This window comes from Hyperolius riggenbachi, chromosome 4, assembly GCF_040937935.1.
Source record: "Hyperolius riggenbachi isolate aHypRig1 chromosome 4, aHypRig1.pri, whole genome shotgun sequence".
Classification (NCBI taxonomy): domain Eukaryota; kingdom Metazoa; phylum Chordata; class Amphibia; order Anura; family Hyperoliidae; genus Hyperolius; species Hyperolius riggenbachi.
In genome coordinates, this window is record NC_090649.1 from 343,164,394 (window position 1) to 343,236,482 (window position 72,089).

Consider the following 72,089-nt stretch of genomic DNA (forward strand, 5'->3'; position numbering starts at 1 on the left):
ATCTGTAGAACCTGCAGACGAAATGGCAATGGGATAAACATAACCCCCTCAGGTTTTCCCTCAGGGACATCCTGCTGAAAGGGACCCAAAACCTCTGTCCAATCCTCCCAGGTCTCTGTGGCTGCTAACACTAACCTCTGCGGGATGATGGACTCAGGAGCGGGGGGCTGTGCTGTCTCTGGTTCGAAACATCTGGACAGGGCATCTGCCTTGATGTTTTTGCTGCCTGGAGTGTACGTGATTATAAATCTGAACCTAGTAAAAAATAAAGACCATCGGGCCTGACGGGGACTCAGTCTCTTTGCCCCCTCGATGTATTCTAAGTTCTTGTGGTCAGTGTAAACCGTGATAGTATGTTCTGCCCCTTCTAACCAATGGCGCCATTCTTCAAATGCCAATTTAATGGCCAGCAGTTCCCGATTGCCTATATCGTAGTTTTTCTCTGCCGGTGAAAACCTACGGGAAAAATAAGCGCATGGGTGTAATCTGCCCTGCAATCCTGACCGTTGAGACAGCACCGCCCCCACCCCAACCTCCGAGGCATCAACCTCCACAATAAAGGGGTAAGACATGTCTACGTGTCTCAAAATGGGCGCTGAGCAAAACAATTTCTTCAGATGGGAAAAGGCTGCAACAGCCTCAGAGGACCAGTGGCTGGTATCTGCCCCCTTTTTTGTGAAACTGGTAAGGGGGGCAATTATTGTGGAATTCCCCTTTATGAACCTCCTATAATAGTTCGCAAAACCCAAAAATCTCTGCAAAGCCTTCAACCCCACTGGCTGTGGCCATTCCAAGACAGCTGTGACTTTGGCAGGATCCATCGACAGGCCTGAGGTGGAAATCACATACCCTAAAAACGTGACGGTGGTTACCTCAAAAATACACTTCTCCACTTTGGCATAAAGCATATTTTGTCTCAATTTGTCCAACACAAATTTAACATGGATCCTGTGCTCAGAGAGGTTGTTGGAATAGATCAGTATATCGTCGAGGTATACTAGTACAAATCTACCCAGCACCTCCCTGAAAACCTCATTGATTAATTCTTGGAAGACGGCTGGCGCATTGCACAGCCCGAAGGGCATCACTAAGTACTCGTAATGCCCGTCGGGTGTGTTGAAGGCCGTCTTCCATTCATTGCCCTTTCTAATGCGGATCAGGTTGTATGCACCCCTCAGATCTAATTTAGAGAAGATCTTGGCGTCTGTGACCTGCGTGAACAAATCGTCTATCAATGGTAACGGATAACGATTCTTTACCGTGATTTTATTCAGGCCACGGTAATCGATGCAAGGTCGGAGACCCCCGTCTTTTTTCTTAACAAAAAAGAAAACGGCCCCAGCAGGCGACCGGGAGGGGCGGATGAACCCTTTAGCTAGATTGTCGCGGATGTACTCCTGCATGGCTACTTTCTCTGGTCCAGACAAGTTATACAGGTGACCCTGGGGGGGCATACAACTGGCAGGGAGATCGATGGGGCAATCGAAAGGGCGATGAGGAGGTAACTTATCTGCCGCCTTGGGACAGAATACGTCTGAAAATTCTGAATATTGCTCGGGAACACCCTCCACATGAATTTGAGTCTGCCCTAGTGTCACTTTCCCTAAACACTGCTGGGAACAGAAATCGGACCAACTGGTTAATTGTCCTGCAGCCCAACTGATCTGTGGCGAATGGAGCTGCAGCCAGGGCATACCTAACACAATCATGGAGGTAGTCATGTGTAATACAAAAAAACTTAAACTTTCCTTATGCAGGACCCCAATAGTGACTTCCACCTCTGGTGTCTGAGACAGCGGACGGTCCCTTTGTAACGGGGAGTCGTCCACGGCAGTAACCTGAATAGGTGGTTTTACTGGGGTGAGTGGCACGCCCAACTTCCCTGCAAACTCGGAACTCATAAAATTAGCCGCTGAGCCTGAATCAATAAAGGCCTCTGTGGCTTCAGATTTGTCCCCCCATGTAATCGTACATGGAAGGAGCAAACGTTTTTCTTTTAAGGGTATGAGTCGGGCGCCTAGGGTGCTACCCTCTACAACTCCTAGGCGGTAGCGTTTCCCGGCTTATTAGGGCAGTTTCGTACCCTATGCCTTCCCTCAGCACAGTACAGACAGAGTTGCACCGTCATTCTCCGTCTTTGCTCCTCCTGGGTCAATTTTGACCGACCGATCTGCATCGGCTCAGGAGGAGGCAAGACCGGAGAAGATGAGGCCGAGGAGGATGGTGTTACCAAGGGTGCAGCGGGAGGTGCCGCGTAAGATGTGTACCTGACACGATGACTACCCCTGGTCTGTCTCTGATGGCGCAGCCTGCGGTCGATACAAATGGCCGACGAGATGGCCTCATCAACCATTTTGGGCTTGGGCTGGCTCAACATTAAGTCGGAAACCTCATCTGACAACCCAGACAGAAAAAAGTCCAAGAGGGCATAGGTGTCCCACCTGGCCGTGACTGATCACCTCCTAAATTCTGCCGCATAATCTTCGACTGGACCCTTGCCCTGCCGTAAAAGCTTGAGTTTCCGCTCAGAGGACGCGGCAAGGTCTGGGTCGTCGTAGATTACCGCCATGGCTTTAAAGAATTCCTCTACAGAGGTAAGAGCTGTGTCTCCGAGAGGTAGACTATACGCCCAGGTCTGGGAATCGCCAGATAATAAAGTTTTAATAAACGTGATTCTCTGGGTCTCAGTACCAGAGGATCGGGGTCTCAATTCAAAATAGGATAACACTCTACTCCTAAAATTGCGGAAGTCAGATCTGTGGCCTGAAAACCTCTTGGGTACGGGCATCCGTATATCAACGCTAGGAGGGGATCGCACCTCATCCACTGAATTCTGGAGGGTTTGTACAGAGCCTGACAAAGCCTCAATCAATGCTTTGTGTTCACCCAGCACTCGATTAACGTTATCCACCGAAGTGGCAAGTTCCCCCAGAGGACCAGTGCGTGCGTCCATTTTGGTTATGGTCTGGCGTTCTGTAACGATCAGTGTAACACAGAGAGGATCTGATTACCGGTGATCTGCAGTATCACTGGAAATACAGATATATACCTGATTATTGATGATCTGCAGTATCACCGATAATCAGATATACAAGCTAACCTCTGGACACCTGAGTAGAGTGTTTGGTGCAAACAGTAATAATGAGAGGACTGGGCCTTTAGAGCAGTAAGGAGTACTGCACAATTCCTTCTGGACTCTCCCGGAGGGAGGAGTCAGGCTGAGAGAAGGAGTGACAGAACGAGAGTGACACTCTAAAGGAAGTGTCACTATGAGGACTGCGAACCGCCTCTAACAGTAAGGTCGGTTCTCGAGGTCGGACAGATCAGGTCGTAACCACACGGACAGACAAGGTACAGATTCAGAAGGCAAAGGCGGAGTCTAAAGTACAGGCAGGGTTCGGCAACAGGGTATCAGAAATATCGGGGTACAAAATCAGAAGGCAGATGCAGAGTCAATGGACGAGCCGGGGTTCGGCAACAGAGTATCAGAATGACAAAGTACAGGATCAGAGTTCAGGAGAATGGTCAGGCAGGCAGAAGGTCATAACAGATAATCACAATCAAACTAGTACTTTAAACTATCAACAGAATCTAGCTAAGTGTAGGATTACAGCTCCAGCTGGTCCCGGCACACTTTCGGATCTGACTCAGGTCTGCGTGCTACCACGTAGTGATCACAACGCCAGACAACCAGCAACTGAACAGCCAGCATTATATATACCAGAACACTCTCCAGGCCCTTCCCTAATTGCTGGACCAATGAGAGGTGTAACAACTGTCAGCTGACCGGCCTGGTCAGCTGACTCACTTCTGGCTGTTATATAAGCTCTGCCTCTGTGTGCACGCGCGTGTCACTTTGAATCTTGGTGGACTATCAGTCCCAGCCACACCAGTACTGTCTTGCAATGTATCCATTGGACCGGCTGTGGGAGCCGCCGCACTGCTTACTACACCAGCGGCGGCTTCCCCACACTCAGCCCCCTTGTCAGGAACACTGCCATGCGGCAAGTCCGCCGCCTCCAATGCGGATTCCACCGCTGCCAATGCGGATTCCGCCGCTCCCAATGCGGATTCCGCCGCTCTGCCTATGCGGCATGCGGCGGTTTTTCTGCATTGTGACACCATGCTGGACGTGGAAACAGCCGCCTCACCCTGAGAAGCGGCGGCTTTTCCGCGTTTCTTCACAGTCCTCAACTATGTCCCTCAGCTTCACGATCCCTCTCTCGACCCAGAGCGACGGATCGGGGATAGTAAGAAATTCTTTAAGCCTGGCATTATTCCATAGGGGTGTAAAAGGGGACCATTGCTCCTTACAGGAGAGGTATTGGCCTGCCTCATCCCATACCCGGACAGTGGTAGCCATCGGGGTAGTAATGACTGATGTAGCTTTATGGCCGCGGAATGGTAAACTGGCGAGGGCCAGCAGTGAGCCAATAATTGCTGCTTCTAGAACAGAGGCTGGATTATAAGGGGACTGTTCAAACCACCAGTATATTGTGAAGAGGACAGCGGCCCAGTAATAGAATTTAAGCTTAGGGAAAGCAATGCCCCCCGCATCACCTGGGAGCTGTAAGCTAGAGAGAGCAACTCGTGGAGTAGAGTTATTCCATATAAATGAGGAGATAATTGCATCGAGGGAGGTAAACAAAGCAGCTGGCAGCTTAACAGGAGTTTGTCTGAACATGTAAACAAATTTGGGAAGGATGCACACTTTTATGAGGGATAATAGTAATGTAGCCCAAGCTCTGAGTTTATCTTTGGTTTTAGCAAGCAATGGCTCTATATTAAGGGCATAAAAGGAGTTGACCTTAGGAGTAATCTGTATACCAAGATATTTTATCTGACCTACTATTTGTAAGGAGGTATTAGATATAATAGTAGTACCGGGGGTATCGATGGGCATAAGTAGAGATTTGTGCCAGTTTATAACTAGGCCTGAATAGGTACCGAAAGTGTTAATTGATTCTAGTGCAGCAGATAAAGATGCTTGCGGGTCAGCTAAATAGAGCAACAGATCATCGGCGTATAGGGATACTTTTTCATTTAGGTTATTGATCTGTAAGCCAATAACATCCTCCCTGGACCGGAGCACCTGCGCCAGGGGCTCCATGGCCAAAGCAAAAAGAGCTGGGGACAAGGGGCAGCCCTGATGAGTACCCCCGGCCCAGAGGGAAGAAAGAAGATACGTAATTACCCGTGCGCACTCTAGCCTTAGGTGAGTAATATAATGCTTTAATGTAGGTAATAAATTTGTCACTTATATTAAATTTCTTAAGAACTGCCCATAGATAGGCCCACTCGACCGTGTCAAAGGCCTTTTCAGCGTCTAGAGACGCTATCACTCTTGATCTCGAATTAGTGTGTTGTATAGAAAGATGTGTAAAAAGTCTGCTGTTGTAAGAAAGCAGAGTAGATTTTATAAGCTTTATTCCAAGATGTCAGCCACAGAACACATGCTGCTGTACAATCCTCTCAACCCAGCAAGAACAAAGACACAGGAAATAACATACACACCATAGAATCCTAGCCTGTCAGCATCAACAGTGACACCTACAGGTCAGAGGTATGAACACCACATATTCCCCTCTTAGTGCAAGGAGTCTTTACCTCAATATCAAGAAAGTAAACAAGAAATAAAAGTGTAAATGCATTTCACAATAAAGTACATTGCAATATAACTACATCACGTAGTCCTTGGTCCACACAGGAGGCTTTCGAATCCTTTGAGTATAAGGTGGTGGTTCAGGATCCTGGTGACCTGTTTCTTGGTTGTCAGTAGGGGTAGGTAGATTTAATGCCTCAAGAGGAACATCAGCAAAATCATGCCTAACAGGCGCAAGACGACTGGCATTCCATGTGCGTCCATCAGTTTGTAGGTGTAAGGTCCTCGTTGGCTGGTCACTTTAAGAGGGTTAGAAAATCTGGATTAATCCTGTTTTATTAATCCGGGTTTTTTAACTCGAACTAAATCTCCACACTGGAAGTGCACTTCTTTTGCACCACGTTTGCGATCAGTATAGGCCTTACTTTTATCTTGTTGCTGCTGAACAGTCTTAGCAACTGCTGGTCGCAGGGGTACTGAACGCTGAGGAAGTGGAATATCTGCAACATGTAGTCTAGTTCGCATCTTTCTGCCGTGTAACAGTTCAGCCGGTGATGCTTGTGTAGTGGCATGTTGAGTTGCTCTGTAGACATGCAAGAATTCAGTAGTAAAAACTTTCCACGATCTTCCTGTAAGTTTCGCAGTCTGAAGAGCCTCTTTAAGGCTTCTGTTGAATCTTTCAATCTCCCCATTTGCTTGAGGATAATACACTGAGGACTTTCTGTGCACAATATTCCTCTGTCGCAAGAACGTTTCGAACTCAGATGAAACAAATTGTGGTCCATTGTCAGACACAAGTTCTTTTGGATTACCTTCCCTGCTGAAGACGGTGGTGAGAAAGGTAATCACAGAGGCAGAAGTTGTATGAGATACAAATGCAATCTCGGGCCATTTACTGTAATAATCCATTAATGTTATAGTAAAGCGGCAGTCCATAGGTGCTTCTGGGAATGGGCCCACAATATCAATAGCAAGCTTCTCCCAATAAGAATCAGGAAATGGCACAGGTTGTAGTGGTGGCGTGTGTGTGACAGCAGACTTGTCATGACTCTGGCAGGTAACACAAGTTTGGATAGCAGTTACTACTTGGGCATCCATGCCAGGCCACCAGTAGAGTTCACGTAGTCTTTGCTTAGTTCTCACAATTCCCTGGTGACTCTCATGAGCAAGATTTATAAGGTGAGCTCTCAAAGCCTCAGGCACAAGCAAGCGATGAGATCCACGGACTATATAGCCATCAACCAATGACAGTTCATGCCTTATCCTGTAATAAGGTTTCAGAATAGCACTCAGCTTATTCTCAGTGTTAGGCCATTTTCTTTGCAGCATGTCCCGTAATTGTAGTTGCACTGGGCATGCAAGACAAGCTTGTTGAAACTCAGAAGCTGTAACTGGATCCACATCAGTAAATGTAACAACTTCAGCATCTTCATCCAATGTACTTGTGGTCACAGGTAATGGTAGACGTGACAAGCAGTCAGCAGTAACATTTTGCACACCTGGTTTGTATTGGATTGTATAGTTAAAGTTTAGTAGCCTTGCAGACCATCGGGCTACGCACATTCCTGCTCGTCCAAGCCTTTTTGTAGTAAGCAGTGTAGTCAAAGGACTGTGGTCGGTACGCAAGGTAAACTGCCGGCCCCACAGATACGTTCGCCACTTTTCTGTAGCCCAAACACAAGCAAGGGCTTCTTTCTCAACAGTAGAATATTTCCGTTCAGTCTCTGTAAGGGTTCTAGAGGCAAAGGCAACAGTTTTCTCCACCAAATCTGCCTGGCACTGTGTAAGGATGGCACCAAGGCCGTAGTCTGAAGCATCTGTAGTAACAATAGTAGGTAGAGAAGGGTCAAACAGTGCAAGGGCTGGACTGTTCACTATGAGCTGTTTAACTGCATCAAAGCTGTGCTGGGCTTCCTCTGACCAGGTCATGCTTGCTTTTCCACGTAGTAATGCTCTCATGGGCTCCACCACTGAAGCATAGTTGGGAATGAATTTCGAATACCATGAAGTAAGTCCCAGAAAAGCACGCAAGGTATGAAAGTCAGATGGAGCAGGAGCATGTATCACTGCTTGCATATGCTCAGGATCAGGCAACAGTCCATCTTGTGATATAATGTGACCCAGAAACGACAGCTGAGCTGAGTTTGCCGAAAACAGCATTTAGAAGGATTGAGTTTTAGTCCAGCAGACTCAAGGCGATGCAAAACGACCTTAAGGTACTTGTCATGCAGATCCAATGTTGGACCATACACAATGATGTCATCCAGATAACACTGAACACCAGGAATGTCATGAAGGATTAAGTTCATCAGTCTTTGAAAGCAACCGGGTGCTGAAGCCAAACCATAGGGGACACGCTTGAAACGGAACAGTCCCTCGTGTGTAATAAATGCAGTGAGATCTCGGCTTTCCTCATGCAGCAAAACCTGGCGGTAAGCACTTTGTAGATCCAAAGTAGAAAAGAATTTAGCTCCTCTGAGTTCTGAAAACATCTCCTCAATATGTGGCAAGGGGTGACTGTCAATAACAATAGTTTTGTTTGGTTCATGCAGGTCAACACACAATCTTATGCCACCTGATTTCTTTCTGGTCACCACAATAGGAGATACCCACTCAGATGCCTCAATTTTTTCAACTACGTCTTGGTCCAGTAATTTGTAAATTTCCTTGGAAACAGCATCTCTTACCGAGTAGGGTAAGCGTCTCAACTTCTGACACACTGGTTGCACATCTGGGCGCACTCTTATTTTATGAACAAAGTCCTTTGCACAGCCCAGGAAAGCATCATGTAGAGGAGAAATGTTGGACCCTGGCTGCATAGTAAGAGTTGGTGCTGTGGTAATAAGACCATCCACTAACTGTAGATGAAGTGCAGCAAACAGATCCCTGCCCAGTATAGCTGTGCCTTTCTTTACAATGTAGAATTCAGCCTGCACACTATTGGAGTGGAATTGTACAGTCACTAGCAGGCAACCAAGCACAGGAATAGGATCCCTGAGATAACTGACCAGCTTCAGAGTAGGTGCAGTAAGTGGTTCATTTTCAAAGCACTTAGTGTAGATGTCCTCAGGTAGTATGGACACAGCAGACCCTGTATCCAGCATGAGAGTAATGGAGTAACTCTGATTTGCAGAAGCAGTAACTTGTACAGTGCATAAAAGCTTATCAGGAATAGAGCCAGCATGCTGGTCAATACTTAACACAGTAACCTCAGGAGCAGTAACTTCATGAACCTGTTTAGCAGGAGAAGTGCGGCATACTTTTTCAAAGTGTCCCACTTTGTTACATTTGCGGCAGCGAGCAGCTTTTGCAGGGCATGAGGTGTAGTTTGCCATGTGCTGTGCTGAGCCACACCGGAAGCAGTACCCATTCTGTGAATATGCAGCTCTGCTTTGTACTTTAGGTGAATCTTTTGCCATATCTGTGTATGAAGAATGGGGCTTAGGAGAGGCCCAGTCTGACTTTACCATCTGTATGTCAGTAGTCCCCTGGATGAGGGTTTTTGCATCAGCCATAGCCGATTCAGTGTGACTGGACAGTGTAATAGCTTTTGTCAGAGTCAGAGCCGGATTAAGGCTAAATGGGGCCCTAAGCAAAGTAACTGATTTGGGCCCCCCCCATCATGTCGTAATAGAATCAGAAGATGCAGCTGCACAGCAATATGTCACACACACCGGGCAGCCGAGCTACTGGTTGCTATGGGCAACAGCACGCTTTCCTCTGTGGGTGCACAATGCAGGGAATAGCAGCGGCAAAATGCAGAGTGAGAGATGAATGGCTGGGACATTTGCACTCAGGGGCTGGGGCAACCCTGTGAAGAGGGCGCCAGATATCACAGCAGCAGCACTTTCCCCCTGCATCTCCAGCCTGGCAATAGCAGAAAGCTCTGGACACCGCCAAACCGGAAGCCGTTCCCCAGACAGAATTACATAACCACTCCCACCCACGAACAACCAATTTCCTCCAAAAATAGACAGCCACCATGCAGCCTCCATCCCAGTGAATACGATAGTCCAGCAGAGAAGGCAGCCACAGTGGGGGAGAATGACAGCACCAGATTGAATCACATTCACCTATTGCGATCCAAGCAATAGAGGTCCCGTCATCCGGAGCCCATCTGTCTCCTCTAGAGTGCTGCCGCTCTGTTACTACTACTATTACTACTTCCTACTTCATGTCTGATCTGAGAATCAGGAAGTTCAGAGCGAGCGGCTGCACTGTAGAAGAGACAGATGGGTTTCAGATGATGGGATCTCTATTGCTTGGATCATGGATAGGTGAGTGAGCGTTTGCCATCTGCTGCTATCATTCTTGCTGCAGCTGTGGTTCTCTGTGGGAAGGGAGGGTGGAGTGGGCAGCGGCAGAGCGCACAGTAGCAGGAGGGGGACCTAGGAGGAGAGCCTGGCTCTGAAGACAATCAGCAGCGCACAGCATCATTTGACAAGACAAGACAAATAACATTTATATCGCGCTTTTCTCCTGGTGGACTCAAAGCGCCAGAGCTGCAGCCACTAGGACGCGCCCTATAGGCAGTAGCAGTGTTAGAGAGACTTGCCTACGGTCTCCTACTGAATAGGTGCTGGCTTACTGAACAGGCAGAGCTGAGATTCGAACCCTGGTCTCCTGTGTCAGCGGCAGAGCCCTTAAAGGGACTCCAAGCAGTGCCTGTGGATATGCCTTTAAGCATACCCACAACTAATTCATTACATCCTCACACCTACCAGCATGATGTTTGTAATTATATCCCCCTGGGTTCCTTATATTTCATTGCATTGTGCTGAATCGAGCTGCCAACTTTGGAGAAAAGTCGTCCTGTGGCCGTGATTTAGATCGTGAAAATATCAAAAACTAAAAGGCATAGAGCAGCCGTTTAGATATCATTGGAAAGAGGAGAAAGAGAACTTTAAAATGATATGCATCTTTCCATAGTTACTGCACTGCTCAGAGTCTCTTTAACCATTATACCATCCAGCCACCGCTGACAGGATGGCAAGGGCTGGTTTATGTGCTAATGGGGCCCCTTTGACTCTGAATGGGGCCCCAAGCAACTGCTTTTGTTGCCTGGTCGGTAATCCGGCCCTGGTCAGAGTCAGATCCTGTTCTAGAAGCAATCTTTCTCTAATGCGGCTGGAGTTTGTCTTTTCCACTAACTGGTCTCTGATCATTTCATCAGCCAGGGCACCAAACTCACAGGTAACAACCAGCTCTCTCAGGGCTGCTATATATTGGACTGTAGATTCCTCATTGTGTTGTCCTCTTTGGCGAAATCTGTATCTTTCAGCCACAACATTGACTTTAGGCACAAAAAAGTTCTGTAATGCAGCAAGAGCTGTAGCATATGTATCACCAGCAGGCAGAGTATAGAATATGCGCTGGCCTTCTGTCCCCAGACAGTGGATGAGTAAAGCACGCTTTCTATCATCAGATATCACCTCCTGAGTAGCAGCAAGTATGTAATTTTTAAACATTCGAATCCAAGCAGGAAAAGGCATAGTAGGCTCACCCGGGTGTGGAAGGAAAGCTGCAGGCTGCTGGAGTGCTAGAAGAGACATCCTCGTCGCCAATATGTTGTATCTTGCAGTAAGAAAGCAGAGTAGATTTTATAAGCTTTATTCCAAGATGTCAGCCACAGAATACATGCTGCTGTACAATCCTCTCAACCCAGCAAGAACAAAGACACAGGAAATAACATACACACCATAGAATCCTAGCCTGTCAGCATCAACAGTGACACCTACAGGTCAGAGGTATGAATCAGAAGAATCAGAATCAGAATCAGGTTTATTTCGCCAAGTGCGGCGGAGCCGCGCTCAGAATTATTTGTGGTACACACCGACGTAGGGCTTAGTGCAAATAAAAACAGGTTTACAACAGTGAACGTAACTGACATTGTGCAAAAGGTGCATAAAAAACACAGACAGAATAAAAACAAAAACATAACATGCGGATATAAGGGCCTAGTGGCAGTTCTGCAGGATGACCGGGGGGCCATGCTGGGTGGACATGCAGCGTAAGGGGAGCTAGTTTAGGAGGCGCACCGCTTGGGGGAAAAACGAGTTCCTGTGCCTGGAGGTTTTGGTGGGAATAGTTCTGTCACAAAAAAGACTTGCAGAGAGTGTCTTCAAAACAGTATCAAAATTTTATTGAAGGATATCTTGAACACCCCCCACAACCACCCCTTATCCCCCCTTAAAAACACGGCCGTGTTTCAATTGGTCAGCTGACTTCACACACTCACATCCACACCACTCATAGTATTGCACAGACCGAGGTGGTATCACTGTACCGAATCTTCAATCACAAAGTGCCAATTCAGGTGCTAATAGGTGGCAACTGAGGAGCAAATTCCTGTCACTAATTGTGAAAGGTCTTCAGCTGTAATATATCATATATCACACAGGGGGCTTGTTGAAACAGTAGCTTTATGAAGTTGGTAATCAGTTGGATTCATCTCAACTATGTATAGTAATGGTAACTGTCATTGAACCAGCCATCCGGTTAGAAGGTACTTGGTATTCAGATTCATATAACCTTGTAACTTGAATTGTACCACTCTCCACTGACTGCAAAGATGTCCACTGGAAGAACACAGTTTTTAGAAGCCAAGCATATGCACAACTTGTTCAAATGATGTCATTTTTCACAGCTTGTATTCACCAATAACGTCCAAAGCCACAATAAGCATGCCATGCAAAGCGGACATATGTAAGCAGATACACGTCAACGCCCTGCGGGCTCTCACCACCGCTCTTAGGACTGTCTCCGTCTGCCTCGTTGCCCGCTGGTCGGCGTTCCGGTCAGCTGTCCGTGACGGCCGTGACACGGCCGTCACGGACAGCTGACCGGAACGCCGACCAGCGGCGTGTACTGACACACTGTGGAGTGGCGGCAGGGGAGCGCTCCGGCTCGGAGGATTATAGCACAGTGGAGCTTGGATCCGTGAACAGCCAGCTGGGCAACGAGGCAGACGGAGACAGTCCTAAGAGCGGTGGTGAGAGCCCGCAGGGCGTTGACGTGTATCTGCTTACATATGTCCGCTTTGCATGGCATGCTTATTGTGGCTTTGGACGTTATTGGTGAATACAAGCTGTGAAAAATGACATCATTTGAACAAGTTGTGCATATGCTTGGCTTCTAAAACTGTGTTCTGCCAGTGGACATCTTTGCAGTCAGTGGAGAGTGGTACAATTCAAGTTACAAGGTTATATGAATCTGAATACCAAGTACCTTCTAACCGGATGGCTGGTTCAATGACAGTTACCATTACTATACATAGTTGAGATGAATCCAACTGATTACCAACTTCATAAAGCTACTGTTTCAACAAGCCCCCTGTGTGATATATGATATATTACAGCTGAAGACCTTTCACAATTAGTGACAGGAATTTGCTCCTCAGTTGCCACCTATTAGCACCTGAATTGGCACTTTGTGATTGAAGATTCGGTACAGTGATACCACCTCGGTCTGTGCAATACTATGAGTGGTGTGGATGTGAGTGTGTGAAGTCAGCTGACCAATTGAAACACGGCCGTGTTTTTAAGGGGGGATAAGGGGTGGTTGTGGGGGGTGTTCAAGATATCCTTCAATAAAATTTTGATACTGTTTTGAAGACACTCTCTGCAAGTCTTTTTTGTGGTGCATCTAGTGTGACAGAGAGTGGCTCCCCTTAGGGGTCAGTAATTCACAACACTCTAGCGCATCCCAATTCCATTTTTGTCTAGGGAATAGTTCTGTAGCGGCGGCCTGAGCGCATGCGGATGAAGAAGCGACTACCGGGGTGGAGGGGGTCTTGCGCAATCCTGTTTGCCCTAGATCATAGCCTAGATGCGTGGAGGAGGTCCAGGGGTGGCAATGGTGTCCCAATGATTCTCTCCGCAGCCTTGATCACCCTTTGCAGTTTGTACTTTTCGCTTGCGGTAGCGCCTCCATACCATACGATGATAGAGGAGCAGAGGATAGACTCGACTGTAGCCGTGTAGAAGCTTGTCATCAGCTCCTGGGGCATGCCGAACTTCTTCAGTTGTCTCAGAAAGAACAGCCTTTGCTGGGCTTTCTTTTGGCATTTGGTGATGTTTTGTCCCCATCTCAAGTCGTTGGTGATAGTTGTACCCAAAAACCGAACGCTAGATACTTTGGCAACTTCAGAGCCTTCGATGAGGACAGGATTGATAGGTGGAGGGCGCTTCCTGAAGTCAACAATCATCTCAACAGTCTTTGCCGCGTTTAGGACAAGCTTGTTGCTCTTGCACCAGTTGCAGATATGCTCAATCTCGCTCCGGTAGGCGTGTTCATCCCCACTGCTGATGAGGCCAAGGATAGTGGTGTCGTCCGCGAATTTAATAACCTTGACGCAGTCTGTGGTTGAGACGCAGCTGTTTGTGTACAGAGAGAACAGAATCGGGGACAGAACACATCCTTGGGGAGCGCCCGTGTTTGTGGTTCTCTCCCGGGAGGAGCAGCTGCCGAGCCTTACTAGTTGCTTCCTGTTGGTGAGGAAGTCCTTGATCCACGCGCAGAGAGTGTGGCCGACTCCAAGTTGCACTAGGTTGTCGTACAGAATGTCTGGACAGATAGTATTGAAGGCAGAGCTGAAGTCCAGGAAAAGGATTCTGGCGTATGTGTCCGGCCTGTCTAGATGTTCCATGACGGAGGACAGGCTAATGTTGATGGCATCCTCTGTGGATCTGTTGGCTCTGTATGCAAATTGGAGTGGATCTAGGAGAGCGTCCGTGGCACCTTTCAGATGGGTGAGGACCAGTTTTTCAAAGATCTTCATGACAGTTGAAGTTAGGGCAACAGGTCTGTAGTTGTTGAGGTCTGTGTTGCCTGTTTTCTTGGGGATTGGTATGATGGTAGACCTCTTGAGGCAGGACGGAACTTTGCCCTCCGTCAGAGATTTATTAAAAATGGAGGTGAGGACAGGGGCCAGCTGACTGGCACAGGTTCTCAAACAGGTAGAAGACACTCCGTCCGGGCCAGGGGCCTTCCTGGGGTTCAGCTTTTGGAGCTGCCTGAGCACGTCAGCCTCTTTGGCTGCCACTGGCACTGAGAATCCCTGGTCCACTTTAGAGGAGGTGGGTGTGGGAGGCGGGCTAGGAGCGGTCGCCTGTACCCCCGGATTGTTGGGTTTGCGTTCAAACCTGCAATAAAACTCATTGAGTTTTTCAGCTAGTTCGAGGCTTGGAGGCGCGTGTTGGGGAGGTGGTTTGAGATTTGTGACAGCCCTGAGGCCGCTCCAGACTTCACGTGAGTTGTTGGACCTGAGACTGAGACGCAGCTTGTTGGAGTAGTCCCTTTTAGCGGCGCTGAGCGCCCGTTTAAGGGTGTATCTGGCTGTCTTGAATTCCTCTGGTGTGCCGGTCTTGTGTGCTGCTTCCTTGGCTTTGCGGAGCCGGCGTAGCTTGCCGTTGAACCAGGGCTTGTTGTTAGGGTAGACCTTGAAAGTCTTTTTGGGGATGCACAGCTCCTCACAGAAGCCTATGTAGGAGGTGACGTTCTCAGTCCATTCTTCAAGGCAGGGTGTCTCCAGGGCCACCCAGTCGGTGCACTCAAAGCAGGTCTGTAGCCTCAGCTTGGCTTCGTCAGTCCATTTTCTCACAGTCTTGATAGCCGGTTTGGAGGTCTCAAGGAGTCTTCTGTAGGATGGTATTAGGTGAATTAAGCAGTGGTCAGAGTTTCCTAGAGCAGCCAATCTTGTGGGTTTGTAAGCATCCTTGAGGACTGTGTAACAGTGGTCCAGGGTGTTATGGTTCCTGGTGGGGCACGTAATATGCTGCTTGTAGCGAGGCATCTCCTGGCGGAGGTTCGCACTGTTGAAGTCACCGCAGATGATGAAGAGGGAATCCGGCAGGGACGTCTCCCAGGCTGAGATGGTGTCGCTGAGAGCTCGCAAAGCGTTCTTGGTGCTGGCATCGGGAGGAATGTATACTCCAACAAGAACGTAGGAGGAGAACTCTCTTGGTGAGTACTGGGGCCTGCAGTTGATGAGTAGGAGCTCAACATCTGGAGAGCAGAGTTTGCCCAGGATGGACGTGTTTGTGCACCAAGCATCCTTGACGTAGAAGTAGATGCCTCCGCCTCTCTGTTTACCGGAGAGTACGCTGTCACGGTCCGGGCGGGAGAGGTTGAAACCTGGGAGCAAAAGTGAGTTGTCCGGGATGCTGTCATTCAGCCAGGTTTCCGTGAAGCACAGGACTGGTGTGTTTGCACCCACTTGGGGATTATTGCTGAGTAGTATGAGCAGTTCGTCTATCTTGTTTGGGAGGGAGCGAACGTTTGCCAGGAGGATAGCTGGAATGGGTGAACGCAGGCCCTTTTTTTTAAGTCTCACTTGTACTCCAGCCCTGCACCCCCTGGGGCGGCGTTTCCTGACCTTGCTGGCGAGGAGATCAATGTGGGCCCAGACTTCGTCCTGCAAGGGGACATGGGTTGTTGCACTGCAGGCTTCCCAGCGCAGTAGCTCCGCTCTTGTGTAGGTGGTGGTGCGCATGGCTGTCAGGGAGCGTGCCCGCTCCGAGGCGAGGGGGGGGGCAGGTCTGTGCAGGTGGGAGGCAGGAGAGCCCAAGATGTGGTGGGGAGGGCCAGAGAGCCCAAAGTGTAGTGGGGAGGGCTCACAGAGTTTATAGGCCAGTGTGCAGGACCAGCAGGGAGGACAGTGTTGGTGGAGTACAGTGCCAATGCAGAGCTTGTGGGCAGGGATGTAAGCCTTCAGAGAGTGGAGGTTTGCTCAGGGTGCTGTTAGGTCTAAGAGGTCCCTGGGGAGAGCTGGCTGGGCAGTGGGCCGTGGATGGGGAGTGGAGAAGAGAGCGTGAGCTGTAGCTTACCAGCGGGCCTGGTCCTCCGATCAGTGCAGGCTCTGGGAGTGCTCCCTCATCAGTGCGGCTCCAGGATGTCCCCAGCTGGTGCTGGCTTGTCGGCTGTTTTTGGAGGGCAGGCAGCTGGCAGATTGCGGGCAGGATGCAGGCGCTGGTGCAGCAGCAACAGGGGGGGACCCTGCAGTGGAGATGTCGTCCAGGCGGCAGCCGAGGCTCGACTGACAGAGATGGGGCTGATAGCCGAGACCTCTCCCTCCGGTGGTGGTCTAATGAGCAACAGTGGTGACCCAGCAGCGGGGCTCCGGAGTTTGTTGCTGCCGGGACCGCTCCGATGATGAGCCACGTGGGAGGAAGGCGGAAGGGGAACGCAGGCCACTCCGGCGATGAGCCACGTGGGTGGCCACTGGCCAGGCGGCTCCGAGTATCTGTGTCACTGGCTTCTGCGGGTGAGCTGCTGCGATGTCTGCGGTCCACAGCGGGGCAGGCAACCGGACCTCAGCGCCGAAGCGGGAGTTTGCTGGTGGAAGTCCCCAGGATGGGCAGAGACCTCCGGCGGCGAAGGGGAAGCGCAGGCCTCTCCAGCGATGAGCCACGTGGGTGGCCAGGCGGCTCCGATGGATCTGTGTCACTGGCTGCTGTGAGATCCACAGTAGGGCAGGCATCCGGACCTCAGCGCTCCACGGGAGTTTTGCTGGTGGAGGTCCCCAGGATGGAAAACCGCTGGATGAAAGCCCGTGGGTGGCCCGGCAGTCCCCTAGGAGCAGTCGTGGCCTTACTGAGGTGAGCGAGGGCTGGGACTACTCTATGCACACATCTGCGTAGATTAATATCACACCCTTTCCCTGGTATGAATCCCGACTGATCTTTGTGGACAATAGAAGTAATTACAGTATTTAGCCTAGTGGCTAAGATTTTAGCTAGGATTTTACTATCAACGTTAAGTAATTATTATTATTATTTATTGTATTTATAAAGCGCCAACATCTTACGCAGCGCTGCACAATAGATAAATGGGTTAACATACAGGTAGAACATACGGAAACTCACAACAAAACAAGATCATGCAAATGATTTGATAACAATACAGTGTCATAGGTCAAAATAGAGACTGTTCGAGTCTACAAGAGGGGTGGTTGCGAGTAAGATTGCATAATCAAGCTGGATACGTTAGGGAGGAGGGCCCTGCCGGAGGCTTACAATCTAAAGGGTGGGGTGGAGACAATAGGTGCGTCTTTTGAGAGGGGGTCTAACAGAAGATATTATGGTGCTGGTGTAGGGGGGTATGCGAGCGTGAAGAGGTGAGTTTTGAGAGCTTGTTTGAAGGAATAAAAGGTGGGGGCGAGTCTGACGGCTAGTGGGAGAGAGTTCCAGAGAGTAGGGGCGGCCCTGGTGAAGTCCTGCAATCGAGTGTGTGACTGAGTTATGCGTGGTGAGACTAGGCGCAGGTCATTGGAGGATTGGAGGGGGCGGGCTGGTATGTGCCTGTGGACCAGATCAGAGATGTAGGTTGGGCAGGTCTTGTGCACTGATTTGTAGGCAAAGCACAGGATTTTGAAATTGATCCTAAAGCTGATGGGGAGCCAGTGTAGTGCTTTACAGAGCGGAGTTGTAGAGGCGCTGCGGTGAGAAGAATGTATCAGTCTGGCTGCCGCATTCATTACCAATTTAAGTGGGTCAGTACGGTTAGAGGGGAGGCCAGATAAAAGTAATGATATAGGATGGTATGAGGAGCATAAAGAGGGGTCACGACCCGGCTTATGAATTACAGTAATTAAGGCCTCCACCATGGACGGAGAGACTGCACCAGCCTTCATTATCTCTTGATATACAGATAAAAGTTGTGAAGCAAATTGACCTTTATAAGTGGAATAAAGTTCCGCAGGCAGTCCATCCAGGCCGGGGGCCTTCCTTTTTTAAGGGAGATGATTGCTTGTTTGACCTCAGCCAGTGTTATATTTGCCTCCAATAAATCAGCATCTTCCGCACTAAGAGCTGGGAGAGTGATGGTCTCTAGATATGACTCTATTTCAGCATCGGCCTTTGACACAGTCGAGGTATATAAGGTCTGGTAGTATTCTCTAAAGGTGTCATTAATATTCTCTCGATGCGTCAGTAGTACTCCATTAGCACCAATCAGCTGTGCAATTTGAGTTATACCTTGCTCCTGCCTAGATAGGCGCGCTAGCAGCTTCCCGGTTTTATCTCCATGTTCAAAAAGCCTGATTTTACGGATCTGAAGTTCCTGTTCAGTATTACTAATTTGCTTACTAGATAAAGAGGTAAGTAGGCTTTGCCAGGTTTGGTATAATTAAGGTGTTGGGTTCAATATGTAATCGTGTTGAGCTTGCTTTGTATCTCGCTCTAAGTTAGTTAAGATAATAGCGGATTGGTGTCTCTCCTCTGCAATACTGGCAATATAGGCTCCACAAATAACCGCCTTATAAGCATCCCAGGTGATAAGGGGGGGAACCGGGTCATGTTTTAATGAATGATATTCCCTCATCCTATCTTGCACCATGTATTTGACTCTTGGCTCCGCTAACCAGTGAGGGGCCAGTTTCCAAATATGGGTAGATGCAGTGTTGCCAAGATCCAGGGTCAACTGTAAAGGGCAATGGTCCGAGATACCTCTGGGAAGTAGGGTAATATCATGAACCAGGGACTGTGCAGAGGCCGAGGCATAAATTAGATCTATCCGGGATAGTGTGTGGTAGGATGCAGAATGGCAGGTAAAACCCGGTTCTAAAGGATTTTTCCACCGCCAGATATCAGTTAGCGAATATGCCTGTGCCCAGTCTAAGAGAGCTGTATTGCCAGAGGTATTAGATTTCAAGCGATCTAATTGCGGTGAGGGAACCATATTAAAATCTCCCAAGAAAAAGCAGTATGGGGTGTGGTATGTAAGAGAAATTTCTGCTAATTCATGAAGAAGCTCAGTGTTGCCCGGAGGGATGTTATACAAGCCCACTAGTATTATTTTAGTTTCGTGGAATTTGCCATGTACTATAACATATCTACCCGAGCCGTCGATCCGGAGGTCAAGAAGCTGAAAAGGAAGAGATTTTTTAATTAAAATACTAACTCCCCGGGAGTAGGAGGAATAGGAGGAGTTATAGTAACTCCCGACCCATGGCTTCTTAAGTGCAAGGATTTTGCTGCCTTGGAGATGAGTTTCTAATAGGATGAGTATATGGGGCGAGTACTTTTTGAGGTAATTAAAGACTAACGACCTTTTGATGGGAGAATTTAGACCTCTGGTGTTCCAGACAATACAGGTTACTTGACTGTTATTACGTGACATGACTGGATTGAGAATATTCAGAACTTGTACATGCAGAAGAACAGAGCCCGAGCTGTGAAGCCCAGTAAGCGTAATAGAAAAGGACTAAGGCTATTGACCGCCCCCCACCCATCCCAGTAGCAACCCCTCCCTGCATCTTCACCCAACCTGAAGCTGCCTTATCCCTAAACAAATAACGTATCCCCTAAATTAACCTGACCTACTCAGCCTAGTCTATCTGAGCTAAACAGAATAAGTTCCTTTCCTTCACTCTCCCCACACAATGGGAGGGAGAAAGGGGAGGAAGGAAAGAGGGGGAGGGGGGGTGCAAGAAAGGTAGCGCTTGCATCCGCCGTCCAGCCGCACACATCATAGATAACAGTCTAAACATCCCTGATGTTAATTAACCAAGCATAGCATAACACAATATAGGATTTACAGGTAAACATGAATATCATCCCTCCATAGTAAACATCTTAAACACCTCATTGTAGATATCCTTTAAGGTTATAAAGTGCAAGTATATTTTTTGGGGGGGGAAGGAGAGGAGAATATGTTCTACCCCTCCCCCCTTCTTTCAATACAAGAAGTCACTATCATAGAACCTGTAGGTTGAAAATAAAAAGGACTAATGTCTAAGCCTATAAGGCACATGAAATATGGCAGCAGTGCCACCTAGTGACTGCAACAAAATACAGTCCTGCTTCGCCTGTGATAGGCAGATGCACTGTAGAGAATAGGCATTTGTTTTAGGATATCTCTTGTAGGAGAAAATTAACACAACGTCAGATGTTAGAAAATAAGGGGATGATAAAAATGATAAAATCAATCATCATTGTTATTGTGGTTTTGGAGAGTGCGCCGAAAAATGGGCGTGGCCACGCAACAGAATGTGGGAGTGGTCATGGGTGGAGCCAAATATACATGATTTTAATATTGCTGTGAAAGGTATGCCAGGGAAGTTTGAGCTCTGCCGTAGTGTTTCCCCCCCTTCCCCCAAAATACAAGTAATCTTACAGCATTTCACCAAAAATCCACGTAATCTGGCAGAGGTTCTTCCAAAATACAGATAATATGGCAGTGGTTCCCAAAAAATAGATGTAATCTGGCAGCAGCGATTCCCCCAACATACACATAATCTGGCAGCAGTTCCCCAAAATACATTTAATCTGACAGCAGTGGTTCCCCAAAAATAGGTAGCCCCAGGTCTATAGGTGTCCCCAGAATAGGTGGCCAGGGGTATAGATGTCCCCAGAACAGGTAGCCAGGGGGAGAGATGTCCCCAGAACAGGTAGCCAGGGGTATATGTGCCCAGTATATGTAGGCAGGGGTACAGGGCCGGTTCTAGACTGGCACATATGAGGGGGCAGTCAAATGGGTAGGGGGCAACATGTTCGAGGAAATTTGCGGCGACTAAAATGGGCATGGCAAGTAAATACACATAATGAGAGACAGCGTTTCACCAGTAAATGCACGTAATGACAGACAGCTTTTCACCAGTAAATGCACATAAGAGACCGCCTTTCACCAGTAAATGCACGTAATGACAGACAGCTTTTCACCAGTGAATGCACGTAATGAGAGACAGCTTTTCACCAGTAAATGCACGTAATGAGAGACAGCTTTTCACCAGTAAATGCACGTAATGAGAGACAGCTTTTCACCAGTAAATGCACATAAGAGACCGCCTTTCACCAGTAAATGCACGTAATGACAGACAGCTTTTCACCAGTGAATGCACGTAATGAGAGACAGCTTTTCACCAGTAAATGCACGTAATGAGAGACAGCTTTTCACCAGTAAATGCACGTAATGAGAGACAGCTTTTCACCAGTAAATGAACATAAGAGACAGCTTTTCACCAGTAAATGCACATAATAAGAGACAGCTTTGCACCAGTAAATGCACATAATAAGAGACAACATTTCACCAGCAAATGCACATAATACGAGACAGCTTTTCACCAGTAAATGCACATAATGGCAAACAGCCAGTGTCCTCAGTATATGTAGCCAGCAGATATATGTGCCCAGTATATGTAGCCAGAGGTATATGTCCCCAGTATATGTAGGCAGGGGTATATGTGCCCAGTATATGTAGCCAGGGTTATATGTGACCAGTAGATGTAGCCAGGGTTATATGTGCCCAGTAGATGTAGCCAGGGTTATATGTGCCCAGTAGATGTAGCCAGAGGTATATGTGCCCGGTAGATGTAGCCAGGGTTATATATGCCCAGTAGATGTAGCCAGAGGTATATGTGCCCAGTAGATGTATCCAGGGTTATATGTGCCCAGTAGATGTAGCCAGAGGTATATTTGCCCAGTAGATGTAGCCAGAGGTATATGTGCCCAGTAGATGTAGCCAGGGTTATATGTGCCCAGTAGATGTAGCCAGAGGTATATGTGCCCAGTAGATGTAGCCAGGGTTATATGTGCCCAGTAGATGTAGCCAGAGTTATATGTGCCCAGTAGATGTAGCCAGGGTTATATGTGCCCAGTAGATGTAGCCAGGGTTATATGTGCCCAGTAGATGTAGCCAGGGTTATATGTGCCCAGTAGATGTAGCCAGGGTTATATGTGCCCAGTAGATGTAGCCAGGGTTATATGTGCCCAGTAGATGTAGCCAGGGTTATATGTGCCCAGTAGATGTAGCCAGGGTTATATGTGCCCAGTAGATGTAGCCAGGGTTATATGTGCCCAGTAGATGTAGCCAGAGTTATATGTGCCCAGTAGATGTAGCCAGGGTTATATGTGCCCAGTAGATGTAGCCAGGGTTATATGTGCCCAGTAGATGTAGCCAGGGTTATATGTGCCCAGTAGATGTAGCCAGGGTTATATGTGCCCAGTAGATGTAGCCAGGGTTATATGTGCCCAGTAGATGTAGCCAGGGTTATTTGTGCCCAGTAGATGTAGCCAGGGTTATATGTGCCCAGTAGATGTAGCCAGGGTTATATGTGCCCAGTAGATGTAGCCAGGGTTATATGTGCCCAGTAGATGTAGCCAGGGTTATATGTGCCCAGTAGATGTAGCCAGGGTTATATGTGCCCAGTAGATGTAGCCAGGGTTATATGTGCCCAGTAGATGTAGCCAGGGTTATATGTGCCCAGTAGATGTAGCCAGGGTTATATGTGCCCAGTAGATGTAGCCAGGGTTATATGTGCCCAGTAGATGTAGCCAGAGTTATATGTGCCCAGTAGATGTAGCCAGGGTTATATGTGCCCAGTAGATGTAGCCAGGGTTATATGTGCCCAGTAGATGTAGCCAGATGTATATGTGCCCAGTAGATGTAGCCAGAGGTATATGTGCCCAGTAGATGTAGCCAGGGGGTATATGTGCCCAGTAGATGTAGCCAGATGTATATGTGCCCAGTAGATGTAGCCAGAGGTATATGTGCCCAGTATATGTAGCCAGGGGGTATATGTGCCCAGTAGATGTAGCCAGATGTATATGTGCCCAGTAGATGTAACCAGATGTATATGTGCCCAGTAGATGTAGCCAGGGTTATATGTGCCCAGTAGATGTAGCCAGGGTTATATGTGCCCAGTAGATGTAGCCAGATGTATATGTGCCCAGTAGATGTAGCCAGAGGTATATGTGCCCAGTAGATGTAGCCAGGGGGTATATGTGCCCAGTAGATGTAGCCAGATGTATATGTGCCCAGTAGATGTAGCCAGAGGTATATGTGCCCAGTAGATGTAGCCAGGGGGTATATGTGCCCAGTAGATGTAGCCAGATGTATATGTGCCCAGTAGATGTAGCCAGATGTATATGTGCCCAGTAGATGTAGCCAGATGTATATGTGCCCAGTAGATGTAGCCAGGGTTATATGTGCCCAGTAGATGTAGCCAGGGTTATATGTGCCCAGTAGATGTAGCCAGATGTATATGTGCCCAGTAGATGTAGCCAGAGGTATATGTGCCCAGTAGATGTAGCCAGGGGGGTATATGTGCCCAGTAGATGTAGCCAGATGTATATGTGCCCAGTAGATGTAGCCAGAGGTATATGTGCCCAGTAGATGTAGCCAGGGGGTATATGTGCCCAGTTGATGTAGCCAGATGTATATTTGCCCAGTAGATGTAGCCAGAGGTATTTATGTGCCCAATAGATGTAGCCAACTCCCCAGTAGATGTAGCGCAGTGGCAGGCGGCAGTGAGCGGAACTTACCTGCGTCTTCTCTCGTTGCCGGCGCGGGATGATCTGCCGCTACTCTGGTCTGGTCCAGACCAGAGCAGCAGAACTTCCGGCGCAGGAGCGAGATAGAAGGTAAGTCCCGCCCGCTGCCAAGCGCCACTCCGCACTTAGGAGGGGGACAGTCAGCGAGGGAGGGAGAGCACTAAAGGTGAGAAAAGGGGGGGGGGATTGCCCCCCTTCTCCACCGCTGCCAACAGCTCTTCCTCCACTGCGCCGCTGTCCTCCTGAAACAGGGCGGGCGGCCAATCGGCCGCCCTTTTACGGACGCTGCTGAATTCCTTACGGAATTCACAGGCAGCTTAATTTGCATAAAAAATTACGGGCTGCCCGTAAATTTACGGGCGGTTGGCAACACTGGCCGTTAGCGACGACTGGAACTGTTTAATGGCATCCACTATATCAGCTATGCTTAATTGGGGTGCTTCTTTCTCACTCTGAGCAGTGTCAGGAGCTTGCATCTTATCTGCTTGAGATTTATCCCCCTTTTGCTTATTAATTTTGGAGGGACCAGGAGTTGACAGGGGTATCTCAGGGGATGGTGACCTGTCCTTCTTTTCCTTGATCCTGCCCCGGGTTGCCATCTCTGTAATGTCGTATGGGGCGAATCTTCAAGAGGGCCTCTGTGACTGTGGGGGCCTACTATTGCACTGACCTGGCGATTGTGGATGGCAGCCGCCGTCTAGTTCACCGTGCGGGGGGGGGGGGGGGGGATGCCAGTCCTCCAGGATGCCGAGTGTGTCCTCGTAGCTAGGTGGTGTCCAGCAGCAGTTGCGGAGGTTAGCCTGCAGCTCTCCTATTTCCGAGATGGCGGGCGGAGTATACCGCAAGATGAAGGGTTGTTTTCCCCCCAGGCAGGAGAGCCTTATGCAGGCAGCAAGGGGATCCGGGACACACTCGGGGATCTGTTGAGTTGGCACAGGAGGAGGAGAAGATGTTTACGATGAAGGAAAGAGAGGTGTCTCGGGGTCCGCCGCAACAGCAGGAGTCAGCGCGCAGCCTCTCCGCGTCCAAGATGGCGGACGGGTGCACTGCAAGATGGAGGTTCTCTCCACGTGAATAGGCCGCGGGCGGGACTAGGCCCTACGGAATCCGGGACTTACCCAGGAGAGTCAGCGGCGGCGTGGGAGTCCGGGATACACTCGGGGCTCTGCAGTATAGGACAGGAGGAGGAGGTAGCGTCTCCGATGGAGAGAGGAGAAGTGTCCCGGCGTCAGCCGCTCTGTCAGGAGTCAGCGCGCGACCTCTCCGCGTCCAAGATGGCGGGCGAGCGCACCGCGAGATAGAGGATCCCTCCGTATAGGTATGCCACAGGCGGAGCAGAGCTCTGCGAGATCCGGGGTTCACCCAGGGGAGTCAGCAGCAGTACAGGGACAGGATAGGGTACTTCCCAGGGTAAGAAGCACTGTTAGGATGGCACACAAGTGGGGCTGGACGGCAGAGCTCTCAAAAGCACGTCCTCTTACAGCGCCATCTTGGCCACGCCCCCTGTGATATTGAACTTTGGTATCAAAATACTATCTTGAGGTTTCATCACATAAATAGATCCTCCTATACAGAAACCTGATACTACTTTGAGCATGGTGGTGTGCTCTAGTGTGGATCACTTTGCATTTGTCTTACTTTGAGAGCCCTTTTTTCTGGACTCATTCCCAATAATATCAAAATATGTTGCTGAACTAGTTAGCCTTACTTTTATCACCTGAGTTAGGCAAAAAATATATAAATCTCGCCATACAAGCATCAATTTTTATCATCCAAATGTGCACCACCAGCCATCGTGCCCCCTCTGCCCCCCACCCCCCTAAAAAATAAAAATGTTGAAGCTGGGGCCGCCATTGGTGATCTTTTGACCCAGCCTGGTGCATTCCATACTCAGCTGAAATGGTAATCTGCCTCCTGAGGACAGTCATTGGGAAAGTAAGGAGATCGTAATGATAGCGATACACTGCAGGATCTACAGGGACACAACAGGCAGTGAGTACAGAGGCCACCTGCCAGTACCTCATCTTTTATTACTTCCTTATGCTGATTATCTGCAACATCCTGTTGAATATTCTTTGCGCTATTAAAGGGACCCTGAGCAGTGACCCCACCATAGCCTGCAAGGTCCCTCGGTGTCCTCTGGGTCCCCTCCGTAGTCCCGCTGGTGGCTCCGGTAGGTGTGTGACTTTGGCAAAAGTCATGCATGCGCAATTCAGAGACCCAGCTATCCATCACCTGTGGCATCATCACGCGTATCGCCGTAAGGGTCCTGCGTGTGTGTGGTAGTCTTTATTGTACCGCGCATGTGGAGGACCCTTATGGTGATTCACGTGATGACGCGTGTGATGCAGTTGAAGTTATTAACCTCAGAAACTGCATATTTATCTGTGTTGGGAGGGCGTCTTGTGCAGGTGTAATGGGCCATGAATGACCTCACCAGGGCCTACGATCCACTCTGTATATGACAAAATGTATATGATAAAGTTCCCCCCCCACTTATATGTTTGTGGTGATGGTAGAATAGCCCTGATTTTATAGATATATGATTACGAGTTGCATTTTAGGTAATATATTACCATCTCTTTAAGAGATAATAGGGTCTTTTGGTGATTGTACAGTCCCAGTGTTTGACTTTTTGGTTAATGCTCAGTTTTGCTCAGCCCTATACATTGTAATGCACCTAGAAAACCATTGCTGTGACTAGACCCCAGTTGCAGTGACTAGACACGGCATCCATTGACACTGACTACTTTATGCTACATGTGACAGGGCTCATCCACCTACACCTAACACTAATCTGTAAATTTCCTATCCTCGGCCTATACTCAAGTCAATAATTTTTTTCTTGTTTCTTAAGGTAAAAGTTGGGGGGCCGGCCTATACTAGGGTTGGCTTATACTTGAGTATATACAGTAATAATAATAATTGGGAGCATAGATACATGAGCAGTTTAGCATACGTTACAATCAGGACAACCAGTTAAACAAGTACAGATACATACAATTGATGTGTAGTTTAAAAAAAGTAATCAGAGAGCCCTCCCACCCACCCCAGTATAGGTAGCTGGAGAGCCCCCCCCCCCAGTAAAGTAAGCCAGAGAGCCACCCTCCAGCATAGGAAACCAGAGAGCCCACCCAATGCAAAGTGTGCAGAGGAAGGGTGATGTAACTCACGTAGCTTGGGGTGGGGGGCGCTTCACAGCTATTTTGGGGCAGAGCTTCTTAATAATTTTGGGGGTGGAGCTTTGCGGTGGCTGCTCGAGTCCCTTCTGAAAAGAATATTGGGGCACCCAAATAGTTGCTTAGGTTGCTCAGGGCAAAGGCTGGCCTTGGTTAAAAGGAAATAAATATGTCGGCCTCCGTATTCCTTTCACTCCAGGGTTTGATTCACAAAGTGGTGCTAACTGTTAGCACGCCTGTGAAAAGCCCCTTAACACGCCTAAAACAGCTTTTCGCGCGCTAAAACACACACGAAACGCATCGCACACAAAGTTATGAGCGCAAACTTTTGCGTGGTGTCCGCAAAACGTTCACCGTTCGCGCATATTTACAGCGAACGGTGCGATGCTTTGCGCGCACCGCGCAAATCTTTGCGCGAATTTTTTGAAGCTTTGTGCATGCAAACTACTTTACACCCTAGTTAGCACCCCCAAAGCCTTTAGGCGTGCTAACTAGGTTAGCACCGCTCTGTGAATCGAGCCCCAGGTGTGCTTTAAGATGCTTTTTTTTACACCAAAACATGTTACTAACCTGCTGTCAACTACATATTTAGTGTTGAGATGTTCCACCAGCTTTTATTAGCATTACAAATTTTTGTTTCTATTGTCCTAACTATTTTGAAATGTGTGCTGACATCAAATAGGCGTATATTTTTGTAAAACAAAAAGATATAATGAATGTGTACTATAAAAGAAAGGGTTTAAAGGGGCACTATGGCGAAATTTGTAAAATGTAAAATATGTGCCAACACAGACAATCAAGAAGTATGATTTTTCCAGAGTAAAATGTGGCATAAATTACTTTTCTCCTATGTTGCCGTCACTTACAGTAGGTAGTAGAAATCTGACAGAAGCGACAGGTTTTGGACTAGTTCATCTCTTCATTGTTTAAATCCTTTTTAGGGAATATCTTTATAAAAAATAAAAGCTTTGGTGAGATTTCGCTATGAAGAGATGAACTAGTCAAAAACCTGTCGCTTCTGTCATAACATAGGAGAAATGCAATCTATGGCTCATTTTACTCTTGAAAAAAACGTACTTCTTATTTGTCTATGTTTGCACATATTTTAAATGTTAAAATTTTTTCGGCATAGGGCCCCTTTAACTGTTTTTCAAATCATGGCATCCTGTTTTGATTTACATTTAACCACTTCACCACTGAGGGGTTTTACCCCCTGAGCACCAGAGCAATTTTCACCTTTCAGCGCTCCTTCCATTCATTCGTCTATAACTTTATTATTACTTATCGCAATGAAATGAACTATATCTTGTTTTTTTCGCCACCAATTAGGCTTTCTTTAGGTGGGACATTATGCCAAGAATTATTTTTTTCTAAATGTGTTTTAATGGGAAAATAGGAAAAATGTGGGGAAAAAAATAATTATTTTTCAGTTTTCGGCCATTATAGTTTTTAAATAATGCATGCTACTGTAATTAAAACCAATGAAATGTATTTGCCCTTTTGTCCCGGTTATAAAACCATTTAAATTATGTCCCTATCACAATGTTTGGCGCCAATATTTTATTTGGAAATAAAGGTGCATTTTTTTCAGTTTTGCGTCCATCCCTAATTACAAGCCCATAGTTTATAAAGTAACAGTGTTATACCCTCTTGACATAAATATTTAAAAAGTTCAGTGCCTAAGGTAACTATTTATGTATTTTTTTTAACCTCCTTGGCGGTAACCCCGTGTGTGACACGGGGTAAGCCGCCGGAGGGTGCCGCTCAGGCCCTGCTGGGCCGATTTTAATAATTTTTTTTTTGCTGGACGCAGCTAGCACTTTGCTAGCTGCGCCAGCACTCTGATCGCCGCCGGCCCCTTTGCGATCGCCGCTATCTGCTGCGGCGCGGGCCCCCCCCCCCCTCCAGACCCCAGCGCTGCCTGGCCAATCAGTGCCAGGCAGCGCCGAGGGGTGGCCCGGGACTCCCAATGACGTCCCGACGTCAGTGACGTCATCCCGCCCCGTCGCCATGGCGACGGGGGAAGCCCTCCAGGAAATCCCGTTCTATGAACGGGATTTCCTGATCGGAGATCGCCGAAGGCGATCGAAGCGGGCGGGGGGGGTGCCGCTCAGCAGCGGCTATCATGTAGCGAGCCCTCGGCTCGCTACATGATTAAAAAAAATTTTTTTAAAAAAAAACCTGCTGCGCTCCCTCCTGGCGGTATTTTTCATACCGCCAAGGAGGTTAATTGTAAATTTTTTAATTTTTTTTTAATTACAAAAAAAAAAAAAAATGGGGAGTGTGGGAGGTAATGAGTTAATTTTATGTGTAAAAGTCATTTATTTGTATGTGAAAAATGTGTAGGGTGTAGTTTACTATTTGGCCACAAGATGGCCACAGTAACTTTTTGTTTTAATGCGACCTCCAAGCTTCCTTCCGGAAGCTTGGAGGAAGAATAAGGAGGCTGGACACGTGAGTTTTTTCTCACAATGATCGCGCTGCCCATAGGAGAGCAGCTGATCATTGCGGGGCTTAGATCAACGAACGGGAATGGATTTTCCCGTTCATTGATCTCTGGGCGAGCGGGCGGCGGCGTGTTTACTAGCGGCGGGCGGCGTGTTTACGAGCGGGAGCGCGGGCAGCGTCGGGAACGCGGAAAGTACGTGTTTCTCCGTCCCTGGTTTTTAAAGGATGGAAAAAGGGGCGGAGAAATACGTACGCGCGGGGGTAAAGTGGTTAATTGTATTCAAACTTATTTTGAAATGTGGTTGTACATGGATATCATAGTTGAAGACCAGAATGGCTTGCAAAAGTAGCCAGAATCTTAAAACCTCTCTAATGCTCATTTGTATAATACAGCACAAGTGTATATGGTTATTTACAATTAATATTATAGTTCATGTTTAATTAAACAAACATTTTATTTTAGGAACAACTGGATTTGTTTCTGCGCTATATGGTTTATTCCGAAACATGGTTATTGTTGTTGTGCTGTCCATAGTTTGTCATCATTCCATTAAGGTAAGCTTTATTCTTCTATATCTATTTGCATATATTTTTTTTTATATTCTGGGTAGGCAGTCATAATGTTTATCCTGATAATGAGACATGTTGTGTATAAAGGGCTGTTCTAACACCTTGCCTTAAGGTCTTTGCTTACCTGCTTTTCTCATTTCAAAATTTTCCGGCTTGCTTCACATAATAAAAGCTAACAGCAGACTTGAGCCTTGATACACACAACTACAGTAAGATTACCATGGGCAAGCAGCATATATAATCTGATAATAATAATCCGAACATTTATATAGCGCTTTTCTCCTGTCAGACTCAAAGCACTCAAGAGCTGCAGCCACTAGGATGTGCTCAAGAGGCCACCCTGCAGTGTTAGGGAGTCTTACCTTGAACTCCTTACTGAATAGGTACTGACCCTAGCCAGGATTTGAACCCTGGTCTCCCATGTCAAAGGCAGTGCCCTTAACCAGTACACTATCCAGCAATTTTGCTTTTACTACTGATGGATGCGTAGCAAGCAATTAATTAGCATTACATAAGTAATGCTCCTGTTCAGGCCTGGATTTAAATCACAGGAGCCTATAGACACAGATGTCCTGGCGCCCCAGACTTTACCCTTCATAAACCTACAAACCCCCCCGAATTGCACTACAAGTGTGCTGGCTGTCCCAGCTGTCAATTCTCCCTTTCATCCCTTGCCCATCATAGGTAGCTACAGGCCCTCCTTATTACGAGGTAGCCAAAGGTACCCTCAGTATTAACCACTTGAGGACCGCAGTGTTAACCCCCCCTAAAGACCAGGCACTTTGTCTTAAAATTGGCCACTGCAGCTTTAAGGCAAAGCTGCAGCGCTGTATAACTCAGCACACTAGTGATTCCTCCCCACCAACAGAGCTCTCTGTTGGTGGGGTCTGATCACCCCCCCAGTGTTTTTTTTTTTTATAAACACTTATTGTACTATTTTTTAAACAAATTTCTTTATTTTTTTTCCTTCTTTACCCCGCTCCCTCCCTCCCTCCCCCCACCAGCCAATCAGCGTGATCGACTGTCATAGTCTTCAGCCTATGACAGCGGATCACTTTCGCATCTTTAGTGGATAAGAATAAACAAGCTTTCGGCCTTGCAGCCTTCGTCAGGTTTATATCCTGTTAGTTTGCAAGCTGGTGGTACAGACAGCTTATATACATGCAACATCAAAAGGAAAAACAGATATTTTTTTCAAGCATAAATACATCATTAAGATGCCTTAATACAAACAGACCATCTAAATGGGGTAAGATAAGGATCCTTGTTTACTTTATTGCTCCCAGACCTGGTATTAGGATTGACCCAGAGGTATCGTAAATTCTTAGTTCACAAGTTCAGCTAGGGTGGCTGAGACAGTTCATATATCATCCATCTCATACCAATATAGAAAGTTGTTGTCCTTATTCAGACCCTTCTGCACAGCTTTGAAACAATTTATAAATTTTGTTTCTGCTATTAATCGGTCATTTGACGTTTTGAAGCCGCCCTTCAGGGCAGTGACACGAAGATCATCCATGCTGTGTCCGTTGGACCGAAAGTGTGTAGCAACTGGGAGTCCAGATTTGGTATCATTAATAGTGTGCCTGTGTCCATTCATACGTTTGCGCAGAGTTTGTCCAGTTTCTCCCACGTACATAACATTGGGGCATTTAGCACACATGATCAGATATACCAGATTGGTGGACCCACAAGAAAATTTACCTTGTATTCTGTACTCCTGTTGTGAACCTGGTATCGTTACCCTGTCAGTGGAGTAAATGTGTCTGCAGGTCCCACATATTTTTTGTCGGCAGGGTGATGTTCCGTTTTGTTGAGGCCTATTCAAAGAGCTCCTGACAATCATCTGTTTTAGATTGTGTGGTTGCCGATATGACAAGAGTGGAGGTTTAGGGAATATCGTTCTCAGTCTGTGATCCTTGTGTAAAATGGGATGAAGTTCCTTAGCAATCCTCCTTAAGATTTCCAGGTGTGGGTTGTAGGTGACAACCAAAGGGACACGTTCCTCTTTCTGGTTTGCTTAGTGGGGACAGCCTTGTCACACGGCTGTCTCCAGTACAGCGCTGCTGCAGATCGCAGCGCTGTACAAAGAAATTAAACGGCGGTTTAGACTAAAGGCGGGGCGGAGCTCCGCCCCCCGAGCAGGAGATGCGCACGCAGCGCGCGCACGATCTCCTGCTAGCCCCATAGAATACCGTTCACGCCAATGGGTGTGGAACGGTCCTGGGGCTGCCGCATTGCTCACGCCAATTGGCGTGGAGCAGTCGGCAAGTAGTTAAGTAGCTAGAGGTGCCCCTGACTGTAGGGAGACCTCCTCAGTGAAATTCTGAGAGCTACACTCCGCACAGGACTTTGTATAGGGAAGGAGGGAGGCATTCAGAGAGGGGATTGAGCCACCTTTCCATCATCAAGCGCCTGTAGGCACGTGCCTACAGTGCCTTATGGTAAATCCGGCCCTGCTCCTGTTCAGGGCCGGTTTAAGCAACAATGGGGCCCCAGGGCAAAATAAACCTGGGGGGCCCCCACAACATATACCCCGGAACAAAAATCGGCATTAGGGGCCTTTTTTGCAGCTGGGATAACAGGGTGTGAAGTCCCAATCGGTCGGAGCTCCACATTCTGGCTATCCCAGCCTGCATGGGGGACAAGGGGTTAAAAAGTTTCAGGAGGGGGGACCCCACATAATTAAAAAAAAATTCCCACACTCTAAACATAAAAAAAAAATTGGGAAAATAGGAAAACATGCCAGGGATCTTCATACAGCCATATTGCGGCTGTATAGCGATCCCTGGCCAAAGCGCTGCAGCTGCGTATGGACCCCCTGGAAACCCCGTCAGGAAATTTATTGCACTTTCGTTTGATGCATGTAAAATTACACTACCGTTAGGTTTGCTACTAAAAGTGACATTTACCGCATTTAAAAGTATACTTTTTTCCTTCAAAACTTTAAAATCGATTTTCTCAAAAACTATAAGGTCTTTTTGAAAAATAGTTTTTTTCTCTTATTCCTAATGATCTCCTTAACATATCCTGCAAATTTAGGGTTTCTAGCATTTAAGGTGGATTTGCTATTAACCAATAAATTCGGCAGGTTTTTAAATGTGTATTTTTTTTTTCCTTTGAAACTTTAAAATGGATTTTCTCAAAAACTATAAGGCCGATTTGAAATTTTTTTTTCCTCTTGTAGCCACTGGGGGCCCCTACAAGCTCTGGGGCCCTGGGGCAGCTACCTCCTTTGCCTTAATGGTAGTGCCGGCCCTGCTCCTGTTGCTAGGGTATCACATGATACAAAGTGCATTATTACCTTAGCAACGCTTGCATTACTTAGGTAATGTGGGTCACGCTAATTAGGCAAAGTGTTATGTTAGGCAGTTGTCATCGGTAGCAGTGGTAAAAATTGCCATGCTCTACCTGCACACGGCAATCTTATATTAGCTTCATAAATCAGAACCATGATCACAAAGCCATGTTATAATTTTAAGTCAGCGTGAGGACAAAGGCAACTGGCAAACTTATTCAATAAACCAGTATGAACTCTGAGTGGTTGACAGGCCGACAAATAATCAAAAGGTTGGAGAAAGTAGCAGGAAGGTAATATGAAACAAACAAACATACAAAAAAAGATAAAAGAATAACATAGGCACTCTCAGAAATGTAATGGAATCCCTAGGAACTTCTCAAGGGTTGCCCTTGTGCCGAGCCTTGAATATAATTTTAAAGAAAACCTGTAATAAAAAAAATCTCCCTGGGGCATACTTACCTCAGGAGAGGGAAGCCTCTGGATCCTAATGAAGCTTCCCCCGTCATTTTCCATCCCTTCATTTAGCCAGCCGAGGCCCCGAAAGTGCGGCAATGTAAATATTTACCTCTTAGCGATCCTGCGCAGGTGTACTAGCGGCTTTTCATTCGGGTAAGGTGGAAATAGCCGAACCCGATCGATCCACTTTACTGCAAAGGCGTGAGTCCTTTTGCGCCTGCACAGTAGAGCGGATACGATCGGGCTCGGCTATTTCCGCCTAGCCTGAATGAAGAGCTGCTACTGCGCCTGCGCTGGATCCCGGAGAGGTAAATATAGCAAGCCTTGTCAGGCGTGTCGAGGGAGGATTTGGGGGAGCCAGTGCTGTATTTACAGGGATGGGGGAAGCCTCATTGAGACCCTGAGGCTTCCCCTTCCCGAGGTAAGTACCCCCAGGAGATTTTTTTTTCTTTTTAATACAGAGTCTCTTTAAAGTTGTCCCCCTATATAGCGCCTGCATCTTCCATGTCACTGTACAACAGAATACAAGGTGGTACAATACAAAATATACCATATAGCAGTTAACAATACAAGGCAATGGTGGATTACAGCTGATGCAATAAATAAATCAACTACAGCTTTTTACACAGGCGTGGAGGAAATGTCCGCATAATACAAAGCATTGAGAGCAGTGGTGTAACTAAGGAGCTTGGGTCCACAATGCAACTTTTGCATGGGTCCCCAAGAACTCTATTATTATGGAGCCCCAGAACCTATCAAGGACAGATGCAGCATCAGAGAGTAGTATTTAGAGTAAGGAAACAGTTTAACGATTACCACTATGCAATGTACATATAGAGGTGTTTATTACCAGCATAGCACCAATGAAAAGTTAATAAAATAGATGGAGGGCCCTTAGAGGGCCCCTCTGGTCCAGGGGCCCCAGAACGGTCGCAACCACTGCATCCACTATTGCTATGCTACTGATTCAGCGAAGATAGAAGTGAAAAGAGAGCCCTGGTAAAAAGACATTTTATTCTAAAGATTTAAGGCAGACCTCACAAGTGTCTCTTTTTCTGCGGGACAGCCATTGGTTGGGGGGGGGGGGGTGTCTGGTCCCGCTTAACCCCCACTGCTGTCTTGGGCTGTGCTCTTCTGCATCAGTCAATTAGTCAGGGATATGGGCAACCCCGACTTCAAACCTCTAGGGCACCACAGGAGCAAGGGCACCAAAGCAGCAGGCTAAATTGGTGCAGCATTTGCAAGCTTGCAAATGCTGCAGTGCACAGAGATCAGGCAAGCACCTGACCGCATTACTCTGCTGCTAACCGCCTGTGCAGCAGCCACCTTGCTCTCTGTGTACGTTTGCATTGTGGCCAGTGGCTATTGACTTGGGCAGCATTGGAGACGGAGGGGAAGAGGAAGCTTCCGCACTGGAAACAAGCAGAGAAATGAGTGACACTGATGGCTGCTGCGGTGTGGAGGCGAGCTGGCTACCTATACTGAAATGGGGGGGAGGGGGGAGGGCTTAAGGGAGTCATCTGGCTACCTATACGGGAGTTAAGGGGGAGGGGTCATCTTGCTACCTATACTGAAGGGGGGCAGCTGATGACATTGGCCTTGGGTGGTAAAGGGTACAAATCCGGTGTAATGTCTGATTACGCTGCCTCAAAGCTGCCCTCCATGGCAGACATGCGCAGACATTACTTCCTCATTCCACAGAGAGAAGGCAGCACAATCAGACATAGCACAGCTCAGATTGTGCTTCTGCAGAGCTGCCCTCCAATAGTAATTAATCCGCAGCACTTCCGTGCTGTGAATGGGGTCTAATGCTCTGAAGGTGGCTGATTGTAGGAGAAGATTACTGACAGGAGGACAGGACGTTAGGTTAATTTGCAGGGCAGACAGCAGTCAGAAGTGCTTGATTAGAATATTGAGAGTGTAATCCAATCAGCCGTCTAGCTGCTGTTCAGTTTCCACATTAATACAGTCACTGCACTTCTTTTTTTTTTTTTTTTTTAACAGGAGAGACCTATTTTATGTGACTTAACTACCAGGAGCAAAGACAATTTTTAGTTGGGATATATTATCGTTATTTAGTATTTATATAGCGCCAACATTTTACATTTTCGTATATATTTTCTTGACACGATCTGTCCCGATTACCTGTTACCATGGAGTTTAAGTATAGTATGTGTCCAGTCACAGAGTAAAGTGTTGTTCCGTGCAGTCAGGGTGAATTCCAAGAGCAAATCACCATAAAGGATACCGGAGTCGACTCGCTTATTAGAAATGTGGGGGGACAGGCATGTACAATGAGCTTTCCTGATAACCACCGCTCCCCCCGTTCCCCTCCTTTGCCTGCTAAGTTTCCCCCGGCTCGCTGAAGATGGGCAGCACTGCGCCTACCCTGGCCCACCTGTGCGCATCATACAGCACGCAATTGCGGCCAGGAGTGCACTGCGCATGATGTCATACGCAGAGAGCTCCCAGTTGGGTTTGAGTGCTGTCGGGTGTACGCAGCCGGTCCAGCGTAGGCGTGGTGCTTCCCGGCTCCGGCGACCCAGAAGAGGTTGCCGGTGTTAATTTATCAGGCAAAGGAGGAGAACGGGAGAGCGGTGGGCATCTGGACAGCTCATCGTACATGCCATCTCCCTCAGATTCTCATCTTTTTGGCTCTGGCCTCTTGCACACTATATGCGATTGCGATTTTGATGTGGTTTTACATGCAATTCCGATTTGCGATTTTTAATCGGTACTGCATGCCAGGGCCGGGCCGAGGCAGAGGCAAAAGAGGCTCCAGTCTCGGGGCGCAGTGTAGGAGGGGGCTCACAACTCACTCAGCTATCATTCCACTATTGTGTTTGAAGCAGAGAGAAATAAGAAAAGGAGATGCATGGCAATGACTGCAAGCCAGATAACTAGAGATTAAGGTGTTGGGAGCCCTGGGGCACCTCTTAGTCTAATAGCAATCAGTGTGTGACGGCTGGTGTGGGGGGATGGAGGGGCGCACTTTGGTGTCTCAGCCTTGGGTGCTGGAGGACCTTGTCCTGCCTCTGCTGCATGCTGCGTTTGTGTTTGGAACGGAGCCTTCGAAAAGCCTTTGAGAGCCCGAGTGCTCTTGAAGATGGGCCTCTCTACACTGTGCATGCGCGAGCAGCCACTCACGCGCACTCGTGTGTGCGCAGTCTGGAGCCGCCTGTCTTCGGGAGGACTCGGCTCCTGAAGACTTATGAAGTCCCGTGCAGCAGGGGATTTGAATTAATGGAGGAGCTGCCGCCTGAACGAGAGGACCGGGAGAGGAGAGAGAAAGCTCATTAGGACAGAGATCCTTCCCTCTCCTGGGGTAAGTATTGGGCTTTGTATTTTAGGGTGGCCAACTAACCATCCAATCTTTTTCATCCAATCTTACCATTTCTATGTAATCGAAGGGCCTGCCTATAGTATCTGTTCAAGTATAATCACTCAGTTTACTCTTCTACTACATAGATTTGGTAAGATTGGATGAAAAAGATTGGATTGTCAGTGGCCACCCTTAACCCCCGGTTCCCATTTGCTTTAAGTAGATGCCCACCTCGCCATCGCACTCACGTAGTCTAGAGTATTCTGTGCAGGTGCAGTAGTTCTTCACCTGCGCAGATCATTCCAGATTATGCGAGCGCAATTGTGAGTGACACGGACACGTGCTTGCGTAGCCGATGACGACCTGGCAAAATGGGCATCTGCAACGGAAGGGGATCCTGTTGCATCCATGGTCACAGCCACGGCGTTCCGCTTCTGTTCTCCCCTACCCTTCCAAGTCGTTCCCCTTTTGGTTTTCCCTCTTGACCATAACAAGTAGTTATTTCACAGTTTTTGTAGTGCTCTCAGCTGGTGTTTGTACACATACCCTGAGTACGCTATCATACATATTCTAATGTTGCAAACGGGTTACTTGTCCCTTCAAAAGGCCACAAAACAATGGCTACTTGTTATCGGTTCTAGCATTTTCATAACAATGACTTTTTTGTGTACAATGTTCATTGAGGCTCTAAAGGTGTGTGAAAATGTAATTGCTGGCTAGACAGTACTTGCAACCTCAAAATACTTTCAAACAATAGTTATGAGAACACTGTAATTGTTCCTTTGAAGTCTTGTAATTCGAATGTGGAATACACTTATCACCACCTGTAGCGATGCCTTGTGCACAAGTGGAGTAAAGGTAACCATACATCAGATGACTTGGTGAATGATCGACCATCCAATTGTATTATTATAATCGAATTGGATGAAAATCTGTGGCGACAAGTGCATGCACGACTGACAATGCGACTGGTGTATTCTCCCCTAATGTTAAATGTTCCCCCACTGCACAGTGCAAGTGATACATTACCTGTCCGTATCCTCCACTGGCTCTGTTCTCCTGACAATTGCAACCCACGTGGTTGCCTAGTAAGATGATGTCAGATGTCACACATGCGGGCATGTTACTAGGCAACCACGTGGAGCATGCGTGTACGGAGAATGGAGGAAGCCAGGTGCCAGCAGAGGACAAGCGGCGGGCACAGCGGAGAGGTAATGTATAACTTCAATGGGGGGGGGGGGACATTTAACATTACAGGGGATATAGTATCACAAGCGAGATGGCCAGATGCAGTGTCACAAGGCTAATTCGTGATCAATTTCAGCAATGTTACAGTGGCATTTCAGCATGAAATTGACCGGTGATCAGCCTCAGTGTATGGTCAGCTGATCAATCTCTCTCTAATCAGATTCCTAATCAAATTCGGTTACAGAGAGATTTGTATTTTGGTCGGCTCATCATCGCTAGATATATGGTTGCCTTAACCATGGCCAATTTGTTTGCCAAGATGTTTGTGTTTTTTTTTTATTACTAATGTTGTTGTTTTTTTTAAAATAAAAACACTTCAACTATCTATGTCCGTGGTTCCCAACCTTTTTGAAGTCATTAGTAACAAGACTATGTTCTATTTAAATCGTTGTGGAAGATGTCAGCATTAAATAAATACTAATTAATACTCATAACCCCCAGGCATATCAATGGAAGTGTAAAGGGGGACCAACAGGAAGAGCAAGGGGAGTGGAGCCACAAGACTACCAAGGAGAGCTATCCTCCCCCTACACCATCCTGTGCCACCTACCCTCTCCCCTACACCATACTGAGCCACCTACCCTTCCCATGAGGTGCCTGATACCCTCCTCCTAAACCATACTGTGCCACCTACCCTCCCATGAGGTGCCTGCTACCTTCCCCAACACCGTACTGTACATCCTGTTTGGCCGGAAGCCAGAAGAGGAATGCCGCATAGTAACGCGGTATTTTCTGAAGGCCTGTTTTTGATGGTGCGGTGGGCGTGCCGCACCGCTGACACCAAAATACAGTGTGAAACCGGCCTGAAAATAATGGAATGTTGTGCATCAAGTTTGTTATCAAATGACGTATAGGTGACTTAACGCAATCAAAATGAGGTGTGGAATAAATTCTGATGTGTCTTTCAGCTCGGACCCCTGTCACATAAAAAATAGGAAGGGAAAAACTCAATCCTACATCCCAAAAAAATAAATAAAAGTATAGGTCATAAATTATTGTTACCTTGCTTTTGAAATATGTTGCCATGAGGGTGTATTACTGTTGTTTTTGCAAATAAGGGTTTGTAAATATTAATAGATTACAACGAGGGAGAAAAAAACAACATGGAAAACAAATACCGTATATTCTGGCGTATAAGATGACTGGGCGTATAAGACGACCCCCCAACTTTTCCAGTTAAAATATAGAGTTTGGGATATACTCGCCGTATAAGACTACCCCTCTTCCAACGCACAGCAAATTAAAAAAAAATAATAATCATATACTGGTGCTATGTATGAACAAATACTGGTGCTGTACTGTATGTGGTACCTAGTATATAACAGTATATAGTTAATAGACTGGTTGGATTAGTCAACTCTCCCTCTCCGTAAGTGGATTAGTCAGCTCTCCCTGTCTTCCTGTTTATCAGAGCGGTATGGAAGAATAGATTGCGCTGTGCCCATAAAACACGCCTCTTTCACCCTTCTGGCCCACCCTTGTATCCTATTTACCACCTCCTCTGCCTCTCCGATCTCGCACATGTGCACCTGCGCCGCTTCACTACAGTACTCAGCAGCGAGATCTGAGAGGCGGTAACAGGATAGGGTGTATCCCCCGGCATCAATGACATCTGGCGTATAAGACGACCCCTGACTTTTCAGAAGATTTTCAAGGGTTAAAAAGTAGTCTTATACGCAGGAATATACAGTACACTTTAATTTCCAAATACAATAATGTCATTGTACTAGTAACATAACCTAAATGTTGTGATAACCAGGACAAATGGGCAAACAACATGTGTGAGTTTTATCTACAATAGCATTGTTTAATGAAGACATTGTCATTCTTCAATTTCACCCCTTTAAAATGCATAGAAAATAGTAAAAACAACAAAAAAAAAAACACAAAAACCCTAATTTGGCCCTAAAAAACAAAACAAAAACAAGACATAGATCATTTAGGTATGATGAGTACCGTAGTTGGGCGAATGAATGAAAGCAGCGCTGCAATGTGAACTATAAAGTAAATATGTAATGTTCACTAAGGAGATGAAAAATTACAGGAACGTGCCCAAAAGAGTAACCAAAGAAAATGGCTCCTTTAGTGTTAACTATCCCACTGACCGAAACTGGTTTTAAATTAATAGGCAAATTGCATGCAAAAACATGCATACAATTTGACAAATGTTAACAGTGCCTAAAGCACAGGTGTGGAGCTCCAGTCCTTGGGAGTGTAAGATCCACTGGCTGCTCATGGTGGCGGAACGCCGAGATCCACGATGAGGCGCAAGCCTCTGGGTCTCGGCCTGTCTTTGCCATCACTGGAGAGCATGGCGCTCAGCTCCCTTTGGATAAGCGGCGGACGCGCTCTCCATATGCGCTCCGCCTCTATAAACAATTAGTTGGGTTATATGTCAGTCATATGAGCATACAGTCTGACTTATAGCAGGTGACCAGGCAAGCCTGGGGGCACTTGTCCTGGAAGATTACTGGAAACAATGTTACAAGGTAACTAATAACTCTAGTCTTCCCCAGTGATCTTCTAGCATATGTACTCTGAGATGATCAGCAAGAAAAGAGAGGTTAGGGTGAGTCCCCAGCTTGGAGAAAGTCCTGAATGGCGAGCAGGTGACATCTATAGTGTAGTTCCAGCACTGTGAGGCCACGTCATTGCTACTGCTCTAATAATATGTGCTTCCAGGAGACTTGTGCTTGTTTCCCCGAAGCTTAATAAGCTGCCTGACTGTAACTTTCCTCCTGACATGACTAAGGACGCTTTCCTGTGTGACTTCTCTGAAGTTTAATAAAACTAGCTTTCTGACTGAAACATTTCCCACACTCTGAACACAAATAAGGACGCTCTCCTTTGTGATGTCTAAAAAAAATACATTTACCAATGAAACATTTCCCACATTCAGAACATGTAAAGGGACGCTCTCCTGTGTGACTTCTCTGATGTATAATAAGACTACCTTTCTGCGTGAAACATTTACCACACTCTGGACATGAATGTGGACGCTCTCCCGTGTGAATTCTCTGATGTTTAATAAAATTTGATTTGACACAGGAAGATTTTCCACATTCGGAACATGGATAAGAACGCTTTCCTGTGTGATTTCTTAGATTTCTAACAAGATCAGATTTCTGACTGAAGCATTTCCCACACTTTGCACATGAGAAAGGACGCTATCCTGTGTGAATTCTGTGATGTGTACTGTGACACCAGGCGACGCCCAGTCGTCCAAAACACACAGAAATCGCAGATCCAGCAGTCGTTTCTAATCACCGCAATCGATCGCACATCTATTTCAGGGCTCAGAATGACAAACTTTGGTTTCAAGATAGACAGTCTGGGAAAGGTAGTTGATTGCATTTAACACATAACTGTAACAAGCTGGTTACCCGGCCCCCTGGAGAGCTACTGGCCATTCTCAGAGGATATGCCAGCTGTTTCAGGTCTGATAAGGAGGCCTAGATTCAGCCAGGCAGGCTACGAATCCCCGGGAGGTCTTGACACCTTGCTCCCTGGAAAGGATCAAAGGGAGCCAGTTGCTAGCACACACCCTGAATGACCTGTGGCTCATAGCATAATCCATAACTTCCCAGTTCTGTCATATTTCTGGGGTTTCTGAGATAGCAGCTTCACCAAATATGGGGAAAGTGTAGCCTGAGTCACGGTGCTGGTTCTGTGAAATTCCTAGAACTCTGTCCCCTAAATTCTTATAGCAATATGGGTTTGAAGAGACGGGGGGTAAATTCTCATGATAGACCTGTCATATTTCATGTCCTAGGATTCGTAAAATCATGCTGAGTGTGAATATGCAGTATAAGTTTTACCTGCCCCCACGTGCACCCCAAGATGGGCCGAACTAGAATTCTGCCAGTCTGAGAGTCTGTAAGGATGGGACAGCACCTGCTCCATCCTCCCGAGGCTGGACTTGTGTCTGTCATAGCCACTCCCTGCAGCGAGGGGTGATAAAACTATTGACAGGCTGAAACGCAAGTGTCCTCCACCTTGAAACTCCATCTTGATCACATCTGTGCCAGCTTGAGGATATGCTGGCATCCACCTGCTCTGAACTCTGAACTTTGAACTGAAACAAAAGGACATTACCAAGGACTTTATAATTCTTCCCACAAAAGGACATCTTTCCATGAAACTAAGTATTTTTTCTCCCTTTCTTTTATTTTTCATACTGGCTATTAACCAGTTGCTGACCGCCCACAGCCGATGGGCGGCGGCAAAGTGGACGCCGAAAGGACCGCAATACGCCCAAGGGTGTTGTGTCCTTTCGGCATGCCGGGAGAGTGATCGCGACATTGATGACGCGCGCTTCCCCCGGCAACTGGCTCCACCCACGCACGACGACAACCCGCCGGCCGTTCGGAAGCGCCGGAGGGTTGTTAACCCCACGATCGCCATACACTTTGTAATGTATACAAAGTGTATTATACAGGCTGCCTCCTGCCCTGGTGGTCCCAGTGTCCGAGGGACCACCAGGGCAGGCTGCAGCCACCCTAGTCTTCACCCAAGCACACTGATCTCCCCCCCTGCCCCCTGATCGCCCACAGCACCCCTCAGACCCCCCCTGCCCACCTCCCAGACCACTGTTTACACCCAATCACTCCCCTAATCACCCATCAATCACTTCCTGTCACTATCTGTTAACGCTATTTTTTTTATTGGGTCACTAACTGCACCATGGGGACTCCTGATCACCCCCCCACCACTCAGATTCTCCCCAGACCAACCCCCCCAGACTCCCCCCCTGTGTACTGTATGCATCTATCCCCCCTGATCACCTGTCAATCACCTGTCAATCACCCATCAATCACCCCCTGTCACTGCCACCCATCAATCAGCCCCTAACCTGCCCCTTGCGGGCAATCTGATCACCCACCCACACCATCAGATCGCCCGCAGATCCGACGTCAAATCACCTCCCAAGTGCATTGTTTACATCTGTTCTCTACCATAAACACCCACTAATCACCCATCAATCACCCCCTATCATCACCTGTCACTGTTACCCATCAGAGTAGACCCTAATCTGCCCCTTGCGGGCTCCCAATCAACCGCCCACACGCTCAGATTGCTCTCAGACCCCCTCTTATCAATTCGCCGGTGCATTATTTACATCTGTTCTTCCCTGTAATAACCCACTGATCACCTGTCAATCACCCATCAATCACCCCCTGTCACTGCCACCCATCAATCAACCCCTGTCACTGCCACCCATCAATCAGCCCCTAACCTGCCCCTTGCGGGCAATCTGATCACCCACCCACACCATCAGATCGCCTGCAGACCCGCCGTCAGATCACCTCCCAAGTGCATTTTTTACATCTGTTCTCTGCTCTAAACACCCACTAATTACCCATCAATCACCCCCTGTCACTGCTACCCATCAGATTAGACCCCTATCTGCCCCTAGGGCACCCAATCACCCACCCACACCCTCAGAACGCCCTCAGATCCCAGCCCTGATCACCTCGCCAGTGCATTGCTTGCATCTATTCCCCCCACTAATCACACCTTGAGACACCCATCAATCACCTCCTGTCACCACCTGTCACCCCCTAGCACACCTACCCATCCGATCAGGCCCTAATTTGCCCCGTGTGGGCTCTTGATCACTCGGCCAAACTCTCAGATCCCCCTCAGACCCCCTTCCGATCACCTCCCCAGTGCATTGATTGCATCTATTTTCCCCTCTAACCACCCCCTGAGACACCCATCAATCACCTCCTGTCACCCCCCTAGCACTCCTATCCATCAGATCAGGCCCAATACAACCTGTCATCTAAGATGCCACCCTGCTTATTACCGGTTCCACAAAATTCGCCCCCTCATAGACCACCTGTCATCAAAATTTGCAGATGCTTATACCCCTGAACAGTCATTTTGAGAAATTTGGTTTCCAGACTACTCACGGTTTTGGGCCCGTAAAATGCCAGAGCAGTATAGGAACCCCACAAGTGACCCCTTTTTTTTAGAAAAAAGACAACCCAAGGTATTCTGTTAGATGTATGATGAGTTAATAGAAGATTTTATATTTTGTCAAAAGTTAGCGGAAATTGATTTTTATTGTTTTTTCACAAAGTGTCATTTTTTACTAACTTGTGACAAAAAAATAAAATCTTCTATGAACTCATCATACTCCTAACGGAATACCTTGGGATGTCTTCTTTCTAAAATGGGGTCATTTGTGGGGTTCCTATATTGCCCTGGCATTTTAGGGGCCCTAAACCGTAAGGAGTGGTCTAGAATCCAAATGCCTCAAAATGACCTGTGAATAGGACATTAGGCCCCTTAGCGCACCTAGGTTGCAAAAAAGTATCACACATGTGGTATCGCCGTACTCAGAAGAAGTAGTATAATGTGTTTTGGGGTGTATTTTTACACATTCCTATGCTAGGTGGGAGAAATCTCAGCGGTAGTGGGAGAAATATCTCTGTAAACAGGCCCGGATTTCTGCAAAGGCCACAGAGGCCACGGCCTAGGGCGACAAAATCAGATAAGATCAGAAGGGCGGCATGACTTGGAGAGAGAAGAGGTCATATGTCAAAGTAAATCATCTCCTCTGTTCCCGCAGCGCAGCCAGCCAGCGCCCTGCTCTGCACTAATAGATGAATTCCAGAGTTCCCCAATCCCTGCACCTCTCACTTCCTGATGTGTTATAACAATCAGGATCAATCATAACTGTCAGCTGATGATCCAATTATGATCGACAACATACAGTACCAGTGGATGTGAGAAATACCAGGGATTTACATTACAAAGCAGATAAAACTAAGTTCAGCTGAGTTCTAATGCAGGCATTCACAAACATTTCTGCTAGTTTCTTCGCCTTCTCTTTTAGAGCTGTGACACTGTCTGACCCCAGCAGTTGTAAATTACATTTTCTTATCTAGGCCTAATTTATTGCTTTTTTTTCTTTCTAGCCAGTGATCTCGTCTTTGCTTAAGTTAACTCTTTCCTGACTCATTTTCTGTCCGTCAGCTCCCACCATCTATATGAGAACTGCTGCAGCCTGGAATAAAAATGCTGTATGCTTCCCTTTCATTGCTAAACTGTCACTGTCACCTGAGCTGTTACTACCTCTATGCTAGTGTGCATGGTTTGGCATCCTTCTGCTTTCCTGTAGCATTAGAGCATTCTACCATCTTAGCCATCAGTAAAAGCAGAGAGTTTTGAATCAGGATGATACCATTTATTGGCTTAAAAGAAAAAGAGTAATCTTTCTGCTAATAAGCCTTCTTCAGACTTTGTTCCTGTATACTGCCTATATGTTAGAGCACACCGCCATATGTACATTCAGCATTCAAAAGAGATACGTAGATTTTTCAGCAAATATAAATAAATGTCATTCCGATGCTTTAAAGTGGAGCTGAACTCTTGCACAGGACAGAAGGAAACCATGCAGAGACATGCACCATGTATGTATTTAGAGAGCCTTTCGAATTCTTCCACATCTGTGTCTAATCACAAATTTGATATCTTCCCTGTGTCACCTGACTGCCACAGCATATAAGCTTATTTTAAAGCACAAGATATATATTTGCTTCCATGAAAGTAGGAATTAGACACACTGTCTATTTATTGCAGGATTTGTATCAGCTGTAACAAAGAAATGTTTTTCTTTAAAGGTTATGTTGTTCAGTATCTTTTAGAGCAGAGAGGAAGTTCTGAGTTCAGGTCCACACTAATTACAACTAAACATCCAAAGTGGGTCTTGACAGGATGTTTGCTACTTACCTGTTCTCTGATTTGTTTGGGCTTTTCTCCATTGCACTGCCCTGCCACCTGTCTGTGGCTGTGAGTGCAGCCAGTCGCACAGAGGACAAAGAAGCAGCGCATGCTCTGGCCACTCGCGCTCCCTGCCACCTGTCTGTAGCTGTGACTGCAGCCAGTCGCACAGAGGACAAAGAAGCAGCGCATGCTCTGGCCACTCACGCTCCCTGACACCTGTTTGTGGCTCTGACTGCAGCCAGTCACACAGAGGACAAAGAAGCAGCGCATGCTCTGGCCACTCGCGCTCCCTGTCACCTGTTTGTGGCTCTGACTGCAGCCAGTCGCACAGAGGACAAAGAAGCAGCGCATGCTCTGGCCACTCACGCTCCCTGTCACCTGTTTGTGGCTCTGACTGCAGCCAGTCGCACAGAGGACAAAGAAGCAGCGCATGCTCTGGCCACTCGCGCTCCCTGTCACCTGTCTGTGGCTCTGACTGCAGCCAGTCGCACAGAGGACAAAGAAGCAGCGCATGCTCTGGCCACTCGCTCTCCCTGTCACCTGTCTGTGGCTCTGACTGCAGCCAGTCGCACAGAGGACAAAGAAGCAGCGCATGCTCTGGCCACTCACGCTCCCTGTCACCTGTTTGTGGCTCTGACTGCAGCCAGTCACACAGAGGACAAAGAAGCAGCGCATGCTATGGCCACTCGCGCTCCCTGCCACCTGTCTGTGGCTCCGACTGCAGCCAGTCGCACAGAGGACAAAGAAGCAGCGCATGCTCTGGCCACTCACGCTCCCTGTCACCTGTCTGTGGCTCTGACTGCAGCCAGTCCCACAGAGGACAAAGAAGCAGCGCATGCTCTGGCCACTCGCTCTCCCTGTCACCTGTCTGTGGCTATGACTGCAGCCAGTCGCACAGAGGACAAAGAAGCAGTGCATGCTCTGGCCACTCGCTCTCCCTGTCACCTGTCTGTGGCTCTGACTGAAGCCAGTCGCACAGAGGACAAAGAAGCAGCGCATGCTCTTGCCACTCGCGCTCCCTGTCACCTGTCTGTGGCTCTGACTGCAGCCAGTCGCACAGAGGACAAAGAAGCAGCGCATGCTCTGGCCACTCGCGCTCCCTGCCACCTGTTTGTGGCTCTGACTGCAGCCAGTCGCACAGAGGACAAAGAAGCAGCGCATGCTCTGGCCACTCGCTCTCCCTGTCACCTGTCTGTGGCTCTGACTGAAGCCAGTCGCACAGAGGACAAAGAAGCAGCGCATGCTCTGGCCACTCGCTCTCCCTGTCACCTGTTTGTGGCTCTGACTGCAGCCAGTCGCACAGAGGACAAAGAAGCAGCGCATGCTCTGGCCACTCGCGCTCCCTGCCACCTGTTTGTGGGTCTGACTGCAGCCAGTCGCACAGAGGACAAAGAAGCAGCGCATGCTCTGGCCACTCGCGCTCCCTGTCACCTGTCTGTGGCTCTGACTGCAGCCAGTCGCACAGAGGACAAAGAAGCATTGCATGCTCTGGCCACTCGCACTGCCCTGTCACCTGTATGTGGCTATGACTGCAGCCAGTCTCACAGAGGACAAAGAAGCAGCGCATGCTCTGGCCACTCGCGCTCCCTGCCACCTGTCTGTGGCTCTGACTGCAGCCAGTCGCACAGGGGACAAAGAAGCAGCGCATGCTCTGGCCACTCGCGCTCCCTGCCACCTGTTTGTGGCTCTGACTGCAGCCAGTCGCACAGAGGACAAAGAAGCAGCGCATGCTCTGGCCACTTGCGCTCCCTGTCACCTGTTTGTGGCTCTGACTGCAGCCAGTCGCACAGAGGACAAAGAAGCAGCGCATGTTCTGGCCACTCGCGCTCCCTGCCACCTGTTTGTGGCTCTGACTGCAGCCAGTCGCACAGAGGACAAAGAAGCAGCGCATGCTCTGGCCACTCGCGCTCCCTGTCACCTGTTTGTGGCTCTGACTGCAGCCAGTCCCACAGAGGACAAAGAAGCAGCGCAAGTTCTGGCCACTCGCGCTCCCTGCCACCTGTTTGTGGCTCTGACTGCAGCCAGTCGCACAGAGGACAAAGAAGCAGTGCATGCTCTGGCCACTCGCGCTCCCTGCCACCTGTCTGTGGCTCTGACTGCAGCCAGTCGCACAGAGGACAAAGAAGCAGCGCATGCTCTGGCCACTCACGCTCCCTGTCACCTGTTTGTGGCTCTGACTGCAGCCAGTCGCACAGAGGACAAAGAAGCAGCGCATGCTCTGGCCACTCGCGCTCCCTGTCACCTGTCTGTGGCTCCGACTGCAGCCAGTCTCACAGAGGACAAAGAAGCAGCGCATGCTCTGGCCACTCGCTCTCCCTGTCACCTGTCTGTGGCTCTGACTGCAGCCAGTCGCACAGAGGACAAAGAAGCAGCGCATGCTCTGGCCACTCACGCTCCCTGCCACCTGTCTGTGGCTCTGACTGCAGCCAGTCGCACAGAGGACAAAGAAGCAGCGCATGCTCTGGCAACTCACGCTCCCTGTCACCTGTATGTGGCTATGACTGCAGCCAGTCGCACAGAGGACAAAGAAGCAGCGCATGCTCTGGCCACTCGCGCTCCCTGCCATCTGTCTGTGGCTCTGACTGCAGCCAGTCGCACAGAGGACAAAGAAGCAGCGCATGCTCTGGCCACTCGCGCTCCCTGCCACCTGTTTGTGGCTCTGACTGCAGCCAGTCGCACAGAGGACAAAGAAGCAGCGCATGCTCTGGCCACTCGCGCTCCCTGTCACCTGTCTGTGGCTCTGACTGCAGCCAGTCGCACAGAGGACAAAGAAGCAGCGCATGCTCTGGCCACTCGCTCTCCCTGTCACCTGTCTGTGGCTCTGACTGCAGCCAGTCGCACAGAGGACAAAGAAGCAGCGCATGCTCTGGCCACTCACGCTCCCTGTCACCTGTTTGTGGCTCTGACTGCAGCCAGTCACACAGAGGACAAAGAAGCAGCGCATGCTATGGCCACTCGCGCTCCCTGCCACCTGTCTGTGGCTCCGACTGCAGCCAGTCGCACAGAGGACAAAGAAGCAGCGCATGCTCTGGCCACTCACGCTCCCTGTCACCTGTCTGTGGCTCTGACTGCAGCCAGTCGCACAGAGGACAAAGAAGCAGCGCATGCTCTGGCCACTCGCTCTCCCTGTCACCTGTCTGTGGCTAAGACTGCAGCCAGTCGCACAGAGGACAAAGAAGCAGTGCATGCTCTGGCCACTCGCTCTCCCTGTCACCTGTCTGTGGCTCTGACTGAAGCCAGTCGCACAGAGGACAAAGAAGCAGCGCATGCTCTTGCCACTCGCGCTCCCTGTCACCTGTCTGTGGCTCTGACTGCAGCCAGTCGCACAGAGGACAAAGAAGCAGCGCATGCTCTGGCCACTCGCGCTCCCTGCCACCTGTTTGTGGGTCTGACTGCAGCCAGTCGCACAGAGGACAAAGAAGCAGCGCATGCTCTGGCCACTCGCTCTCCCTGTCACCTGTCTGTGGCTCTGACTGCACCCAGTCGCACAGAGGACAAAGAAGCATTGCATGCTCTGGCCACTCGCACTGCCCTGTCACCTGTATGTGGCTCTGACTGCAGCCAGTCGCACAGAGGACAAAGAAGCAGCGCATGCTCTGGCCACTCACGCTCCCTGTCACCTGTCTGTAGCTCTGACTGCAGCCAGTCACACAGAGGACAAAGAAGCAGCGCATGCTCTGGCCACTCGCACTTCCTGTCACCTGTCTGTGGCTCTGACTGCAGCCAGTCGCACAGAGGACAAAGAAGCAGCGCATGCTCTGGCCACTCGCTCTCCCTGTCACCTGTTTGTGGCTATGACTGCAGCCAGTCGCACAGAGGACAAAGAAGCAGCGCATGTTCTGGCCACTCGCGCTCCCTGCCACCTGTTTGTGGCTCTGACTGCAGCCAGTCGCACAGAGGACAAAGAAGCAGCGCATGCTCTGGCCACTCGCGCTCCCTGCCACCTGTTTGTGGCTCTGACTGCAGCCAGTCGCACAGAGGACAAAGAAGCAGCGCATGCTCTGGCCACTCGCGCTCCCTGTCACCTGTTTGTGGCTCTGACTGCAGCCAGTTGCACAGAGGACAAAGAAGCAGCGCATGTTCTGGCCACTCGCGCTCCCTGCCACCTGTTTGTGGCTCTGACTGCAGCCAGTCGCACAGAGGACAAAGAAGCAGCGCATGCTCTGGCCACTCGCGCTCCCTGTCACCTGTTTGTGGCTCTGACTGCAGCCAGTCCCACAGAGGACAAAGAAGCAGCGCATGTTCTGGCCACTCGCGCTCCCTGCCACCTGTTTGTGGCTCTGACTGCAGCCAGTCGCACAGAGGACAAAGAAGCAGCGCATGCTCTGGCCACTCGCGCTCCCTGCCACCTGTCTGTGGCTCTGACTGCAGCCAGTCGCACAGAGGACAAAGAAGCAGCGCATGCTCTGGCCACTCACGCTCCCTGTCACCTGTTTGTGGCTCTGACTGCAGCCAGTCGCACAGAGGACAAAGAAGCAGCGCATGCTCTGGCCACTCGCGCTCCCTGTCACCTGTCTGTGGCTCCGACTGCAGCCAGTCTCACAGAGGACAAAGAAGCAGCGCATGCTCTGGCCACTCGCTCTCCCTGTCACCTGTCTGTGGCTCTGACTGCAGCCAGTCGCACAGAGGACAAAGAAGCAGCGCATGCTCTGGCCACTCACGCTCCCTGCCACCTGTCTGTGGCTCTGACTGCAGCCAGTCGCACAGAGGACAAAGAAGCAGCGCATGCTCTGGCAACTCACGCTCCCTGTCACCTGTATGTGGCTATGACTGCAGCCAGTCGCACAGAGGACAAAGAAGCAGCGCATGCTCTGGCCACTCGCGCTCCCTGCCATCTGTCTGTGGCTCTGACTGCAGCCAGTCGCACAGAGGACAAAGAAGCAGCGCATGCTCTGGCCACTCGCGCTCCCTGCCACCTGTTTGTGGCTCTGACTGCAGCCAGTCGCACAGAGGACAAAGAAGCAGCGCATGCTCTGGCCACTCACGCTCCCTGTCACCTGTCTGTGGCTCTGACTGCAGCCAGTCGCACAGAGGACAAAGAAGCAGCGCATGCTCTGGCCACTCGCTCTCCCTGTCACCTGTCTGTGGCTCTGACTGCAGCCAGTCGCACAGAGGACAAAGAAGCAGCGCATGCTCTGGCCACTCACGCTCCCTGTCACCTGTTTGTGGCTCTGACTGCAGCCAGTCACACAGAGGACAAAGAAGCAGCGCATGCTATGGCCACTCGCGCTCCCTGCCACCTGTCTGTGGCTCCGACTGCAGCCAGTCGCACAGAGGACAAAGAAGCAGCGCATGCTCTGGCCACTCACGCTCCCTGTCACCTGTCTGTGGCTCTGACTGCAGCCAGTCGCACAGAGGACAAAGAAGCAGCGCATGCTCTGGCCACTCGCTCTCCCTGTCACCTGTCTGTGGCTATGACTGCAGCCAGTCGCACAGAGGACAAAGAAGCAGCGCATGCTCTGGCCACTCGCTCTCCCTGTCACCTGTTTGTGGCTATGACTGCAGCCAGTCGCACAGAGGACAAAGAAGCAGCGCATGCTCTGGCCACTCGCGCTCCCTGCCACCTGTATGTGGCTCTGACTGCAGCCAGTCGCACAGAGGACAAAGAAGCAGCGCATGCTCTGGCCACTCACGCTCCCTGTCACCTGTCTGTAGCTCTGACTGCAGCCAGTCACACAGAGGACAAAGAAGCAGCGCATGCTCTGGCCACTCGCACTTCCTGTCACCTGTCTGTGGCTCTGACTGCAGCCAGTCGCACAGAGGACAAAGAAGCAGCGCATGCTCTGGCCACTCGCTCTCCCTGTCACCTGTTTGTGGCTATGACTGCAGCCAGTCGCACAGAGGACAAAGAAGCAGCGCATGTTCTGGCCACTCGCGCTCCCTGCCACCTGTTTGTGGGTCTGACTGCAGCCAGTCGCACAGAGGACAAAGAAGCAGCGCATGCTCTGGCCACTCGCGCTCCCTGCCACCTGTTTGTGGCTCTGACTGCAGCCAGTCGCACAGAGGACAAAGAAGCAGCGCATGCTCTGGCCACTCGCGCTCCCTGTCACCTGTTTGTGGCTCTGACTGCAGCCAGTTGCACAGAGGACAAAGAAGCAGCGCATGTTCTGGCCACTCGCGCTCCCTGCCACCTGTTTGTGGCTCTGACTGCAGCCAGTCGCACAGAGGACAAAGAAGCAGCGCATGCTCTGGCCACTCGCGCTCCCTGTCACCTGTTTGTGGCTCTGACTGCAGCCAGTCCCACAGAGGACAAAGAAGCAGCGCATGTTCTGGCCACTCGCGCTCCCTGCCACCTGTTTGTGGCTCTGACTGCAGCCAGTCGCACAGAGGACAAAGAAGCAGCGCATGCTCTGGCCACTCGCGCTCCCTGCCACCTGTCTGTGGCTCTGACTGCAGCCAGTCGCACAGAGGACAAAGAAGCAGCGCATGCTCTGGCCACTCACGCTCCCTGTCACCTGTTTGTGGCTCTGACTGCAGCCAGTCGCACAGAGGACAAAGAAGCAGCGCATGCTCTGGCCACTCGCGCTCCCTGTCACCTGTCTGTGGCTCCGACTGCAGCCAGTCTCACAGAGGACAAAGAAGCAGCGCATGCTCTGGCCACTCGCTCTCCCTGTCACCTGTCTGTGGCTCTGACTGCAGCCAGTCGCACAGAGGACAAAGAAGCAGCGCATGCTCTGGCCACTCACGCTCCCTGCCACCTGTCTGTGGCTCTGACTGCAGCCAGTCGCACAGAGGACAAAGAAGCAGCGCATGCTCTGGCAACTCACGCTCCCTGTCACCTGTATGTGGCTATGACTGCAGCCAGTCGCACAGAGGACAAAGAAGCAGCGCATGCTCTGGCCACTCGCGCTCCCTGCCATCTGTCTGTGGCTCTGACTGCAGCCAGTCGCACAGAGGACAAAGAAGCAGCGCATGCTCTGGCCACTCGCGCTCCCTGCCACCTGTTTGTGGCTCTGACTGCAGCCAGTCGCACAGAGGACAAAGAAGCAGCGCATGCTCTGGCCACTCGCGCTCCCTGTCACCTGTCTGTGGCTCTGACTGCAGCCAGTCGCACAGAGGACAAAGAAGCAGCGCATGCTCTGGCCACTCGCTCTCCCTGTCACCTGTCTGTGGCTCTGACTGCAGCCAGTCGCACAGAGGACAAAGAAGCAGCGCATGCTCTGGCCACTCACGCTCCCTGTCACCTGTTTGTGGCTCTGACTGCAGCCAGTCACACAGAGGACAAAGAAGCAGCGCATGCTATGGCCACTCGCGCTCCCTGCCACCTGTCTGTGGCTCCGACTGCAGCCAGTCGCACAGAGGACAAAGAAGCAGCGCATGCTCTGGCCACTCACGCTCCCTGTCACCTGTCTGTGGCTCTGACTGCAGCCAGTCGCACAGAGGACAAAGAAGCAGCGCATGCTCTGGCCACTCGCTCTCCCTGTCACCTGTCTGTGGCTATGACTGCAGCCAGTCGCACAGAGGACAAAGAAGCAGTGCATGCTCTGGCCACTCGCTCTCCCTGTCACCTGTCTGTGGCTCTGACTGAAGCCAGTCGCACAGAGGACAAAGAAGCAGCGCATGCTCTTGCCACTCGCGCTCCCTGTCACCTGTCTGTGGCTCTGACTGCAGCCAGTCGCACAGAGGACAAAGAAGCAGCGCATGCTCTGGCCACTCGCGCTCCCTGCCACCTGTTTGTGGGTCTGACCGCAGCCAGTCGCACAGAGGACAAAGAAGCAGCGCATGCTCTGGCCACTCGCTCTCCCTGTCACCTGTCTGTGGCTCTGACTGCAGCCAGTCGCACAGAGGACAAAGAAGCATTGCATGCTCTGGCCACTCGCACTGCCCTGTCACCTGTATGTGGCTCTGACTGCAGCCAGTCGCACAGAGGACAAAGAAGCAGCGCATGCTCTGGCCACTCACGCTCCCTGTCACCTGTCTGTGGCTCTGACTGCAGCCAGTCGCACAGAGGACAAAGAAGCAGCGCATGCTCTGGCCACTCACGCTCCCTGTCACCTGTCTGTGGCTCTGACTGCAGCCAGTCGCACAGAGGACAAAGAAGCAGCGCATGCTCTGGCCACTCGCTCTCCCTGTCACCTGTCTGTGGCTATGACTGCAGCCAGTCGCACAGAGGACAAAGAAGCAGTGCATGCTCTGGCCACTCGCTCTCCCATTCACCTGTCTGTGGCTCTGACTGAAGCCAGTCGCACAGAGGACAAAGAAGCAGCGCATGCTCTTGCCACTCGCGCTCCCTGTCACCTGTCTGTGGCTCTGACTGCAGCCAGTCGCACAGAGGACAAAGAAGCAGCGCATGCTCTGGCCACTCGCGCTCCCTGCCACCTGTTTGTGGGTCTGACTGCAGCCAGTCGCACAGAGGACAAAGAAGCATTGCATGCTCTGGCCACTCGCACTGCCCTGTCACCTGTATGTGGCTCTGACTGCAGCCAGTCGCACAGAGGACAAAGAAGCAGCGCATGCTCTGGCCACTCGCTCTCCCTGTCACCTGTCTGTGGCTCTGACTGCAGCCAGTCGCACAGAGGACAAAGAAGCATTGCATGCTCTGGCCACTCGCACTGCCCTGTCACCTGTATGTGGCTCTGACTGCAGCCAGTCGCACAGAGGACAAAGAAGCAGCGCATGCTCTGGCCACTCACGCTCCCTGTCACCTGTCTGTGGCTCTGACTGCAGCCAGTCACACAGAGGACAAAGAAGCAGCGCATGCTCTGGCCACTCGCACTCCCTGTCACCTGTCTGTGGCTCTGACTGCAGCCAGTCGCACAGAGGACAAAGAAGCAGCGCATGCTCTGGCCACTCGCTCTCCCTGTCACCTGTTTGTGGCTATGACTGCAGCCAGTCGCACAGAGGACAAAGAAGCAGCACATGTTCTGGCCACTCGCGCTCCCTGCCACCTGTTTGTGGCTCTGACTGCAGCCAGTCGCACAGAGGACAAAGAAGCAGCGCATGCTTTGGCCACTCGCGCTCCCTGCCACCTGTTTGTGGCTCTGACTGCAGCCAGTCGCACAGAGGACAAAGAAGCAGCGCATGCTCTGGCCACTCGCGCTCCCTGTCACCTGTTTGTGGCTCTGACTGCAGCCAGTCGCACAGAGGACAAAGAAGCAGCGCATGTTCTGGCCACTCGCGCTCCCTGCCACCTGTTTGTGGCTCTGACTGCAGCCAGTCGCACAGAGGACAAAGAAGCAGCGCATGCTCTGGACACTCGCGCTCCCTGTCACCTGTTTGTGGCTCTGACTGCAGCCAGTCCCACAGAGGACAAAGAAGCAGCGCATGTTCTGGCCACTCGCGCTCCCTGCCACCTGTTTGTGGCTCTGACTGCAGCCAGTCGCACAGAGGACAAAGAAGCAGCGCATGCTCTGGCCACTCGCGCTCCCTGCCACCTGTCTGTGGCTCTGACTGCAGCCAGTCGCACAGACTGCAGCCAGTCGCACAGAGGACAAAGAAGCAGCGCATGCTCTGGCCACTCACGCTCCCTGTCACCTGTTTGTGGCTCTGACTGCAGCCAGTCGCACAGAGGACAAAGAAGCAGCGCATGCTCTGGCCACTCGCTCTCCCTGTCACCTGTCTGTGGCTCTGACTGCAGCCAGTCGCACAGAGGACAAAGAAGCAGCGCATGCTCTGGCCACTCACGCTCCCTGTCACCTGTTTGTGGCTCTGACTGCAGCCAGTCACACAGAGGACAAAGAAGCAGCGCATGCTATGGCCACTCGCGTTCCCTGCCACCTGTCTGTGGCTCCGACTGCAGCCAGTCGCACAGAGGACAAAGAAGCAGCGCATGCTCTGGCCACTCACGCTCCCTGTCACCTGTCTGTGGCTCTGACTGCAGCCAGTCGCACAGAGGACAAAGAAGCAGCGCATGCTCTGGCCACTCGCTCTCCCTGTCACCTGTCTGTGGCTATGACTGCAGCCAGTCGCACAGAGGACAAAGAAGCAGTGCATGCTCTGGCCACTCGCTCTCCCTGTCACCTGTCTGTGGCTCTGACTGAAGCCAGTCGCACAGAGGACAAAGAAGCAGCGCATGCTCTTGCCACTCGCGCTCCCTGTCACCTGTCTGTGGCTCTGACTGCAGCCAGTCGCACAGAGGACAAAGAAGCAGCGCATGCTCTGGCCACTCGCGCTCCCTGCCACCTGTTTGTGGGTCTGACTGCAGCCAGTCGCACAGAGGACAAAGAAGCAGCGCATGCTCTGGCCACTCGCTCTCCCTGTCACCTGTCTGTGGCTCTGACTGCAGCCAGTCGCACAGAGGACAAAGAAGCATTGCATGCTCTGGCCACTCGCACTGCCCTGTCACCTGTATGTGGCTCTGACTGCAGCCAGTCGCACAGAGGACAAAGAAGCAGCGCATGCTCTGGCCACTCACGCTCCCTGTCACCTGTCTGTGGCTCTGACTGCAGCCAGTCGCACAGAGGACAAAGAAGCAGCGCATGCTCTGGCCACTCACGCTCCCTGTCACCTGTCTGTGGCTCTGACTGCAGCCAGTCGCACAGAGGACAAAGAAGCAGCGCATGCTCTGGCCACTCGCTCTCCCTGTCACCTGTCTGTGGCTATGACTGCAGCCAGTCGCACAGAGGACAAAGAAGCAGTGCATGCTCTGGCCACTCGCTCTCCCTGTCACCTGTCTGTGGCTCTGACTGAAGCCAGTCGCACAGAGGACAAAGAAGCAGCGCATGCTCTTGCCACTCGCGCTCCCTGTCACCTGTCTGTGGCTCTGACTGCAGCCAGTCGCACAGAGGACAAAGAAGCAGCGCATGCTCTGGCCACTCGCACTTCCTGTCACCTGTCTGTGGCTCTGACTGCAGCCAGTCGCACAGAGGACAAAGAAGCAGCGCATGCTCTGGCCACTCGCTCTCCCTGTCACCTGTTTGTGGCTATGACTGCAGCCAGTCGCACAGAGGACAAAGAAGCAGCGCATGTTCTGGCCACTTGCGCTCCCTGCCACCTGTTTGTGGCTCTGACTGCAGCCAGTCGCACAGAGGACAAAGAAGCAGCGCATGCTCTGGCCACTCGCGCTCCCTGCCACCTGTTTGTGGCTCTGACTGCAGCCAGTCGCACAGAGGACAAAGAAGCAGCGCATGCTCTGGCCACTCGCGCTCCCTGTCACCTGTTTGTGGCTCTGACTGCAGCCAGTTGCACAGAGGACAAAGAAGCAGCGCATGTTCTGGCCACTCGCGCTCCCTGCCACCTGTTTGTGGCTCTGACTGCAGCCAGTCGCACAGAGGACAAAGAAGCAGCGCATGCTCTGGCCACTCGCGCTCCCTGTCACCTGTTTGTGGCTCTGACTGCAGCCAGTCCCACAGAGGACAAAGAAGCAGCGCATGTTCTGGCCACTCGCGCTCCCTGCCACCTGTTTGTGGCTCTGACTGCAGCCAGTCGCACAGAGGACAAAGAAGCAGCGCATGCTCTGGCCACTCGCGCTCCCTGCCACCTGTCTGTGGCTCTGACTGCAGCCAGTCGCACAGAGGACAAAGAAGCAGCGCATGCTCTGGCCACTCACGCTCCCTGTCACCTGTTTGTGGCTCTGACTGCAGCCAGTCGCACAGAGGACAAAGAAGCAGCGCATGCTCTGGCCACTCGCGCTCCCTGTCACCTGTCTGTGGCTCCGACTGCAGCCAGTCTCACAGAGGACAAAGAAGCAGCGCATGCTCTGGCCACTCGCTCTCCCTGTCACCTGTCTGTGGCTCTGACTGCAGCCAGTCGCACAGAGGACAAAGAAGCAGCGCATGCTCTGGCCACTCACGCTCCCTGCCACCTGTCTGTGGCTCTGACTGCAGCCAGTCGCACAGAGGACAAAGAAGCAGCGCATGCTCTGGCAACTCACGCTCCCTGTCACCTGTATGTGGCTATGACTGCAGCCAGTCGCACAGAGGACAAAGAAGCAGCGCATGCTCTGGCCACTCGCGCTCCCTGCCATCTGTCTGTGGCTCTGACTGCAGCCAGTCGCACAGAGGACAAAGAAGCAGCGCATGCTCTGGCCACTCGCGCTCCCTGCCACCTGTTTGTGGCTCTGACTGCAGCCAGTCGCACAGAGGACAAAGAAGCAGCGCATGCTCTGGCCACTCGCGCTCCCTGTCACCTGTCTGTGGCTCTGACTGCAGCCAGTCGCACAGAGGACAAAGAAGCAGCGCATGCTCTGGCCACTCGCTCTCCCTGTCACCTGTCTGTGGCTCTGACTGCAGCCAGTCGCACAGAGGACAAAGAAGCAGCGCATGCTCTGGCCACTCACGCTCCCTGTCACCTGTTTGTGGCTCTGACTGCAGCCAGTCACACAGAGGACAAAGAAGCAGCGCATGCTATGGCCACTCGCGCTCCCTGCCACCTGTCTGTGGCTCCGACTGCAGCCAGTCGCACAGAGGACAAAGAAGCAGCGCATGCTCTGGCCACTCACGCTCCCTGTCACCTGTCTGTGGCTCTGACTGCAGCCAGTCGCACAGAGGACAAAGAAGCAGCGCATGCTCTGGCCACTCGCTCTCCCTGTCACCTGTCTGTGGCTATGACTGCAGCCAGTCGCACAGAGGACAAAGAAGCAGTGCATGCTCTGGCCACTCGCTCTCCCTGTCACCTGTCTGTGGCTCTGACTGAAGCCAGTCGCACAGAGGACAAAGAAGCAGCGCATGCTCTTGCCACTCGCGCTCCCTGTCACCTGTCTGTGGCTCTGACTGCAGCCAGTCGCACAGAGGACAAAGAAGCAGCGCATGCTCTGGCCACTCGCGCTCCCTGCCACCTGTTTGTGGGTCTGACCGCAGCCAGTCGCACAGAGGACAAAGAAGCAGCGCATGCTCTGGCCACTCGCTCTCCCTGTCACCTGTCTGTGGCTCTGACTGCAGCCAGTCGCACAGAGGACAAAGAAGCATTGCATGCTCTGGCCACTCGCACTGCCCTGTCACCTGTATGTGGCTCTGACTGCAGCCAGTCGCACAGAGGACAAAGAAGCAGCGCATGCTCTGGCCACTCACGCTCCCTGTCACCTGTCTGTGGCTCTGACTGCAGCCAGTCGCACAGAGGACAAAGAAGCAGCGCATGCTCTGGCCACTCACGCTCCCTGTCACCTGTCTGTGGCTCTGACTGCAGCCAGTCGCACAGAGGACAAAGAAGCAGCGCATGCTCTGGCCACTCGCTCTCCCTGTCACCTGTCTGTGGCTATGACTGCAGCCAGTCGCACAGAGGACAAAGAAGCAGTGCATGCTCTGGCCACTCGCTCTCCCATTCACCTGTCTGTGGCTCTGACTGAAGCCAGTCGCACAGAGGACAAAGAAGCAGCGCATGCTCTTGCCACTCGCGCTCCCTGTCACCTGTCTGTGGCTCTGACTGCAGCCAGTCGCACAGAGGACAAAGAAGCAGCGCATGCTCTGGCCACTCGCGCTCCCTGCCACCTGTTTGTGGGTCTGACTGCAGCCAGTCGCACAGAGGACAAAGAAGCATTGCATGCTCTGGCCACTCGCACTGCCCTGTCACCTGTATGTGGCTCTGACTGCAGCCAGTCGCACAGAGGACAAAGAAGCAGCGCATGCTCTGGCCACTCGCTCTCCCTGTCACCTGTCTGTGGCTCTGACTGCAGCCAGTCGCACAGAGGACAAAGAAGCATTGCATGCTCTGGCCACTCGCACTGCCCTGTCACCTGTATGTGGCTCTGACTGCAGCCAGTCGCACAGAGGACAAAGAAGCAGCGCATGCTCTGGCCACTCACGCTCCCTGTCACCTGTCTGTGGCTCTGACTGCAGCCAGTCACACAGAGGACAAAGAAGCAGCGCATGCTCTGGCCACTCGCACTCCCTGTCACCTGTCTGTGGCTCTGACTGCAGCCAGTCGCACAGAGGACAAAGAAGCAGCGCATGCTCTGGCCACTCGCTCTCCCTGTCACCTGTTTGTGGCTATGACTGCAGCCAGTCGCACAGAGGACAAAGAAGCAGCACATGTTCTGGCCACTCGCGCTCCCTGCCACCTGTTTGTGGCTCTGACTGCAGCCAGTCGCACAGAGGACAAAGAAGCAGCGCATGCTTTGGCCACTCGCGCTCCCTGCCACCTGTTTGTGGCTCTGACTGCAGCCAGTCGCACAGAGGACAAAGAAGCAGCGCATGCTCTGGCCACTCGCGCTCCCTGTCACCTGTTTGTGGCTCTGACTGCAGCCAGTCGCACAGAGGACAAAGAAGCAGCGCATGTTCTGGCCACTCGCGCTCCCTGCCACCTGTTTGTGGCTCTGACTGCAGCCAGTCGCACAGAGGACAAAGAAGCAGCGCATGCTCTGGACACTCGCGCTCCCTGTCACCTGTTTGTGGCTCTGACTGCAGCCAGTCCCACAGAGGACAAAGAAGCAGCGCATGTTCTGGCCACTCGCGCTCCCTGCCACCTGTTTGTGGCTCTGACTGCAGCCAGTCGCACAGAGGACAAAGAAGCAGCGCATGCTCTGGCCACTCGCGCTCCCTGCCACCTGTCTGTGGCTCTGACTGCAGCCAGTCGCACAGAGGACAAAGAAGCAGCGCATGCTCTGGCCACTCACGCTCCCTGTCACCTGTTTGTGGCTCTGACTGCAGCCAGTCGCACAGAGGACAAAGAAGCAGCGCATGCTCTGGCCACTCGCTCTCCCTGTCACCTGTCTGTGGCTCTGACTGCAGCCAGTCGCACAGAGGACAAAGAAGCAGCGCATGCTCTGGCCACTCACGCTCCCTGTCACCTGTTTGTGGCTCTGACTGCAGCCAGTCACACAGAGGACAAAGAAGCAGCGCATGCTATGGCCACTCGCGCTCCCTGCCACCTGTCTGTGGCTCCGACTGCAGCCAGTCGCACAGAGGACAAAGAAGCAGCGCATGCTCTGGCCACTCACGCTCCCTGTCACCTGTCTGTGGCTCTGACTGCAGCCAGTCGCACAGAGGACAAAGAAGCAGCGCATGCTCTGGCCACTCGCTCTCCCTGTCACCTGTCTGTGGCTATGACTGCAGCCAGTCGCACAGAGGACAAAGAAGCAGTGCATGCTCTGGCCACTCGCTCTCCCTGTCACCTGTCTGTGGCTCTGACTGAAGCCAGTCGCACAGAGGACAAAGAAGCAGCGCATGCTCTTGCCACTCGCGCTCCCTGTCACCTGTCTGTGGCTCTGACTGCAGCCAGTCGCACAGAGGACAAAGAAGCAGCGCATGCTCTGGCCACTCGCGCTCCCTGCCACCTGTTTGTGGGTCTGACTGCAGCCAGTCGCACAGAGGACAAAGAAGCAGCGCATGCTCTGGCCACTCGCTCTCCCTGTCACCTGTCTGTGGCTCTGACTGCAGCCAGTCGCACAGAGGACAAAGAAGCATTGCATGCTCTGGCCACTCGCACTGCCCTGTCACCTGTATGTGGCTCTGACTGCAGCCAGTCGCACAGAGGACAAAGAAGCAGCGCATGCTCTGGCCACTCACGCTCCCTGTCACCTGTCTGTGGCTCTGACTGCAGCCAGTCGCACAGAGGACAAAGAAGCAGCGCATGCTCTGGCCACTCACGCTCCCTGTCACCTGTCTGTGGCTCTGACTGCAGCCAGTCGCACAGAGGACAAAGAAGCAGCGCATGCTCTGGCCACTCGCTCTCCCTGTCACCTGTCTGTGGCTCTGACTGCAGCCAGTCGCACAGAGGACAAAGAAGCAGTGCATGCTCTGGCCACTCGCTCTCCCTGTCACCTGTCTGTGGCTCTGACTGAAGCCAGTCGCACAGAGGACAAAGAAGCAGCGCATGCTCTTGCCACTCGCGCTCCCTGTCACCTGTCTGTGGCTCTGACTGCAGCCAGTCGCACAGAGGACAAAGAAGCAGCGCATGCTCTGGCCACTCGCGCTCCCTGCCACCTGTTTGTGGGTCTGACTGCAGCCAGTCGCACAGAGGACAAAGAAGCAGCGCATGCTCTGGCCACTCGCTCTCCCTGTCACCTGTCTGTGGCTCTGACTGCAGCCAGTCGCACAGAGGACAAAGAAGCATTGCATGCTCTGGCCACTCGCACTGCCCTGTCACCTGTATGTGGCTCTGACTGCAGCCAGTCACACAGAGGACAAAGAAGCAGCGCATGCTCTGGCCACTCGCACTCCCTGTCACCTGTCTGTGGCTCTGACTGCAGCCAGTCGCACAGAGGACAAAGAAGCAGCGCATGCTCTGGCCACTCGCTCTCCCTGTCACCTGTTTGTGGCTATGACTGCAGCCAGTCGCACAGAGGACAAAGAAGCAGCGCATGTTCTGGCCACTCGCGCTCCCTGCCACCTGTTTGTGGCTCTGACTGCAGCCAGTCGCACAGAGGACAAAGAAGCAGCGCATGCTTTGGCCACTCGCGCTCCCTGCCACCTGTTTGTGGCTCTGACTGCAGCCAGTCGCACAGAGGACAAAGAAGCAGCGCATGCTCTGGCCACTCGCGCTCCCTGCCACCTGTTTGTGGCTCTGACTGCAGCCAGTCGCACAGAGGACAAAGAAGCAGCGCATGTTCTGGCCACTCGCGCTCCCTGCCACCTGTTTGTGGCTCTGACTGCAGCCAGTCGCACAGAGGACAAAGAAGCAGCGCATGCTCTGGCCACTCGCGCTCCCTGTCACCTGTTTGTGGCTCTGACTGCAGCCAGTCCCACAGAGGACAAAGAAGCAGCGCATGTTCTGGCCACTCGCGCTCCCTGCCACCTGTTTGTGGCTCTGACTGCAGCCAGTCGCACAGAGGACAAAGAAGCAGCGCATGCTCTGGCCACTCGCGCTCCCTGCCACCTGTCTGTGGCTCTGACTGCAGCCAGTCGCACAGAGGACAAAGAAGCAGCGCATGCTCTGGCCACTCACGCTCCCTGTCACCTGTTTGTGGCTCTGACTGCAGCCAGTCGCACAGAGGACAAAGAAGCAGCGCATGCTCTGGCCACTCGCGCTCTCTGTCACCTGTCTGTGGCTCCGACTGCAGCCAGTCTCACAGAGGACAAAGAAGCAGCGCATGCTCTGGCCACTCGCTCTCCCTGTCACCTGTCTGTGGCTCTGACTGCAGCCAGTCGCACAGAGGACAAAGAAGCAGCGCATGCTCTGGCCACTCACGCTCCCTGCCACCTGTCTGTGGCTCTGACTGCAGCCAGTCGCACAGAGGACAAAGAAGCAGCGCATGCTCTGGCAACTCACGCTCCCTGTCACCTGTATGTGGCTATGACTGCAGCCAGTCGCACAGAGGACAAAGAAGCAGCGCATGCTCTGGCCACTCGCGCTCCCTGCCATCTGTCTGTGGCTCTGACTGCAGCCAGTCGCACAGAGGACAAAGAAGCAGCGCATGCTCTGGCCACTCGCGCTCCCTGCCACCTGTTTGTGGCTCTGACTGCAGCCAGTCGCACAGAGGACAAAGAAGCAGCGCATGCTCTGGCCACTCGCGCTCCCTGTCACCTGTCTGTGGCTCTGACTGCAGCCAGTCGCACAGAGGACAAAGAAGCAGCGCATGCTCTGGCCACTCGCTCTCCCTGTCACCTGTCTGTGGCTCTGACTGCAGCCAGTCGCACAGAGGACAAAGAAGCAGCGCATGTTCTGGCCACTCACGCTCCCTGTCACCTGTTTGTGGCTCTGACTGCAGCCAGTCACACAGAGGACAAAGAAGCAGCGCATGCTATGGCCACTCGCGCTCCCTGCCACCTGTCTGTGGCTCCGACTGCAGCCAGTCGCACAGAGGACAAAGAAGCAGCGCATGCTCTGGCCACTCACGCTCCCTGTCACCTGTCTGTGGCTCTGACTGCAGCCAGTCGCACAGAGGACAAAGAAGCAGCGCATGCTCTGGCCACTCGCTCTCCCTGTCACCTGTCTGTGGCTATGACTGCAGCCAGTCGCACAGAGGACAAAGAAGCAGTGCATGCTCTGGCCACTCGCTCTCCCTGTCACCTGTCTGTGGCTCTGACTGAAGCCAGTCGCACAGAGGACAAAGAAGCAGCGCATGCTCTTGCCACTCGCGCTCCCTGTCACCTGTCTGTGGCTCTGACTGCAGCCAGTCGCACAGAGGACAAAGAAGCAGCGCATGCTCTGGCCACTCGCGCTCCCTGCCACCTGTTTGTGGGTCTGACTGCAGCCAGTCGCACAGAGGACAAAGAAGCAGCGCATGCTCTGGCCACTCGCTCTCCCTGTCACCTGTCTGTGGCTCTGACTGCAGCCAGTCGCACAGAGGACAAAGAAGCAGCGCATGCTCTTGCCACTCGCGCTCCCTGTCACCTGTCTGTGGCTCTGACTGCAGCCAGTCGCACAGAGGACAAAGAAGCAGCGCATGCTCTGGCCACTCGCGCTCCCTGCCACCTGTTTGTGGCTCTGACTGCAGCCAGTCGCACAGAGGACAAAGAAGCAGCGCATGCTCTGGCCACTCGCTCTCCCTGTCACCTGTCTGTGGCTCTGACTGAAGCCAGTCGCACAGAGGACAAAGAAGCAGCGCATGCTCTGGCCACTCGCTCTCCCTGTCACCTGTTTGTGGCTCTGACTGCAGCCAGTCGCACAGAGGACAAAGAAGCAGCGCATGCTCTGGCCACTCACGCTCCCTGCCACCTGTTTGTGGGTCTGACTGCAGCCAGTCGCACAGAGGACAAAGAAGCAGCGCATGCTCTGGCCACTCGCGCTCCCTGTCACCTGTCTGTGGCTCTGACTGCAGCCAGTCGCACAGAGGACAAAGAAGCATTGCATGCTCTGGCCACTCGCACTGCCCTGTCACCTGTATGTGGCTATGACTGCAGCCAGTCTCACAGAGGACAAAGAAGCAGCGCATGCTCTGGCCACTCGCGCTCCCTGCCACCTGTCTGTGGCTCTGACTGCAGCCAGTCGCACAGAGGACAAAGAAGCAGCGCATGCTCTGGCCACTCGCGCTCCCTGTCACCTGTTTGTGGCTCTGACTGCAGCCAGTCACACAGAGGACAAAGAAGCAGCGCATGCTCTGGCCACTCGCGCTCCCTGTCACCTGTTTGTGGCTCTGACTGCAGCCAGTCGCACAGAGGACAAAGAAGCAGCGCATGCTCTGGCCACTCGCGCTCCCTGCCACCTGTTTGTGGCTCTGACTGCAGCCAGTCGCACAGAGGACAAAGAAGCAGCGCATGCTCTGGCCACTCGCGCTCCCTGTCACCTGTTTGTGGCTCTGACTGCAGCCAGTCGCACAGAGGACAAAGAAGCAGCGCATGTTCTGGCCACTCGCGCTCCCTGCCACCTGTTTGTGGCTCTGACTGCAGCCAGTCGCACAGAGGACAAAGAAGCAGCGCATGCTCTGGCCACTCGCGCTCCCTGTCACCTGTTTGTGGCTCTGACTGCAGCCAGTCCCACAGAGGACAAAGAAGCAGCGCATGTTCTGGCCACTCGCGCTCCCTGCCACCTGTTTGTGGCTCTGACTGCAGCCAGTCGCACAGAGGACAAAGAAGCAGCGCATGCTCTGGCCACTCACGCTCCCTGTCACCTGTTTGTGGCTCTGACTGCAGCCAGTCGCACAGAGGACAAAGAAGCAGCGCATGCTCTGGCCACTCGCGCTCCCTGTCACCTGTCTGTGGCTCCGACTGCAGCCAGTCTCACAGAGGACAAAGAAGCAGCGCATGCTCTGGCCACTCGCTCTCCCTGTCACCTGTCTGTGGCTCTGACTGCAGCCAGTCGCACAGAGGACAAAGAAGCAGCGCATGCTCTGGCCACTCACGCTCCCTGCCACCTGTCTGTGGCTCTGACTGCAGCCAGTCGCACAGAGGACAAAGAAGCAGCGCATGCTCTGGCAACTCACGCTCCCTGTCACCTGTATGTGGCTATGACTGCAGCCAGTCGCACAGAGGACAAAGAAGCATTGCATGCTCTGGCCACTCGCACTGCCCTGTCACCTGTATGTGGCTATGACTGCAGCCAGTCTCACAGAGGACAAAGAAGCAGCGCATGCTCTGGCCACTCGCGCTCCCTGCCACCTGTCTGTGGCTCTGACTGCAGCCAGTCGCACAGAGGACAAAGAAGCAGCGCATGCTCTGGCCACTCGCGCTCCCTGTCACCTGTCTGTGGCTCTGACTGCAGCCAGTCACACAGGGGACAAAGAAGCAGCGCATGCTCTGGCCACTCGCGCTCCCTGCCACCTGTTTGTGGCTCTGACTACAGCCAGTCGCACAGAGGACAAAGAAGCAGCGCATGCTCTGGCCACTCGCGCTCCCTGTCACCTGTTTGTGGCTCTGACTGCAGCCAGTCGCACAGAGGACAAAGAAGCAGCGCATGTTCTGGCCACTCGCGCTCCCTGCCACCTGTTTGTGGCTCTGACTGCAGCCAGTCGCACAGAGGACAAAGAAGCAGCGCATGCTCTGGCCACTCGCGCTCCCTGTCACCTGTTTGTGGCTCTGACTGCAGCCAGTCCCACAGAGGACAAAGAAGCAGCGCATGTTCTGGCCACTCGCGCTCCCTGCCACCTGTTTGTGGCTCTGACTGCAGCCAGTCGCACAGAGGACAAAGAAGCAGCGCATGCTCTGGCCACTCACGCTCCCTGTCACCTGTTTGTGGCTCTGACTGCAGCCAGTCGCACAGAGGACAAAGAAGCAGCGCATGCTCTGGCCACTCGCGCTCCCTGTCACCTGTCTGTGGCTCCGACTGCAGCCAGTCTCACAGAGGACAAAGAAGCAGCGCATGCTCTGGCCACTCGCTCTCCCTGTCACCTGTCTGTGGCTCTGACTGCAGCCAGTCGCACAGAGGACAAAGAAGCAGCGCATGCTCTGGCCACTCACGCTCCCTGCCACCTGTCTGTGGCTCTGACTGCAGCCAGTCGCACAGAGGACAAAGAAGCAGCGCATGCTCTGGCAACTCACGCTCCCTGTCACCTGTATGTGGCTATGACTGCAGCCAGTCGCACAGAGGACAAAGAAGCATTGCATGCTCTGGCCACTCGCACTGCCCTGTCACCTGTATGTGGCTATGACTGCAGCCAGTCTCACAGAGGACAAAGAAGCAGCGCATGCTCTGGCCACTCGCGCTCCCTGCCACCTGTCTGTGGCTCTGACTGCAGCCAGTCGCACAGAGGACAAAGAAGCAGCGCATGCTCTGGCCACTCGCGCTCCCTGTCACCTGTCTGTGGCTCTGACTGCAGCCAGTCACACAGGGGACAAAGAAGCAGCGCATGCTCTGGCCACTCGCGCTCCCTGCCACCTGTTTGTGGCTCTGACTGCAGCCAGTCGCACAGAGGACAAAGAAGCAGCGCATGCTCTGGCCACTCGCGCTCCCTGTCACCTGTTTGTGGCTCTGACTGCAGCCAGTCGCACAGAGGACAAAGAAGCAGCGCATGTTCTGGCCACTCGCGCTCCCTGCCACCTGTTTGTGGCTCTGACTGCAGCCAGTCGCACAGAGGACAAAGAAGCAGCGCATGCTCTGGCCACTCGCGCTCCCTGTCACCTGTTTGTGGCTCTGACTGCAGCCTGTCCCACAGAGGACAAAGAAGCAGCGCAAGTTCTGGCCACTCGCGCTCCCTGCCACCTGTTTGTGGCTCTGACTGCAGCCAGTCGCACAGAGGACAAAGAAGCAGCGCATGCTCTGGCCACTCGCGCTCCCTGCCACCTGTCTGTGGCTCTGACTGCAGCCAGTCGCACAGAGGACAAAGAAGCAGCGCATGCTCTGGCCACTCACGCTCCCTGTCACCTGTTTGTGGCTCTGACTGCAGCCAGTCGCACAGAGGACAAAGAAGCAGCGCATGCTCTGGCCACTCGCGCTCCCTGTCACCTGTCTGTGGCTCCGACTGCAGCCAGTCTCACAGAGGACAAAGAAGCAGCGCATGCTCTGGCCACTCGCTCTCCCTGTCACCTGTCTGTGGCTCTGACTGCAGCCAGTCGCACAGAGGACAAAGAAGCAGCGCATGCTCTGGCCACTCACGCTCCCTGCCACCTGTCTGTGGCTCTGACTGCAGCCAGTCGCACAGAGGACAAAGAAGCAGCGCATGCTCTGGCAACTCACGCTCCCTGTCACCTGTATGTGGCTATGATTGCAGCCAGTCGCACAGAGGACAAAGAAGCAGCGCATGCTCTGGCCACTCGCGCTCCCTGCCATCTGTCTGTGGCTCTGACTGCAGCCAGTCGCACAGAGGACAAAGAAGCAGCGCATGCTCTGGCCACTCGCGCTCCCTGCCACCTGTTTGTGGCTCTGACTGCAGCCAGTCGCACAGAGGACAAAGAAGCAGCGCATGCTCTGGCCACTCGCGCTCCCTGTCACCTGTCTGTGGCTCTGACTGCAGCCAGTCGCACAGAGGACAAAGAAGCAGCGCATGCTCTGGCCACTCGCTCTCCCTGTCACCTGTCTGTGGCTCTGACTGCAGCCAGTCGCACAGAGGACAAAGAAGCAGCGCATGCTCTGGCCACTCACGCTCCCTGTCACCTGTTTGTGGCTCTGACTGCAGCCAGTCACACAGAGGACAAAGAAGCAGCGCATGCTATGGCCACTCGCGCTCCCTGCCACCTGTCTGTGGCTCCGACTGCAGCCAGTCGCACAGAGGACAAAGAAGCAGCGCATGCTCTGGCCACTCACGCTCCCTGTCACCTGTCTGTGGCTCTGACTGCAGCCAGTCGCACAGAGGACAAAGAAGCAGCGCATGCTCTGGCCACTCGCTCTCCCTGTCACCTGTCTGTGGCTAAGACTGCAGCCAGTCGCACAGAGGACAAAGAAGCAGTGCATGCTCTGGCCACTCGCTCTCCCTGTCACCTGTCTGTGGCTCTGACTGAAGCCAGTCGCACAGAGGACAAAGAAGCAGCGCATGCTCTTGCCACTCGCGCTCCCTGTCACCTGTCTGTGGCTCTGACTGCAGCCAGTCGCACAGAGGACAAAGAAGCAGCGCATGCTCTGGCCACTCGCGCTCCCTGCCACCTGTTTGTGGGTCTGACTGCAGCCAGTCGCACAGAGGACAAAGAAGCAGCGCATGCTCTGGCCACTCGCTCTCCCTGTCACCTGTCTGTGGCTCTGACTGCACCCAGTCGCACAGAGGACAAAGAAGCATTGCATGCTCTGGCCACTCGCACTGCCCTGTCACCTGTATGTGGCTCTGACTGCAGCCAGTCGCACAGAGGACAAAGAAGCAGCGCATGCTCTGGCCACTCACGCTCCCTGTCACCTGTCTGTAGCTCTGACTGCAGCCAGTCACACAGAGGACAAAGAAGCAGCGCATGCTCTGGCCACTCGCACTTCCTGTCACCTGTCTGTGGCTCTGACTGCAGCCAGTCGCACAGAGGACAAAGAAGCAGCGCATGCTCTGGCCACTCGCTCTCCCTGTCACCTGTTTGTGGCTATGACTGCAGCCAGTCGCACAGAGGACAAAGAAGCAGCGCATGTTCTGGCCACTCGCGCTCCCTGCCACCTGTTTGTGGCTCTGACTGCAGCCAGTCGCACAGAGGACAAAGAAGCAGCGCATGCTCTGGCCACTCGCGCTCCCTGCCACCTGTTTGTGGCTCTGACTGCAGCCAGTCGCACAGAGGACAAAGAAGCAGCGCATGCTCTGGCCACTCGCGCTCCCTGTCACCTGTTTGTGGCTCTGACTGCAGCCAGTTGCACAGAGGACAAAGAAGCAGCGCATGTTCTGGCCACTCGCGCTCCCTGCCACCTGTTTGTGGCTCTGACTGCAGCCAGTCGCACAGAGGACAAAGAAGCAGCGCATGCTCTGGCCACTCGCGCTCCCTGTCACCTGTTTGTGGCTCTGACTGCAGCCAGTCCTACAGAGGACAAAGAAGCAGCGCATGTTCTGGCCACTCGCGCTCCCTGCCACCTGTTTGTGGCTCTGACTGCAGCCAGTCGCACAGAGGACAAAGAAGCAGCGCATGCTCTGGCCACTCGCGCTCCCTGCCACCTGTCTGTGGCTCTGACTGCAGCCAGTCGCACAGAGGACAAAGAAGCAGCGCATGCTCTGGCCACTCACGCTCCCTGTCACCTGTTTGTGGCTCTGACTGCAGCCAGTCGCACAGAGGACAAAGAAGCAGCACATGCTCTGGCCACTCGCGCTCCCTGTCACCTGTCTGTGGCTCCGACTGCAGCCAGTCTCACAGAGGACAAAGAAGCAGCGCATGCTCTGGCCACTCGCTCTCCCTGTCACCTGTCTGTGGCTCTGACTGCAGCCAGTCGCACAGAGGACAAAGAAGCAGCGCATGCTCTGGCCACTCACGCTCCCTGCCACCTGTCTGTGGCTCTGACTGCAGCCAGTCGCACAGAGGACAAAGAAGCAGCGCATGCTCTGGCAACTCACGCTCCCTGTCACCTGTATGTGGCTATGACTGCAGCCAGTCGCACAGAGGACAAAGAAGCAGCGCATGCTCTGGCCACTCGCGCTCCCTGCCATCTGTCTGTGGCTCTGACTGCAGCCAGTCGCACAGAGGACAAAGAAGCAGCGCATGCTCTGGCCACTCGCGCTCCCTGCCACCTGTTTGTGGCTCTGACTGCAGCCAGTCGCACAGAGGACAAAGAAGCAGCGCATGCTCTGGCCACTCGCGCTCCCTGTCACCTGTCTGTGGCTCTGACTGCAGCCAGTCGCACAGAGGACAAAGAAGCAGCGCATGCTCTGGCCACTCGCTCTCCCTGTCACCTGTCTGTGGCTCTGACTGCAGCCAGTCGCACAGAGGACAAAGAAGCAGCGCATGCTCTGGCCACTCACGCTCCCTGTCACCTGTTTGTGGCTCTGACTGCAGCCAGTCACACAGAGGACAAAGAAGCAGCGCATGCTATGGCCACTCGCGCTCCCTGCCACCTGTCTGTGGCTCCGACTGCAGCCAGTCGCACAGAGGACAAAGAAGCAGCGCATGCTCTGGCCACTCACGCTCCCTGTCACCTGTCTGTGGCTCTGACTGCAGCCAGTCGCACAGAGGACAAAGAAGCAGCGCATGCTCTGGCCACTCGCTCTCCCTGTCACCTGTCTGTGGCTCTGACTGCAGCCAGTCGCACAGAGGACAAAGAAGCAGCGCATGCTCTGGCCACTCGCTCTCCCTGTCACCTGTCTGTGGCTATGACTGCAGCCAGTCGCACAGAGGACAAAGAAGCAGTGCATGCTCTGGCCACTCGCTCTCCCTGTCACCTGTCTGTGGCTCTGACTGAAGCCAGTCGCACAGAGGACAAAGAAGCAGCGCATGCTCTTGCCACTCGCGCTCCCTGTCACCTGTCTGTGGCTCTGACTGCAGCCAGTCGCACAGAGGACAAAGAAGCAGCGCATGCTCTGGCCACTCGCGCTCCCTGTCACCTGTCTGTGGCTCTGACTGCAGCCAGTCGCACAGAGGACAAAGAAGCAGCGCATGCTCTGGCCACTCGCTCTCCCTGTCACCTGTCTGTGGCTATGACTGCAGGCAGTCGCACAGAGGACAAAGAAGCAGTGCATGCTCTGGCCACTCGCTCTCCCTGTCACCTGTCTGTGGCTCTGACTGAAGCCAGTCGCACAGAGGACAAAGAAGCAGCGCATGCTCTGGCCACTCACGCTCCCTGTCACCTGTCTGTGGCTCTGACTGCAGCCAGTCGCACAGAGGACAAAGAAGCAGCGCATGCTCTGGCCACTCGCTCTCCCTGTCACCTGTCTGTGGCTATGACTGCAGGCAGTCGCACAGAGGACAAAGAAGCAGTGCATGCTCTGGCCACTCGCTCTCCCTGTCACCTTTCTGTGGCTCTGACTGAAGCCAGTCGCACAGAGGACAAAGAAGCAGCGCATGCTCTGGCCACTCACGCTCCCTGTCACCTGTTTGTGGCTCTGACTGCAGCCAGTCGCACAGAGGACAAAGAAGCAGCGCATGCTCTGGCCACTCGCGCTCCCTGTCACCTGTCTGTGGCTCCGACTGCAGCCAGTCTCACAGAGGACAAAGAAGCAGCGCATGCTCTGGCCACTCGCTCTCCCTGTCACCTGTTTGTGGCTCTGACTGCAGCCAGTCGCACAGAGGACAAAGAAGCAGCGCATGCTCTGGCCACTCGCGCTCCCTGTCACCTGTTTGTGGCTCTGACTGCAGCCAGTCCCACAGAGGACAAAGAAGCAGCGCAAGTTCTGGCCACTCGCGCTCCCTGCCACCTGTTTGTGGCTCTGACTGCAGCCAGTCGCACA